Source organism: Taudactylus pleione, unplaced genomic scaffold (assembly GCF_031769625.1).
Source record: "Taudactylus pleione unplaced genomic scaffold, aTauple2 ptg000314l, whole genome shotgun sequence".
Lineage (NCBI taxonomy): Eukaryota > Metazoa > Chordata > Amphibia > Anura > Myobatrachidae > Taudactylus > Taudactylus pleione.
In genome coordinates, this window is record NW_028284715.1 from 7,058,923 (window position 1) to 7,111,192 (window position 52,270).

Sequence of the window (52,270 nt, forward strand, 5' to 3'; positions counted from 1 at the left end):
TTTTATGGCAGGATGATGATTGCGGATTTTAAAGTAATATCAGCATAGCAAATTCAAAACTAAAGCTGCCCGTTTTTCATAATGAATAGAGGGGGTAATTCAGACCCGCTCGCAAGCAAAGGACGCTCGCAAGCGGGTCGATGTTGCCCCACTGCGCATGCGCACGATGGTGGGAGCTCCGTCGAGCACATGCGCGAGACCCGGATAGCGACGGGCTCTCCGTCGCTCCGGGTCTCGCACCAAAGGGGGCGTGCTGTCGATGTTGCTTGACAGCACGCCCCCTTTGGTGGGCGTGCCGGGGGTGTGGCTGCCAGACAGAGGTGTTCCCATGGGAACGCCTACCGTCTGAAGCCGGCCCCACTGACATCAGTAATGATGTCAGTGGGAGTGATTTTGGCTCTGATAGAGCCAAAATCACTCCTGGGCTTGCGGCAGCGAGACCCTACCGCAGGGTCTCGTCCCAAGCCCGATGGTCGCGATGGTCAACGACCATCGTGGCCATCTTTTTGGCCGCACGCATATGCTGTGGGTGGTCACCCACAGCTATGCGAGCGGCCAGGAGGCCGCTCCATTTTCAGGTAGGAGGGCACTGATTCAGAGCGAGCGCTCTGGTCAGAGCGTTCAGCTCTGAATCAGGCCCCGAGCCCGTAGTCTCTTTTAAAATAGATTAATATGCTTTTATATTCTACTCTGCTCTGGTCTGTCTGTGTTTGCAGTTTTCCTAATGCTTATTGTAGTTGTCTCCTCTTTTTTTTTCCCTTCTTTTTAATTCCACTAGTTTTACACTACCTACAGTATCTGCTCTGCTGCTGGCTGTGTATTAGGCTGCACTGACGGACAGTACAGACACAAATGATACTATCAGAAAACCTCTCTCACCACTTTCTAGGGTTACCCAAATACCTATATTTTGTGCCCTGCATTAAGCTGCTTTTATCTCATTCTTCACAGATAAAGTAACTTCTCATCCCTTTTTCCAACTCAGACTTTTGTATGTAGGTTATTCCCAGGAACAGATACAGGACCTGAGCTAGTCCATAGCATGATTGAAATCAGTTGAAAGAGCTTTTTTCCTAAACAATGGGCACCTGTATATATAAAGGCTGAGGTAGAGTTTAACGCAAAATGGACATAAATTCCTAAAAAAACAAAACACATGTCCATGAAAAATTGGGGAATTCCTGCACATACTGTAAGCAGAGTGTTTTATCTCAATATGCGTCTGTCTGCGCCTAGTTTATGACATCATAATTATTTGTACTTGCACAAGCCGAGGACAATAAGTAGGGGTGTTCAAACAGTGCCTCTTCTTGGAGGACAAAGCCAAAGGGGTGGCAACATTTCTGCCCTGGTGGCATCTATCTCTGGTTTTGGGGCTGCCTGGAAGGGCACCCTGCTGCCCAGCGCATCTTTAAAATACAGCCAGCTTCCTGTTTCTGGCCCCCTCTTCCCTAATGTCATAAAACCACATGTGCTGGTGGCGGGGGCCAGACCAGGGCTTAGACGTGCCTATGGCTCTGCTTGTAGCAGGTACTAGATACGCCTCCTAACATGGGCATATGAACATAATCGCTGGACTGCCGGAGCCATCCTTACTGAACTATGGGGTCTATATGCTAAACCTTGGAGACAGAGATAAAGTGCCAACCAATCAGCTCCTAACTCACTTTTCAAACACAGCCTGTAAAGGGACAGGAGCTGATTGGTTAGTACTTTATCTCTATCCACTTTATCTCTCTTCAAGGCTTAGTACATAGGGGTCTATGCGTGAGAGCATCCATTCCCACCCCTATTCCGCCTCTCCAGTCGTAAGGTTTGATACATGCAAAATGCTTGCCGGTCTGCATGAGCGAGCGTTCGCTTTCTGAGCATGTGCAAAGCAAAATCATGCAAGATAGTCTACGCAAAATTATATAGTACTCTGCATCAGCCCCATAGCATTTATAAAATGTATTGACATTCCTTAACCTGTCAGTATTACTGGTGCATTTCATAATTATTGGTGCAATAGAGCTTCCATATCTTCAGTCTCCCATTTACCAGTTTACATACTTACTAATGACATATCTGAACAGCTCACTAAAGCTGGGTATACACCAGAACACTGCATCGCGGACTGCCTGTACACATAGCATGATGTGCGATATATCTGCAGACAGTGCCGGATCCAGGGTTTGGGGGGCAATTGGAGCGATCGCCCCCCCTAGCACAGTCCATTCTTCCTCCTACGCTGGACCAAACCAGCTGAATGCAGCAACCTCTGTGCTGAGGAGCCATGTAAGCGCGTCCTTGCAAGGGGTGTGTGTCAGTGACGAGCTGGGGAGGAATTAAAGCCGGCTTCCCGCATCCTGCTGCTGCTTACCGGACTGATCGTAAGCTGTCATAACTGCACAGTGGCGGAGCAGGGAGATGGCCGCTACTGCCTCCGAACAGAGGGAGGGAGACGGAGCAGGGACATGATCGCTTGCGCCCCCTGATGGAGGGGAGCAGGGAAATGGCAGCTCTGCCTCCAAACAGAGGGAGGGGAGCAGGGAGATGGCCGCTTCTGGCCCTGGACAGAGGGAGTATTGGAGTCAGGGGAAGCAGGGAGATGGCCGCTTCTGCCCCCAGACAGAGGGAGGGGGAGCAGGGAGATGGCCGCTTCTGCCCCCAGACAGAGGGAGGGGGAGCAGGGAGATGGCCGCTGGTACTTCACACAAAGTGAATAGTATACATAAATATATATAAATTATAATAATCAATAATTTAATAGCCTCCCATAAAAGAACAGTCTAGATCCGCCCCTGTCTGCAGATATATTGGGTATGGCTGTTGTAAAAGTATGAGCGCTGGTATGAAAGGGTATGAGAAATGACCCCTAAAAATTAATTAAAATATATATTGGATAAAAACAATAAATAAATAAAAAGAGAATGGAACAAAACTTGGAAAATAAAGATAATAGGAGCAAGGGAAGGAAAGGAGGGGGGGTGGCGAAGAGAAGAGGGATACAATAGGGATAAGTGGAAAAGGTAACAAGAAAGACGGCATAAACAGTTTTAATGTTTATAGTTTTAATAGACTAGTTTGGGGGTGTGCCGGTATGCAGTATTCAGTGTTGATCCTGCAATAGGATCCGATGTAATAGTCACAGTTCCACCTAACTCACCATATCTATCCTGGCCTTAGCATTGACTCCCGTCTGAGCCGTGACCACGTGTTGTGCCGGGTTGGTGCCGCTTGATGACGTAGGACGCCGGGCGGTGTAGACGGACTGGTGGCGGTAATTGCTTCACTGCTCCCTGGATACTTCCTCCAGCTCTCCAACGCGTTTCGGACCTCAGCTGGTCCTTTGTCAAGGTTGGGGAGTGATGTCTTAGTGGCCTATTTATAGGGTAAACTTTATTGAAAAAAAGGGTAAAACCCGGATATCCTGTCCCGGAAGTGTGCTGAACAGCCAACCCGATATGTCTGTTAGCAACTTGTTTATAGACATATTGTCGACTCATACGCTATATATCGGCCGTTCAATAGCATGGCTGATATATCGGCCAGTGTAAGAGCATAAGAGCATTCTCTTTTGAATAAAAAAATCTTAACTTTGTTTATATAACCAATAAATCCAAACCCTTCCTCTTTACAACATTTATTTAACCAAGTGGTACAGTGTCTGATATGGATCGTCCTATCTTTCTACATCCTACAAACAGGCCTAATTTCTGAGTGCACTGAGGACGCTATTGTACTTGCCCAGGATTCTTTCCTAATAGACAGAAAGCTCTCTGCACTCATCCAACATCACATGAACGATTCAACAATATTTATTACTCGCCCCTCATCTCTTTACACAGTAGCTCATGGCGGGCACCTAACCTCCATATTTCCATCATGATCAACTCGCAGTTCAATAGCTTCCAACATCCAATAGACCTCTTGATGGACATTACTTTTTGCATATCCATTATCTTCCTGGCAGCTCATACAATATGCCTTCTCCACCGTAACCAGAACTTGAGCATCACGATCCAACACCATTATGACCCAATCTCATAATGATCCAACACCATTACAATCCAACACCATCATGACCCGACACCATTATGACCCAATCTCGTAATGACCCAACAGCATCATGATCCAACACCATCATGATCCAACATCATCACGATAAAACACCATCACTATCCAACATCATGATCCAACAACATCCCAATCCGAAACCATCATGAGCCGACACCATCATGACCCAACACCTTCATGATCTGACATCATCATGACCCAACAACATCACGATCCATCATGAATGACATCGGAGGCAGTGTCTAACAGTGCAGATATGATTCTCATTGTTGGCCAAAACATGAGATGCATATTAAAATGTCTGCCCACTACATAATCCACTCATTTTTAAATTGTTTCTATTTAGTTTTATTAAAAAAAAAAAAAAAAAAACAGAGCAAAATCATTTGGACATAACATATACAAAAAACAGGAATAAGGAGATTATCTTCTAATGAATAACTTTGGAGCTGTTTATCTAAAACTGTCCTGCAATTTGTTGAAAGTCAGCTCGGAGAACAGGTTATTGGCAGATAGTCAGAAGAACATAAAGTGTCATCAGATTCTAAATGACTAAAAAGCACCTTGTCATTTTATTTATACAGTACGTATAATTCCATGTTTTTCTCAGCCCCTTACTTTACAGAGGTATGATTTGCTGCACCTACGGTATAAAGTAATAATGTGCAATATTAGTCCTCTGATAGAAAGTACAGTTTGAGAATGTTATTTTGGTAGCTCTTCGATGATGATCCTAGACACGGAGTTCCACCCTGTAGAAGCATCACCTCTGGGGTAGTCTTTGCAGGTGCCCACCCACACAGCGACATCCACTAGTCCAGAGCTGATTCCTTCGCACAATCCCTCCACTGCAAGAGACATACAAATTATTTTACACCAAAATGTTCATAGCTTTATATGAATGTTATAATATTTGTCTTTATAATCATAATTCTGCCCATTATGAAGTTGAGAACCCTCTTCAAGTGGACCTGTCATAGAGTTTTGAATAAATAATGCAGGGCGAGTCATTGCATTTATTAACGCCCATACCTTCCTTGGGAAAATCAGTTATAGAGCTGCACCCGCCCTCCTTTGTCTGGAATTTTCTACAAATGTGCCTTTCAGTGCCATAGCAGAGTGCAGAGGCGGGGGGTGGGAACTAATTAGCCGGGCCTTTTGGATGGTTCCAGTAAGGGCACGGGCCGGCTGCTGAGGGGAACAAATGTCCCCATCTACAGCGAGAGGCTCCACGCATAGTATTTTCCATGGTTTCATTTTTGCAGGAGGCTTGGCCATGCCTCTTGGCTTTGGTCCCGCTCCCTTCAGTACTTGGGTCCTGTGGATGTCTCAATGGCCCTTGTGACATCATGATGTTGCAGAATATACAGAGCATGCACTGAGGAAGCAGGATGACGGGACAAGAGCTAGGGGAGCAGGAAGAGAGTTAGCATTTTCAGACCCTTGGGGTATATGTATCACACCTTGGAGAGATATAAAGTGGAGAGAGATAAAGGACCTCATTCAGAGTCGGTCGTTGCGGCCGCACGGACGTACGGGAAAAGGGGCCGGATATGCAAATGATGCACTCGCATGTTGCGTTCCTAAGATCGTAGCTGGCCGACCAAGGGGAGGAAGCGGCCGGAAGACAAAAAAATACGCCCCCTTCTCGTACACATTACACATCATCTCCGGGCATATAAGGATTAATCGAGACCATTGGGAACCATCGGAACTGGTCGTAGAGCTTAAGGTTGACCATACCCTCTCTTAAGCTCTACGATCATGTCAGTGTAAAAACCTCCCATGTCACGTGTGCCATGACACTACTTTGTTAATTATGCACTCCCATAAAACGCCGTTCGCATAATTAGGCACGCCTGCGTTCGGATCTCCACTCCCCCGTTTTCAAGCACCTTCCCGTTGCCACCCACAAACGCCTCATTCTGTCACTCAAACTACCGACCTGGCTGTGTTCAAGGAGAGAGAAATTTCTGATCGTAGCGGCTAGTTTGCGCAGGCGCATTGCGAACTTTACGCATGCGCAGTTTAGCGAACATCGGTGGCATACGACCATGCTACCGCTACGACCGACTCTGAATGAGATCCAAAGTACCAGCCAATCAGCTTCTAACTGCCATTTTACAGACTGCCTGTGAAAAGTAACAGCTAGATGCTGATTGGTTGGTTCTTTATCTCTTTCCTCTTTATCTCTTGTCAAGGTTTGATACATTGATACATCTCTCCAGTATGATGATACAATATTGAAAGTGGTGAAATTTGATAATCTATATAATAAGTGAAAAAGTGTGTGTGTGTTCCCGTCTGTCTGCTTGTCCTTTATGCATGGCCAAAGTTTTGTACCTAGCTCCACCAAATTTGGCATGGTGGTGTAGTTTAACCAGGTTTAGGTTTTTGGCTATGTTTGAAGTTTGTCAGGGCCATGGAGGTCTACATGGTACCCACCAAGTATGCCGTGGAGTCTCTGATTTGAAATTTTGGTTTAAGCAAGTTTGCTCTGGATGTCTTCCAGTGCCTAAAACTTCACTGATCTGAAGGCACAGGCTGATATGTACCAGTGGGGGACAGGCAGAGCTCCAATAGAAGAGCAGTGAGTTGGAGGATCAACTGTCACACTGCACCTGCACTGACAGTTACTCATTTCCTCCAAGCACATATAAATGGATAGATAGGTTCTTTCAGGGCTAAAACCATGTTAGCAAACAGTGGGGTCCATTTCAAGATCAATGGAATGGGAATATAGGCGAGGACAATGTAAAAAATGAAGGCTGCAAATGTACTTCAAGGTCCATTCTTCAACCCGTGCAATGCTGGATAATCCAGCTAGTGTACATAAAGTGTACATATGTGCCACCACTAGTCCTGATTTTTGTAACTTACACTAAAAGGGACATGTTATTGATGGAGTTGCCGTGATTGATGTGGGCGTAGTATATGTTGATTAGGGGCATGGCCTCATTTGTCACCACCTTTCATTTGGGAATGTCACCATTATCAGGAGCTTAGTGAACATGCTCCTGCCAATGAGATGTTCACAATCATTAATACTCAACTTATATGTAGAGAAAGGGACATTGGGCCTGATTCAGAGCCGCTCGTAAGCGGCCGCTTGTTCGCTCCGAGCGAAGCGGCCAGGGGGCGTCTTTACAAAATAGCGAGCGCATGTTTTGTTCACTCGTTCAGACATAGAGGTGTCAACAGACCGCAAAGAGCGAGCGCTTAATTTAAATATCCGGCCCCTTTTTCAGAACGACCGACCGCAAATAGCGTCCGGCTCTGAATTAGGCCCATAACTCCCAACCAATCCCGTCCTAACAAAGCTGTCTCGGCTGGGGCAGATGGACAGAGCACCCAAATCGGGACTGTTCATGTTAATGTGTAATTGTGCCTGACAGGTCCACTTTAATGCATGATAACTTTTTAATTGCTTTCCTGGCACTCTGTTCATTTCATTTCAAATCCAGCCTTAGGCGTAAGTATTATCTTCGTATATATGTTGCTAAATGTATATATAAGCATTGATAGTTTCAATCTCAGATGCACAGGATAAATTGCTTGATGTGTGACCGTTCTCATTGTACCTGTGGACGTGCGATGGATGTTTATTGTAGAGTTGAACTCCGCGCTGCCTTGGTCCAGATAAATAATGGCCTCAATAGGGAGAGGGCCGGCGCACTCAGCTCCGTTGAAGGTGAAGTACCAGCGCTGGCAGCAGGCTTGCTTACACTTCAGACGCAGAGAGCCACTGAACACGACCCTTAAAGCGCTGTGTGAACGCATCTTAGTGAAGGTGCATTCCTTAGGAGGAAAGAACAAAATACATTCTCATAACACTGATTCCCACTGAATGATCTAGAGACAGCCAATATTAATCAGCTATTTTTCTTGAATATTCAACATCCTTTTTCTCAAATTTTAACCTCGGACTGACTGGTATAATAATAATACTGCAACAGTTATTGATAATATCCATCTTCTCTTCTATGTTATTGCTCATTATAATACTGACCTATAGCCGTGTACACACTGGACGATATCCATGAGCGATATGAAGGGTAACGATATCGTTCAACGATATACCATTTATATCGCCCAGTGTGTATGCACTGACCAACGAACAATACGCACTCCCGCGGGATGATAGCGATATACCCAGTCGGCTGTATAAGCAGCTCAATCTGGGGTTATCATTAACTATGCCATGCTGCCAATTGTGTGGCTGCAGTTACCGATGGCGGCAAGCCCGCCGCTGCCGATATTGGCTCATAAACACATCGACTAGTGTGTATGAGCCCTAATACAAGTGATGGACGACATGATATTATTCGGGTACCTCACAAGCAGCCCCCATCACTTTGAGCAATACTTTTGCTGAGCAACATAAGATCACGCTATGAGATAAGAGCAAAAGTATAAAGCGATCTTGATGAGGAAATAGTAGGTTAACGTATGGCTGGCTGGATATAGATTCACCATCCACTCACAGACTAACCTGCTACCTACTGTACACTGTGGGCAGCCTGTCACATGTGGCAGCATGATCTAACTGGATAAAAGATAATTGCAGTTGCTGAAGATAATCCTGGGAGAGCCTCTGTATGGCTCATCCGCTACTTTTTTCGGTACTTGTGTACTTTACGGACTCAATGCAGAGGGAACGAATGTTTTAAATGGTACTTGTGTACTTTACGTACACAAGTACCGAAAGTTGTCCCCACCTAAAGAAGAAAGTTGTCCCCTTGCGGGCTCGCTCGCTTGCCGCGCTTCGGGCTCAGTGGCTCGTTACGCTCGCCACAAGGTTATATTCCCCCTCTATTCCCACTTGGATGGTAGGGAATGACGCTGGACACTGGAAATGACACTGGACACTGGCTGATGACGTCAGGGTCCTCTCTCCGTGAAGGGGATTTAGACATTACCATGATTGATAATAATAATGAGTGTAGGACACTTGGGTTCTCTCTGCATTGAGTCTGTAAAGTACACAAGTATACTTTTTTCCTGTTACTCTGCCTTCAGGCCAACCTACATTTATAATTCTCCAGACCAAACTTAGACAACCTGTCTATCTGTGCTGACCTACTTATTTGCATGCCCTGATATCCAGATGCTAAGTGTGAGCTGGGACGTGTAGTTCCACAACAGCCGGAAAACTATAATTTGCCTATCTCTGTAGCTGCACTGTGGCGCTGGAAAGTAGAGCAGAGGTGACGGTCGGGGGGTGAGAATCCTGCGATGGGTAAACTTTTACTAGTTACATATCTTAAAATTCAAATTTGAATTTAGCTGTAGTTCTTCCTTTAATCTCACAACAAGCTAGAAATAACATTTGTGTAGAAATAAAATAGGTTATAATGCATTGCTAGCTGTCCTCAGAACCTGCAGTGTGAAACTGTGACCTCCCTATAGGTCCGATCCAGGTAAGAAACATATACTAAAATGTAATGAGTTTGGGTCTACTTGGAGGACGCATTACGTGGGACTAAACATTGCATAGCAAAATAGTTACATTTACATATTTTTGCTAATAAGTGGATGTGTTGAGGTTTTAGGTTGTGACATTCATATAAAGCCATCACATTGCAATGACTGTTCCTTTGTAGCCTGTTGCGGATGAGAGTGCCTCCGTTTTCATACTCATCATGTTATGTATGTACTACGTAGAATAGCACATACGTTACCTGACCTATTGAAAGCAATGCAGGCCCAGCACTCATACTACAGGGCATATTTACTAAAGAGAGGATTTTTAGAAGTAAAGTTGCTGCCCGTAGTATCCAATCAGATTCTAGCTATTATCTTCTAGAAGGTGCTAGATAATTGATTCGTTGAATTTGGTTGCTATGGGCAACAGCTCCACTCCTATAAACCTTTATTTAGTAAATATACCCCTAAATCTCTATTACTGAACAACTGTATTATAATTATGGGTGGTATCCAATTAGTTTCGCACCCACTGAAAAGTTTCGCCTGCCAGACTTTTCGTCGACATCGCGTGTTTTGGACGCGGAACTTATCATGCGCGTCCCAGCTATTCGCCGTATTCAATTGCAAAACACGCGAAAACGGCAAGCGGCGAATTCAGAACAGGCGGAAAGTGCTGTCAGAATTGGGGAAATCAGCCTGACACCCCCCAAAAAGATGCACTATAATTGGAGATCGATGTAGATGTGCCCGAATAGCCCTAATAAGACCGTATGGGGTACTTAAGTTGTTTAAATAGCTTCTTACTAGCGTCTTTGCACAAGTGGTGAAGAATGGCATTATGCTGTATTTTTGGGGTACCTTAAAATGGGTGCTAGCATATTTTTATGTCTCTAAATTAAACTTTAAAAAAAACGTGAAAAACTACCCTCATACATGCACCTGTAATCCCAAAAACACCTGACCCATCCTTGCAGACCCCCAAGAAGTCAATTTTTCTAGTTTTTATGCTTGTCCCCCCACTTTGTACTTTTTCGCCCCCAAAATAAAAGTACTTTTTTGGGGTGTTCTTAACTTTTTTCTCTGGATTTTTTGACACAGTTGTCCTTTGGGGGGCTATCCCAAGGGTTCTGAGTGGTTTCCCCACCTTTGCACCCCAAAACAAAAATGTTGCACTTATTTTATCCTGCTATTCTTTTTCACCTATTACATTACATTGACTTTCCACGTAGGCGAAAACCGGATGGAATTGAATTTGGAGATAAGTTCCGACCTTGCGAAAAGCCGCGATCCGCGATACTTTTCAGTGGAAAACGGCTTTTCGCTTCTAATTGAATACGGGTCGGCCCTATATCTGAAACCTAAATATGAGTCGTCTCTTTCCATGTAGACAAGTACGCTCACTGAAAAACATTGGGGGTGAGGAGGGGGTTTTGTCTATATTGCTTGTGTTTTGTTAAATAAACTTGTTATGGATCTTTTAAAGGCACAGATGGATTTTTTCTAATTTGGTCATTGAACCTATATTTGATTAAAATGCATTTTTGCTAAATATGTCTTAACTGAGATCAAATAAATGTGCAGTTTATCAGCAAATTACTGTATTATTGGCAACTAAACTATTTCATGTTGATTACGCACTTTTCAACAGGAAATAATATAGACTAATTATATCTTAACAATCCACTGTACTTAGTAAGTAACAGCTGTTTCTAATTATAGGTAAATGTTTTAGCCATACAGTATGTGTGCTATTTATAGATGAGAGAATACGATGGTGGGTTAGTATCGTTATTGTGTTATATATATTGTTCCACTTTCAAATAATTTTGTTTTTTTCACTGTTAAAAAAATTTAGATTGAGATTTCACTACTTTATTTTTCTTTTAATAATTTAAAGAATTTAATTAGTGATAATTGGGGGAGATTTATCAACCTTCTCAAGAGGACAGCTGCAAATGTTGCCTATGGCAACCAACCAGATCCTAGCTGTCATTTATCTAGCACATTCTATAAAATGATAACTAGAAGCTGATTGGTTGCTTTGAGAAACACCTTTTGTCCTATTTAGAAGGTTTTATACAACTCACCCAAAGTCTTTTATTTCCACTGTAGGGTTCTTAATCATAATCATAATCACTGGACTCTATACCTGTTTTATGTGGCAATGCTGACAGGGGGCAGATAAATTGATTGTGTAATATCCACCAACTCAACACAAGCACAATATAAAATGAAACTATGCCAATCTTTAAGTCCATGGCAGGATTTATACAGCAAGGACAACTGTGTGACTTACACCCACTTTTGGTGTGATTAATACAAAACAGACACGCACACTAATATATCCAAAAGCATTGTTTGTATATTCATTTATCTCATAATTACCTGTATATATATATATATTTAAAAAAATCTAATCAAATAGTAATATTAATACTAATAATAATTTGCACATTTAACTGGTGCAATAAACAATTTTTGTCAGAGTTAATCACAATCGAAGAAGATTCCTAATTCCCATACAGGAAAGGGTTACAATGGCACAGTAAATGCCCAAATAACTGAGGAGTTTGATGGTGATTTGGTTGCTTACTATGGTAATCCTGCATCGTTTTGGTAACAAGTGGTGGGTTGGATGGCATGGGGGAAATACTTACTGCAATCTTCCCCAGGTCTATGCCATAGTTGAGGGCACTCCAGGCACACTGCTTGAAGTTTGGTGTCCAGGACTCTTCCAGACTCTCCCTCATACATTCTCCCTTTTCTCCTTTTGTTCCATCATGTCCGGGAATTCCAGGTGTTCCCGGGATTCCATTCACTCCCGGAGTTCCGTCTCGGCCAGGAAGACCCATACTGCCTTGCATGCATAAGCCATTGTACTGCGGAAATACAGAGAAGTATGACCAGCCGTATATTGTTATAATAAACATGCTCATACTATAACAGCATACCTCCTAATAGTTCCTAATACAGAGAAGTATGACCAGCCGTATATTGTTATAATAAACATGCTCATACTATAACAGCATACCTCCTAATAGTTCCTAATACAGAGAAGTATGACCAGCCGTATATTGTTATAATAAACATGCTCATACTATAACAGCAGACCTCCTAATAGTTCCTAATACAGAGAAGTATGACCAGCCGTATATTGTTATAATAAACTAGGGGTGTGCACCGGCCACTTTTCGTGTTTTGTGTTTTGGTTTTGGATCTGGATCTTTCTTCGTGTTTTGGATCTGGATTGGTTTTGCCAAAACCACCCTTCCGTGTTTTGGGTTCAGGGTTTTGTGTTTTGGATCTGTATTTTTTTGAAAAAAAGCATAAAAACAGCTAAAATCACAGAATTTGTAGGTTTTTCTGCTCCTATGCTATTATTAACCTCAATAACCTTAATTTCCACTAATTTCCAGTCTATTCTGAACACCTCACACCTCACAATAGTGTTTTTATGTCCAAAAGGTTGCACCGAGGTAGCTGGATGACTATGCTAAGCGACACGAGTGGGCGGCACAAACACGTGACCCATCTAGGCGTGATACTGCAGTGGCAGACAGGATGGCAGTTTGAAAAACTAGGCCCCAAACTGTACATAATGCAAAGAAAAAAAAGAGGTGCAAGATGGAATTGTCCTTGGGCCCTCCCACCCACCCTTATGTTGTATAAACAGGACATGCACACTTTAACAAACCAATCATTTCAGCGCCAGGGTCTGCCACACAACTGTGGCTGAAATGATTGGTTCGTTTGGGCACCCACAAAACAAGCTGGCAATTAATCTGTCCCTGCACAAACTGGCTCTACGGAGGCAAGATGTCATCCTCATCCACCGATTCCTCACCCTCTTCAGTGTGTACATCCTCATCCTCACAAAGTATTAACTCGTCCCCACTGGAATCCACCACCACAGGTCCCTCTGTACGTTCTGGAGGCTGGTCTCCCTGGAAGAGCTGATAATTCATTTTGATGAACATCATCTTCTCCACATTCTGTGGAAGCAACCTCCTACGCCTTTCGCTGACAAGGTTCCCGGCTGCACTAAACACTCTTTCGGAGTTCCCACTGGAGGGGGGGCAACTCAGGTAAAATAGAGCCAGTTTGTACAGGGGCCTCCAAATTGCCTCTTTTTCCTGCCAGTACAGGTATGGACTGTCTGACATGCCTACTTGGATGCTGTCACCGATGTAATCCTCCACCATTCTGTCAATGGTGACAGTATCATATGCAGTGACAGTAGACATGTCAGAAATTGTTGCCAGGTCCTTCAGTCCGGACCAGATGTCCAAACTTGGTCCTGCCTGCCCTGCATCACCGCCAGCGGGTTGCTTAGGATACCTAAGTGTTTTCCTGGCAGCCCCAGTTGCGGGAGAAAATGAAGAAGGAGCTGTTGACGTGTCACGTTCCGCTTCAGCTGACAGTGTATTCACCAGCAGGTCTTTGCACCTCTGCAGGCTTGTGTCGGCCGGAAAGAGAGACACCACATAGGCTTTAAACCTAGGATCGAGCACGGTGGCCAAAATGTAGTGGTCTGATTTCAACAGATTGACCACCCTGGAATCCTGGCAAAGCGAATGAAGGGCTTCATCCACAAGTCCCACATGCCGAGCGGAATCGCTCCGTCTTAGCTCCTCCTTCACTTTCTCCAGCTGCTTCTGCAAAAGCCTGATGAGGGGAATGACCTGACTCAAGCTGGCAGTGTCTGAACTGACTTCATGTGTGGCAAGTTCGAAGGGCTGGAGAACATTGCACAACACGGAAATCATTCTCCACTGCGCTTGAGTCAGGTGCATACCCCCTCCTTTGCCTATGTCATAGGTGGATGTATAGGCTTGAATGGCCTTTTGCTGCTCCTCCATCCTCTGAAGCATATAGAGGGTTGAGTTCCACCGCGTCACAACCTCTTGCTTCAGGTGATGGCGGGGCAGGTTCAAGAGTGTTTGCTGGCGCTCCAGTCTTCGGCACGCAGTCGCTGAATGGTGAAAGTGGCCAGAAATTTTTCGGGCCACCCAAAGCGTCTCCTGCACACCCCTGTCGCTTTTCAGAAAATTCTGCACCACCAAGTTTATTGTGTGAGCAAAACATGGGACGTGCTGGAATTTGCCCAGATGTAATGCCCGCACAATATTGGTGGCGTTGTCAGATATCACAAATCCCCAGGAGAGTCTAAGTGGGGTAAGCCACTGGGCGATGATTTCCCTCAGTTTCTCTAAGAGGTTGTCGGCGGTGTGCCTCTTACTGAAACCGGTGATACACAGCGTAGCCTGCCTTGGAACGAGCTGGCGTTTCTGAGATGCATGCGACTGGTGACGCTGCTGCTGCGTAAGGTGATACATCTACCCAGTGGGCTGTCACAGTCATATAGTCCTTAGTCTGCCCTGTTCCACTTGTCCACATGTCCGTGGTTAAGTGGACATTGGGTACAACGGCATTTTTCAGGACACTGAGGACACTTTTTCTGACGTTTCTGTACAGTCTCGGTATCGCCTGCCTAGTGAAGTGGAATCTAGACGGGATTTGGAACCAGGGACACACTACCTCCATCAATTGTCTAAATCCCACTGCACTAATGGCGGATACCGGACGGACGTCTAACACCAACATAGCAGTCAAGGCCTCAGTTATACGTTTTGCTTCAGGATGACTGCTGTCGTACTTCATCCTCCTCGCTAAGGACTGTTGGAGGGTCAATTGTTTAGTAAAAGTAGTGGTGTTCCTACTTCCTCTCTGGGATGATGAACGACTCCCAGCAGCAGCAACAGCAGCAGCGGCAGCAGGAGGCGTAGCAATGCAGGATCCTCCGGAGGAATCCGGGATAGGAGAGTCAGTCATGCCAGTGACATGGCCTGCAGGACTACTTCCGATCCTGACTAAGGAGGAAATTGACGAGGAGGGAGTTGACGGTGTGGTTTGCAGGCGCTTGGATACAACAGGACAACGGGATTTAGGTGTCCCTGGACTGCTTACGGTCTTAGCCAAAGTTTCTGAACTTGACAGTAACTTATTATGAATGCGCTGCAGGTGCCGTATAAGGGAGGATGTTCCTAGGTGGTTAACGTCCCTACCCCTACTTATTCCACCTTTACATAAGGTACATATGGCAAGACAGTTGTTGTCCGGATTTGGATAGAAATATTGCCAGACCAAAGAGGTGGAATGTTTGGTCTTCTGCCCAGGCATGACCGTGATGGGCTTTTTCATCCCACGGGCAACAACTGTCTCCCCCGGAGCCTGATTTAAACAAACCACATCACCATCAGAATCCTCCTCGCCAACTTCCTCCTCAGCGCCAGCTACACCAGTATCCTCATCCTGTTGTACTTCAACAGTGACATCTTCAATTTGCATATCAGCAAGTGGACTGTGGGTGCTCCTTTCAGCACTTGCAGGGGGCGTGCAAATGGTGGAAAGAGCCACCTCTTCCCGTCCAGTGCTGGGAAGGTCAGGCATCGCAACCACCACCACACTTGGACTCTCCTTGGGGATTTGTGATATCTTCTTAGAAAGCACAGTTCTTCGCTGTGCTTTTGCCAGCTTAACTCTTTTGATTTTTTTAGTGGGAGGAGGGCTTCCATCGTCATGTGAAGCTGAACCACTAGTCATGAACATACTAGGGATCGACCTTAGCCGTTCCTTGCCACTCCGTGTCGTAAATGGCATATTGGCAAGTTTACGTTTCTCTTCAGCTGATTTAAATGTTTTTTTCAAGGTCATTTTCCTGAACTTTGTCATTTGGGATTGTATGTGCCCTCTATTATGACATTGGGCATCGGCCTTGGCAGACGACGTTGATGGCATGTTATCGTCTATGTCATGACTAGTGGCAGCAGCTTCAGCACTAGGAGGAAGTGGTTCTTGATCTTTCTCTATTTTATTTTTATCGGAGAAAGTTTGGTCCTCCATTTATGTTATATCGGTTTGATATATACGTGCGGCTAAACACAGAAAATATTTTTTTATTTTTGCTGGAGAGTAGTGCACTTTGTGGGTTACACCAGCCTTTAAGAAATGAGCCAGCCGGCTCTTTACTTATGGGACACAGGCGCACGCTTGGCGCTGCTCCTTTGTTGATGCACGTGCGGCTACTGCGCACACAATTCACAAACAGAAAATATATATTTTTTTGGTTTGGAGTGTACTTTGGGGGTTACAGCACCCTTTAACGGTCAAGCCAGCCGGCCCTTTACTTATGACACAGGCGCACGCTTGGCACTACTTTGTTGATGCACGTGCGGCTACTGCGCACACAATTCACAAACACAGAAAATATATATTTTTTGGGTTTGGAGTGTACTTTGGGGGTTACAGTACCCTTTAATGGTCAAGCCAGCCGGCCCTTTACTTATGACACAGGCGCACGCTTGGCACTACTTTGTTGATGCACGTGCGGCTACTGCGCACACAATTCACAAACACAGAAAATATATATTTTTTTGGTTTGGAGTGTACTTTGGGGGTTACGGCACCCTTTAACGGTCAAGCCAGCCGGCCCTTTACTTATGACACAGGCGCACGCTTGGCACTACTTTGTTGATGCACGTGCGGCTACTGCGCACACAATTCACAAACACAGAAAATAATTTTTTTTTTGGTTTGGACTGGAGTGTACTTTGGGGGTTACGGCACCCTTTAACGGTCAAGCCAGCCGGCCCTTTACTTATGACACAGGCGCACGCTTGGCACTACTTTGTTGATGCACGTGCGGCTACTGCGCACACAATTCACAAACACAGAAAATAATTTTTTTTTTGGTTTGGACTGGAGTGTACTTTGGGGGTTACAGCACCCTTTAACGGTCAAGCCAGCCGGCCCTTTACTTATGACACAGGCGCACGCTTGGCACTACTTTGTTGATGCACGTGCTTCTACTGCGCACACAATTCACAAACACACAAAAAATATAATTTTTTTAGCACTTGGGGGGAGCACCCCTGATGGACAGAGCACCCCCTGGACAACACTACAGCACCCCTTTAGGACTGGGACACTGCACAGGACTTTGGAGTGGACACAGCCCCTATGGAGAACTGACTGCACAACACAGTCCAGCTAGCCCCTATGGACTTTGAAGTAGTGGACACAGCCCCTATTAACAACTGCAGCACAGCACAACACAGCCAGCCCCTATGGACTTTGAAGTAGTGGACAACAGCAGCACAGTGCAGCACAGCACAGCACAACACTACTCTGCACTACACTACACTACACAGCCTAGCCAGCCCTAACTCCCACCCTCCCTCTTCACTGTCCACAGCCGAGTGAGAAAATGGCGCCGACGCGGGTACCCTATATAGGTTCCAAAACCCGCGAGACTCGGAAGGCGGGATGATGACGTTTTGCCTCGATTTCAGATCCGAGTCAGGCGGGAAAAGTCGAGCCTGACTCGGATCTGCCTCGGATCGGGGGGTTCGGGGGGGTTCGGATTTCAGAGATCCGAACCCGCTCACCCCTATAATAAACATGCTCATACTATAACAGCATACCTCCTAATTGTTCCTAATACAGAGAAGTATGACCAGCCGTATATTGTTATAATAAACATGCTCATACTATAACAGCATACCTCCTAATAGTTCCTAATACAGAGAAGTGTGACCAGCCGTATATTGTTATAATAAACATGCTCACACTATAACAGCATACCTCCTAATAGTTCCTAATACAGAGAAGTGTGACCAGCCGTATATTGTTATAATAAACATGCTCATACTATAACAGCATACCTCCTAATAGTTCCTAATACAGAGAAGTGTGACCAGCCGTATATTGTTATAATAAACATGCTCATACTATAACAGCATACCTCCTAATTGTTCCTAATACAGAGAAGTGTGACCAGCCGTATATTGTTATAATAAACATGCTCATACTATAACAGCATACCTCCTAATTGTTCCTAATACAGAGAAGTGTGACCAGCCATATATTGTTATAATAAACATGCTCATACTATAACAGCATACCTCCTAATAGTTCCTAATACAGAGAAGTGTGACCAGCCGTATATTGTTATAATAAACATGCTCATACTATAACAGCGTACCTCCTAATAGTTCCTAATACAGAGAAGTATGACCAGACGTATATTGTTATAATAAACATGCTCATACTATAACAGCAGACCTCCTAATTGTTCCTAAGTTGGTGAGACTCTCCTAATTGGCTGATCCTGGAAGGGACATGGCCTCAATATTATAGGCTTGCTGTTGGCATATCTTGGTGCAGTTTGAAGGGGGGAACATAGAAGGGACTTACTTGTGTTCCAATTTTCTTTTTGAAATGATAGGTGACTGTGGAACTGGTGTGATTCTGTATGCAATAAAGCAATAATGGTGTTTACATCACTAAATGTGGTGCCCTTTTGGGGGTGTCTTCTTTTTGTGTTTCATCTTGGCGACCACCACGTATAATTAATGTCCTTTTAGAATTGCGCTGGCCTGACACATATAAAAGCCACTGGGTGTTAACCATTAACATCGCTGAAAAGGCCAGATCTGTACTAAAAGAACAGAAACTAATCAGACATTGGCTTCTGTCTGTTTAGTGCAAGATAAACAATGAAAGCAAAATCAGTTTGGCTGTTGTGGTTTTAGTGCTTATCTGTAGATTTCAGCATATCTACCAGAATTGGGGGTCTGCTTACTATACTAGCCACCAGAATTGCGGGCCTACTTACTACACTTGGCACCAGATTTGGGAGTCTGCTTACTACACTAGTCACTAGTATTGGGGATCTGCTTTCTACACTTGGCACCAGATTTGGGAGTCTGCTTACCACACTAGTCACCAGAATTGGGGGTCTGCTTACCACACTTGGCACCAGATTTGGGAGTCTGATTACTACACTAGTCCCTAGTATTGGGGGTCTGCTTACTACATTAGTCACTAGTATTGGGGGTCTGCTTACTACAGTAGCCACCAGAATTGCAGGCCTACTTACTACACTTGACACCAGATTTGGGAGTCAGCTTACTACACTAGTCACCAGAACTGGGGGTCTGCTTACTACAGTTGTCACCAGATTGGGGGTCTGCTTACTACACTAGTCACTAGTATTGGGCATTCTGCTTACTACGCTAGTCACCAGAATTGGGGGTCTGCTTATTACACTTGTCACCAGAATTGGGGGTCAGCTTACTACAGTAGTCTCCAGAATTCCGGGTCTACTTACTACACTTGTCTCCAGGATTGGGGATCTGCTTACTACACTAGCCACCAGAATTGCGGGTCTACTTACTACACTTGTCACCAGAATTGGGGGTCTGCTTACTACACTAGTCACTAGTATTGGGGGGTCTGCTTAATACACTAGTCATTAGTATTGGGGGTCTGCTTACTACACTAGTCACTAGTATTGGGGGTCTGCTTACTACACAAGCACCAGAATTGGGGGTCTGCTTACTACACAAGCACCAGAATTGGGTGTCTGCTTACTACACTAGTCACTAGTATTGGGGGGTCTGCTTACTACACTAGTCATTAGTATTGGGGGTCTGCTTACTACACTAGTCACTAGTATTGGGGGTCTGCTTACTACACAAGCACCAGAATTGGGTGTCTGCTTACTACACTAGTCATTAGTATTGGGAGTCTGCTTACTACACTAGTCATTAGTATTGGGGGTCTGCTTACTACACTAGTCACTAGTATTGGGGGTCTGCTTACTACACAAGCACCAGAATTGGGGGTCTGCTTACTACACTTGTCACCAGAATTGAGGGTCTGCTTACTATAGTAGTCACTAGTATGGAGGGTCTGTTTACTGCACTAGCCACCAGAATTAGGGGTCTGTTTACTAAACTTGCCACCAGAATTGGGGGTCTGATTACTACACTAGTCACTAGAATTGGGGGTCTGCTTTCTACACTTGCCACCAAAATTGGGGTCTGCTTACTACACTAGTCACTAGTATTGGTGGTCTGCTTACTACACTTGCCACCAGAATTGGGGGTCTTCTTACTACACTAGTCACCAGAATTGGGGGTCTGCTTACTACGCTAGTCACCAGAATTGGGGGTCTGCTTACTACACTAGTCACTAGTATTGGTGGTCTGCTTACTACACTTGCCACCAGAATTTGGGGTCTGCTTACTACACTAGTCATTAGTATTGGGGGTCTGCTTACTACACTAGTCATTAGTATTGGGGGTCTGCTTACTACACTAGTCACTAGTATTGAGGGTCTGCTTACTACACAAGCACCAGAATTGGGGGTCTGCTTACTACACTTGTCACCAGAATTGAGGGTCTGCTTACTATAGTAGTCACTAGTATGGAGGGTCTGTTTGCTGCACTAGCCACCAGAATTAGGGGTCTGTTTACTAAACTTGCCACCAGAATTGGGGGTCTGATTACTACACTAGTCACTAGAATTGGGGGTCTGCTTTCGACACTTGCCACCAAAATTGGGGTCTGCTTACTACACTAGTCACTAGTATTGGGGGTCTTCTTACTACACTAGTCACCAGAATTGGGGGTCTGCTTACTACACTAGTCACCAGAATTGGGGGTCTGCTTACTACACTAGTCACTAGTATTGGGGGTCTGCTTACTACACTAGCCACCAGAATTGGGGGTCTGCTTACTACACTAGTCACTAGTATTGGGGGTCTGCTTACTACACTTGCCACCAGAATTTGGGGTCTGCTTACTACACTAGTCATTAGTATTGGGGGTCTGCTTACTACACTAGTCACCATAATTATGGGTCTGCTTACTACACTAGTCACCAGAATTATGAGTCTGCTTACTACACTAGTCACTAGAATTATGAGTCTGGTTACTACACTAGTCACAAGAATTGGGGCATTTTGATTTCTATATTAATCACCAGTATTTGGCATCTGTTTTCTACATTTGAGTTCTGCTTGATTCTATGGATTCCTCTGTGATTGGAGGTCTGCTTACTACATTAGCCATCGGAGCTGGGGGTATTCTGTTAACACTGTTTACCCTAGCCTCCAGGATTGAGAGACTGCTACTTTCAACACTATTTGCCACGCCTGGACTTGGTGCCTGATTCAGACCCGTTCGCTAAGGCGCGATTGCTCGCTCTAAGCGATTTTTGCCCATCTGCGCATGCGTATAATTCACAGTGCGTGCGCGCAAGCCAGTCATTCTGATTGGATATCGTGCACTCATTGAACTCAGACTGAGCGCTACTTAGAGTGGCAGATAGCGCCGTTTGTGAGTGGTAACTGGGGAAGGTGCTTGTAAACGGGGGAGTGATGCTCTGAACGCAGGGGTGTCTGACCGACAAAATGCAGTTTAAAGGGCGTGCATAATTAGCAAAGTAGCGTCATTGTACACGTCACCCGCTTGTATTTCAGCCAGCACTGATCGCAGTGCTTGCGGCGGGGTAGGGTCTACCTCAAGGTCTGCGAGCAGCTCCAATGGCTCTCGATGTTACCGATTAATCCTACACTTCCTGGAGATGACGAGTGTTGCGAGAGGAAAGTGGGCATCTTTATACACCAGCGAGCACTCACTGCCGTAGCTCGCTAAGACATAGAGGGCGTCCTTACACCACGCAGTGCAAGCGTGGAATTTGCATACCCGGCCCTTTTTGTCAGTGAGCGGCCGCATCTTGCGAGCAGGTCTGAATCAGGGTCTGTTCTCTACACTAGTCTCTAGGATTTGTAATATGCTTTGTAGATTAGTTACTAAGTATTGGGGATACATATAGACATTTTGAAGAAACAATTTTAATTGTACTCCTGAGGCTGCGAGAAAAAAAATCTGTGTTAAGCGCACCCTCTGGGCTTACCACGCGGGGTAGCGGCAGTAATTGAATAGTTAAGGTCAGAGCTGCAGCTGCGCAGTAACCTCCGTAGCTAATTCTTCTCCTTCCTGTTTATTTAAATTCAATATATAAATGAATAAAATAAACAGTTTTCAATGCTGGCGGGATGCTTTCACTGTGCAGTGTGTGATATTCAGCCAGTCTGTCCTCACAGTGCTTTGGTCCTAATCCTTCCAGATCTATACAAACGGTTCCAACCAAAACACAAACCCTGAACACTGAGGTCATTGTGACCCCGTTTCCCTTACAAGTCATGCTTTCTAGAGATGGATGGAAACTGTTGATTTTACCCTGACAGCGGGAGGTAGAAGGAAATACCTGGGGTTGTGGCTCTCAGCCTGGGCTGGAAAGTGTGAGTCAGTTTAGTTGTGTAATGATGAAGTGAGCACAGTATGTCTGATAGAGGAGAGAGAGGGACCCAGAGCCGCTCTCTAAGCCAAGATGTGTAAGTGTAATTCTATACACTGCTGCCTGGTGCCAGAAAGACATTTCATTTACTGTGTGCAGCATTGTGCAGCCGGATAAATATGTCTGCTGTGATCGCCTGCAGGCATGGTTCCCACTTTGCCAAGTCCTTTCCCTATGTATAATCAGTCAGACTCTGCAATAATGCAAGGTAAACCATGAAAGGAGTAACTAGCTAAAAAAGATAAAGGGAAAATATTATTTTACCTAATTTATGAATATATAAGGCCTGATACTGAGTCAAAAAGTCCAAGGGGTCTATGTACTAAGCAGCAGGGGCGTATCTACCCATTGGCCAGGATGGCTCTCGCCAGGGGCGCCGACCAAAGGGGGGGCGCCGCCCGGCAGTGCCACCAGTAGCCAAGGGGTGGACAAGTCCCCCGGGCCCCACAAGTGTAGGGCAGTCCGCAGTGAGAGCGGTCTGCCCGCCAGCGGCGGCTTTGTTTGTAATAGCAGCCAGCTAATGAGAGTCTGCCTGACTCTCATTAGCTGCTGCGTCGTCCACGGAGGGAGCCGGCTGGAGCTCACTCATGAGCTCCGTGTCCCGGCTCCCCCCGCAGCATGTGATGGGAGAGACGTCGTGACGTCTCTCCCATGCAGGAGAAGAGCGGGCCGGGACTAGGACAGCGGCGGTCGCATCAGGAGCGGGGACCAGGTAAGTTGAATTTTTTTTTTGTTCTTTGTGTGTGTGTAAGCCTGACACGGGGGTGGGGGGCACTTACACTGAAATAGGGGGTGTCCGCTACTGGGGGCACTTTACGGGGGGGTGCCGTCTACTGTATTGGGGTGGCCACTACTGGGGGCAATTTATGGGGCTGGCCACTACTGGGAGCACTGTATATACGGGTGGCCACTACTGGGGGCAATTTAGGGGGCGGGTGGCCACTACTGGGGGCACTGTATAGGGGGGTCTACAACTAGGGGCACTGTATAGGGGACTACTACTGGGGGCACTGTATAGGGGGGCTACTACTGTGGGCAATGTATAGAGGGGGACTACTACTGGGGGCACTGTATAGGGGGGACTACTACTGGGTACTATTACTGGGGGCACTGTATAGGGGGGACTACTACTGGGGGCAATGCAGCATAGGGGGGATTACTACTGGAGGCACTATATAGGGGGGACTACTACTGGGGGCACTGTATAGGGGGGACTACTACTGGATACTATTACTGGGGGCACTGTATAGGTGGGACTACTACTGGGTACTATTACTGGGTGCACTGTATAGGGGGGACTACTACTGGGGGCAATGCAGCATAGGGGGGATTACTACTGGGGGCACTATATAGGGGGGCCACTACTGGGGGCAATGCAGCATAGGGGGGATTACTACTGGGGGCACTGCATAAGGGGGTAGAGGGGCGCCAGTACATTACATTGCCAGGGGCGCTTGGATCCCTAGATACACTCCTGCTAAGCAGTGATAAGTGACAGAGTGAAAAGTGATAAGTCTGTAATAAGGCCAGCCAGTCAGCTCCCAACTGCCATCTCACAGGCTGTGTTTGAAAAATGACAATTGGGAGCTGATTGGCTGGCACCTTATCACAGACTTATCACTTTCCACTCTGTCACTTATCACTGCTTAGTACATAGATCCCTAAATGCGGATGGACCCCGTGGATATCTGCAAATCGGGCAAGCGCCGCACCATGTGCATACAGATGTGTCCTGCTACATCTTTGCTGTCGATGCCGCGCACGCCTGCGATACAGTACGCCAGGCTGCGGCAGCATTCATACCATGCAATCTTATGGAACGAGGGAGCGAACAAGACGCGAACGCCCAATCATGGGCACGCAGCAAGTCGCAGCGGCAAAAAAGATGTAGCAGGACATCTCTAGGACAGCTGTCCTCTGAGCTTTTTCAATAAAGGGACAGCGTGTGCCGTAGGTACAAAAAAAGGGCGTGATCTCAAAAGAAAGGGGTGTGGTCACACAATAGTATTCCCAATTCAAATTACGCCACACAGTAGCACATTCTTATTCACATTACACCACACATAGTGCCCGTGATTCACATTACACTGCATAGTAGTGTCCCTTATTCATGTTATGACACACAGTAGTGCCCCTTTTACACAATGCCCACATTAGTGTCCCTTATACACAATGCCCACTACAGTAGTGCCTCTTATGCAATGCCGCCTGTAGTGGTGCCCCTTATGCAGTGCCCACAGTAGTGGTGCCCCTTATGCAGTGCCCCCTGTAGTAGTGCCCCCATTAGTAGTGCCCCCAGTGGATATTCCCCCATTAGTAGTACCAGCAGTGGTAGTGCCATCAGTAGTAGTGCCCTTTGCAAAAAAAATACAATTAAAAATAAAAAACACAATACTTACCTTAAGCCCTGCTCCTGCATCCACTGCCGTCTGGTCCAACCGCTCCTCAGAACTATGGGAGAGACGTCATGATGTCTCTCCCATAGTGCCTGTGGGGGGAGCCGGAAGCCGGGGCTCAGGAGTGAGCTCCAGCCTACGGCTGCCGCTGTGGGGAAGGAGCCCGGCGCCCGCTGGTAACAGAATCTCAGCGGGCGCCCGGCAAATGGAGCCTCTCTGCGGCTCCAGGCTTAGTGCTGACTGGTCGGGTAAGGTGGGCCGCCTCCAAATGGAACAGATGGAACGCTGTTCCGCCCCGTTCTGGACCACTTTAACCCCTGGTCCCACATGATTAGTGACTGTTAGAGGTGTCTCTTATATTCATTGGTTCGTAATATTCAGTTAGTAATAGGTTCTTTTAGGATTTGTTATGTTATTGTCAGTATAAACAGTCTCACATACCATATGTAATAGTGACTGATTTGTAAATATCTCCTACAGAAGGGAGATACAGCTCGAGTCTGCAGGCACACTTTCAGGTTTGCGTACAAATCCGAATCTGGCCCATAATGTTCAGCAGCCCCCGAATTATTGGCAATCCAGGTAACTGCCTAACTTTAAACAATGGTAGCGCCGATCCTGCATCAGATTCATCTAGAGCAGGCCTTGCCAACCTGTGGCTCTCCAGCTGTTGTGAAACTACACGTCCCAGCATGCCCTGCCACAGTTTTGCTATTAGCGAATCTTAAAACTTTGGTAGGGCATGCTGGGATGTGGATTTTAACAACAGCTGGAGAGCCACGGGATGGCCAGGCCTGCTCTGGAGCATCCGATTGTCTGATTTTCCAGGACGGGTAATATTTTTCCACCCAAAGGGCCTGATTCAGAAGTCCTCCCAGTAGAGATGTCAGGCGCAAGTGGCTGATGTTTTCAGTCTACGCATGCCTCCCACTAGTTACCACACAAAGACGCAGGTCGAAATTGCGCGCAGTAGGATGCAATTTCCGTGTGTGTTTTCTGGGTGGCAACGGGTGGCTAGCCAGACGCAGCGGCACTGACACATGCACCCGAGGTCAGACGGAGAAATTGCAACTCCATATGACTGGTGCAATCTTCCATGGTGCGACTGATAGGGCTTCTTAATATGCACAGCGATGGATTAGTGCTGCAGGCGATGGGCGTGTCAGTAGAAAGACCCAAAAACAACTTAAAGCAATGGTCTCATACTAGTTTATAAAAGTGTTTTGTGGTCCTAGATCACTTCCTGAGTGACGTCTTCATATTCTGTTTTAAATTCAACGATGACCTGTTCCTCTCTCTTTATGTTAAGTACATTTTGTCTCCCAATGAAATGTAAATATATGTGTATTATCTTTTCTTTCATCTGTGTTGTAATTAGAAGTAGAGCCACAAGGGGGCACTGTGATCACTGAAAAGAAAACAGAAAGAGTGACAGCAAACAAGTAGAGCTGACTCTGTATCTGGAACTGAAAATTATAATAGGATTATTAGAACGATTGGATTTGTTTGATTGGTCTCTGTCACTACCAATTACACAGTATTATTACAGTTTGATTAAAGAAACTCTCAATCATCAGTGTGTTTTTTCCCCCCAGAATTTGAAGGGCTTATTCTGAGAGGGTGGCGTGGCCTTATCACCATCAGTCGTGAGTCCTCATAATAATTACCTCTATGAGAAATGGTATTCAGAAGGAAAGGAGACAGAACTCACATGATGTTACAAGCTGATACAGGAGTTATAGTAACTTCAACATTCTGTCCAAGTCTTCAGACACTTATTATATTCATTTCTGAAATGATTTCACTGATTGCTCACTGTTTGTGGAACCTGTTCTAAAGGATAAAGGGGGAGAGAAACCAAACATTCTAAAGAGTGAAGAAGTGCCCATAGCAACCAACCATCTTATGCCTATCATTTTATAGAATGTACTTGATACATACCTGCTGACTTTCAGCTCCCCCCTTCCCGTTGGGGAGCTGTCAGGCTTCCACGGTAGGGGGGGTGTCGCTGCAGAAAGGGGATGTGACGCGGCCATGCTGCAGCATTGGGGTGGAGCACGGGGAGTGACCGCAAGATTGAGTCATCGTGGTCCCGCCCCCCTTCACAATGTCGAGGTTAACGGCATTGTGAAGCAGGGAGCGGGGCCACGATGACACGATTCAGTTGCGGGGAGTTTCCATTGTAACCCCGGGGTGGCGGGGGCATCGGAGGCCGCCGGGAGGCTTGCCTGCCTTTTTGGGGGGCCGTGAGCGGCAACCGATTTTTGGTAGGCTCCCGGACGATTCGGGAGGGTAGGCAAGTATGACTTGATAAGGGGTTGAGTATGAGATGCCGGTGCTTGGGATCCCGGCAGCAGGGGCGTAGATATAATTTTTTAATCATTTTGCAGGCGAGTGGGGCGCTGTGAGCCCCTCAACCCGGTGCAAAGCCAGGGGGACGTGATCAGTGTGATCGCTCCCCCCACAGGCATAGGAGACTGCTGCGGCTGCCGCTCAGCAGCCACGAGCAGTCTCCCACTGCAGTCTAGCACACATCAGCGTGTGATGGGATGCTGTGAGGGAAGAGGGTTGGCGCCAGACTCAGGCCCCCGTCCCGCTACTCCAGCAAGCCTGGACCCGGGTAATTAGTACCCACTCCCCACCCTCTCGGCACCCCTGCCCGGTGGGCATCCCGACGGTTAGGATACTGACACCTGTCGGTCAGTATCCTAACCCCACCTTTAACCCTCCCACCCCGCTGGCTAAAGCTAACCTCCTTGCCTAGTACCTAACCCATACTTGCCAACTCTCCCTTATTGTCAGATAGACTCCCTGAAATAGTAGCAATCTCCTTGTCTCCCTGAAGAGTCTAGCAATTTCCCTGATTGCACCTTACCCCCATTATGACACTGTTATGTATATAAAAAACAGAGATATATACATTCAAATAGGATCTTTGGGCCGTAACTAAGGTGGTGCGACATGTGCCATGGCACCGCAGGGTAGGGGGCGCTGTTTGAGCCTGTCAATTTGTCCCTATCTCCTCCCTGGCTGACTCCCACTCCATCTGGCCACCTCCCTAAGCACCTTTAGTCACATCCTCTTTTATTTACACACACATTTCAAACTACTTTCATACCTGGGACTCAAACTCATCAACTCTCACATAGCAGTCAGACTCCTTACACATGGAGCTATCTGCCCCACAATTACTGATAACAGCCCATGAGGCTGCCATCATAAATTGTGAAAATGCTGGGTTCGCGTGTTATGTCCCTATTTGAAAAACAGGAGGTAGGGGTTGGATGCCAATGCTCTTTCTGGCCCAGGGCACCAAAAAGTCTAGTTATGGCTTTGATAATTTCCTTGCATTGGTTATAAGGCACAATGATCCCTATGGCTATATGTGTTTTCTGAAAAGTATCAGTGTGTTTTCATCAACAAATAGATCTTATTAACTGCTTTGGTGCACTCCTCTCAGATGTAGCAGGACACGTCCACTTTACCGCCGCGCTCATAGGTGCTGCTTTCACAATCTCCCTGAAATGCTTTTTCAAAAGTAGGCAAGTATGGGCTAACCGTAACCTCCCCACCCGCAGCCTAACCCTCCCCCCCCAGTGCCTAACTCCCCCTAGTGCCTAGTCCTAACCCTCCTCCTAACCCCACTACGTACTGGATGCCGGATGTTGGGATTCTGGCATTGGCATTATAAGCTCCGGCATCCCAACTGTCGGTATTATGACCGCATCCCCTTGATAAATTTTAGCTACAAGCTGATTGGTTGCTTTGGGTAACTTCTCCAATAGTCCACTTCTCCACTCTTTACAGTGGTGGATCCAGGGGTGGTGGTGGGGGGTTATTAATATTAGTGTCAGATGGCTGTCAGCCATCTCAGCCGTGCAGACCCATGGTGCAGCACCAGCGTGACCGCAATGTGAATGACAGACTGTCTGTAACACACACAGACAGACTCTCCGGGGCTCTTCTGCGGCTGGCTGGCCCCCCTGTCCTACTTCGCGCATGGAAATTTCTGACTTGCGCATTGAGGATGCTGGAATCCGTCGAGGTGGGCGCCATCTTGAGCAGCGGAGCAGGTTGGGCTGTGTTTGCTGGCTGACGGTATGGTCAGAGTTGCAGACTCGTCTTCTCCTGCCTGTCACTTTTTTTTTGCAGATTGCTGAGTCATTGTGGAGCATATCATTAGGGATCAGGGGGGTCTGATGCACTTGTGGGGCTGGAGGGAGCCTGCTTCATGCGGAAAATTATTATTGGGGGTTTGGTGCACATGTGGTGCTGGGGGGAGGCTCTGTGGAGTATATTATTATTGGAGAGTCTGGTGCACATGTGGGCAGGGCTGCCATCAGGAATTGTGGGGCCCGAGACTAACAAAAATAGGCAGGGCCCCCCCAGCCCCCACTCAAGCCCCCCTTCCCCCACTGGCTGGGAGAAAGTAATCAAAGAGCAAAGCAGACCCCTAGCCAGTTCCGCTCCCCACATCTGCAACAACTGACATGCTGCAATAATAAAAGATTAATTAGACACTTACCTGTTTTGGCTGCAGTCTCCGGCTCCTCAGTCCTCACCCCGCGGCTCCATTCTCATTTGGCGGCGCAGCGCTGGTGACGTCATGACGTCACGCTGCACCGACTCACAAGTAAAACTTTATTGCGGCAGGTAGGTGTCTCGGAGCGAGGCGAAGAGGGAGTGCGGCAGCAAAGTGAGAAGTGACTCATTATGGGTCACTTCTAATGTGTGGCGTTGGGCGGTAGTAGTGGGCGACTCGCTCTTAGGAGCGGGCCCCTGGCCAGGCCTGTCACTCACTATAGAGGTAGGGGGTGCCGGCAGTAATAGGAGCGAGCAGGCAGTCACACTTCTATTGTGTGGCAGCAGAGGGTAGTAGCGGGCGGGCCCCCCTAGTGTCTGGGCCCGGAACTCCAGACCCGGCAGTCCCCGCCTGATGGCGGCCCTGCATGTGGGGCTGGGGGAGCCTCTGTGGAGCATATTATTATTGGGTCTGGTGCACATGTGAGGCTGGGGGAAGCCTCTTTGGAGCATTTTATTATTGGGGTCTGGTGCACATTGTATGTGGGGATGCCTGACTTTTCAACTCTGGAACATATTTCCAGGTTCCTTTAGGTGTAAGGTGCCATCTTCAGCAGCGGAGCAGTGCTGGATGCGGTGGCTGGATTGCAGTGCAGAGAGTTGTGGGTTCTGCCTGTTCCTTTTGCAGACTGTGGGGCTGATTCAGCAGGGCGTAGTCACACGCAGCCCCTTCTGTGCCTCTGCCTGACTGACAGGCAGAGGCATTTAAAGGGCAGTGCGGGGGTGGAGGCGGGCGGCGTTCCCGGAAACTGGGGCGTGTCTGCTCCGTTTTCCGGGAGTGGCAAGGCCAGGGACTGCATCGACCTAAGGCTTACTCAGCTGGCTGGTGGCCCGTCGCCATCCACCATTGCTACCATGGACCACCGATGGTCCTGATGGTGATTTCACCCTGCGACCCCCGTTGCAGTGCTGGGATCGCAAATACAGCAAGGGGTGTCGTGGGTCCTGCCTGTCCCTAATGCAGACTGTGAGTGGAGAATATTATTATGGGGGGGGGGGTGTCGGGTGCACATTGTATGCGGGGATGTCAATTCTGTCTCTGGAACATACTACCAGGTCCATCTAGGCAGAAATAGAGGTTGAGGAAGGCCTATTTGCTGAAACACGTTGTTCAACATGCGACATGTGACCCGACACCAGCTGCAGCAATCTGAGCATCAGGAAGCAGCTTCACGCTACACGCCGATACCCATTCCGTGGACAACGATTAGAATCCCGGCGTGTAGCGTGAAGCTGCTTCCTGCTTCTCAGATTGCTGCAGCTGGTATCAGGTCACGTGTCGTGTGTTGAGCAATGCGTTTCAGCCAATAGGCCTTGCTCAAGGTTGAGAAAGGCCTATTGGCTGAAACGTGTTGTTCAACACAACCCCTGGACATAACCCCTCTTTTTCTGACTATAAGATTTAATTTACGAGTCCGGAGAACTTGTGTGCCCAGCAGCTCCGACACCTAAGTGGGAAACACTGTAGCACTAGTGCTCTGATACCCTAGAGATTTTGAGGTCCGTCAAGGCGTAAGGCACCATCTTCAGCAGCAGCGGAGCAGTGCTGGGTGCGGTGGCTGGATTGCGGTGCAGAGTGTTGTGGGTCCTGCCTATCCATTTGCAGACTGTGAGTGGAGCATATTATTATGTATGTGGGGAGGTCTTACTCTCTGGAACGTATTTCCAGGGGTGGGGATTTGTCTGAGGGAGGTGGGGGTCTGGAAACATTATTACTGGGGGTAACTTGTGTGTTTGGAGCATATTATTCAGAGGGGGGTCTGGAGCATATTATTCAGATGACCACTTTGCGAGCAATGTAAAACGAAGACTGGATTTGTGTTGTAAACGGTAGGCTAATTTTTATTCATTATGATCCACTTCCTGTTAATGAATATTCAGTTTGTTTTATTTTTTTAGTATTTGTTGAAAATAGGAGGGGCATAACTGTAAGTGGGAGGAGTAATGAATAGAGAGGGGAGGGGGTCAGTATTAATTCTTACACCACCTCCCTTAAAAGTAAAGGCTAGATCCGCCACCGATAATTAACACACTGACTCACCACGGACGCCGGAGACAGCTGATTCACTGCTCTTTACACCAGATACACCCGCAATCGCTCACAGAACATAGGCATGCTGCATATAATTTTAATCAGCAGAAGCTGCTTGTGCTAACTCTTCGCATCAATGTGCGAATAAGACGCATTTGGAGGTAAAAAGTTGCACAAAAAGACGCTCGGTGCTACCGAGTTACGCCACGTCATGGAGCGACTAGAAGGGCTGTTTAGCGCACAAGGAGGCTAGATGTATTATTATTATTATTATTATCCTTTATTTATATGGCGAAACAAGGGTTCCGCAGCACCTTACAATGTACATAAACAAATGAGCACACAAGAAAACAGTTATTAACAGTACAAACAATGCAGGACAGATACATGATTAATACATTGCTGCATAACACTTAGATAAGCAGCATGGTGTCGGCAGCCAAGGGTGGGGTACTGTTGTATATAAAAGTATAATCAAGTGAAGGAGAAGCACATGAGGGAAGAGGGCCCTGCTCGTGAGAGCTTACATTCTAAGGGGAGGGGGCAGACAGACAGGGGTGACACAGATGGGCTGGATACAAGGGTGACAGTAATATAACATTTATGGAAAGGTTAGTTTAAACTTAAGAGGAAAGGACAATGAGTTGATGTATGAGGACATGTCTGTATTATGCACTTCAGTAACTTCACTGAAGGATCTACTTAGTTCCTCATACAGAAGAACTGACGTTACCAAGGTTGAAGATATCTTGACACGGGTGTAGTGGCCGGCGGTTCAAATCCCGACAGCGGCAGCCCGGCAAGGGTGAAGATCCCAATCGTCCTAAGGTAAGTATCGCTAACCTAATTCTGCCCCCTAACCCTCCCTTAGGGGTGCCTAACCCTAACCTACCCACAAGTGTCTAACCCTAATCCCCCCTCTAAGTGCCTAAACCTAACCCCCCCCTTCCCCGCTGCCTAAACCTAAGTCTCCCGGGGGGGGTGCCTTCCCCTAACCTCCCCCCGAGGGTGCCTAACACTAACCCACCCTTCCCCTAGCCTAACCCTAAGTTTCCCCGGGAGTCCTAAACCTAACACTCCCCCCCCCCCCCGCTGCTGTCTGCGCCTGGCTTACCTTCGTTCGGTATGCCGGGCGTCGGTCTTCCGGCGTATGGTTAATGGCAGGCGTCGAGTTTTCGACGCCTGCCATTAGTACCATGCCGGGATTAGAGAGTCTGTAAGCCGGCGGTCGGGATTTAGACCGTCGGCTTCCAGACTACATCCCCTTGACACCAGCTGTTAATATAATTGTTAGACTATAACTAGACTATAATCCTGAGAGTGTTGCTGGGTTATCAAAATCTTCAGATAGAATTAACTGCAGGGACCAAACTCCGGAATGCTTGGTAAATCCGACAGCATCACATCCCCCATAAAAAACCTATCGGGGTTGCGGCTGCTGGCGGAAATTGGGGGACCATAGCAGATATCGGAGATATGTTCCGCGATCCCTCCATAATACATCCGGGGGATATTTAATATATGCAGATATGCCCTGAAAACGCCAGCTTTTGGGGAATATGCTGCAAATATTTAATGAAAAATAGGCCCTAAAGGAGGTTAGAGTAGATAATTGCAGGACATGTTGTCAGGATGAAATATTAATCCCATATTGCATTAAATATTTAGAGGGTGTAACCACTTATCATGTCTTCGAGCACTTGTTGTGCAGTGTACCATCCAATTAGATGAGGAGCTCAGTTAAATGACACAGCATTTTACAGTCAAAATATCCTTTGTTAGATAGGTTATACTATGTCTTTAAGGATTAGCTTCACTTTCCCAGTGTCAGTCACAGTGAGCGATGGGAGCTGATCACGAAACACAATTTAATTCTGTTGTGCAGTTCAATTAGCAGGATTGGCTTGTATGTCATCACTGGCTGAATCACCGGCCCGGAATGTGATGACTGGCAAGGGGAGAAGGAACAGGCATAATCTCCAACTTTGTTTTCCCAACAAAGAAAGTGAACATTTTGTGTTGAGAGAGACCCTTATATTCGTCTTATTGAGCCACGTCACATAACTTCTCCAGCACAGGACGCTTGTGTCAAAGACGAATTGACAGCTGCCTACGGTTCTAAGACTTCTTGCGCTTTCTCCAGAATGTTGATGAAGCTAATACAAATGTTATTTTTGTATTCTGGTGATTTCTATCAAAATAAATAAAAATTAAATGTACAGTTTGTACAAGATTGGTACAGCCTTTGTCAGTGTTTCAGTGCTCACTTCTGATACATCCTTTTTTGTTTGTTCTGTTAATTAAAATTAGAGATGTGCGGGTTTTGATCCTGAGATATGAACACACCCGAAGTTAGGGGATGTGAGCCGAACCGAGCCCCGGATTGGGTCTTCCAGGCAACTTTGAATCCCAGCACATGGCAAAACATCTTTTCGGCGCAGGATCTTGCATGTTTTTGATTGTGTCATCTTCCCAGTGTTGGATCTCGCGTTTTTGGGATTCCATATAAAAGTCCCTCCATTGTGATCGCGCGCCATTTCACACAGGAGATCTTAGGAGGAGGGTGTGGACTGTAGGCTGCAGCACTATGAGGTACTGTGTTGTGTGTTCAGGACCAGGCAGAGTGCTCTAAAAACCGCCATTAGGAGCTCTGTGTTAAAGGGGTTCCGTGTTATTAAAAAAAATATTTAAAAAACCCATAAGAGCACTGTGAGGCACTACTGTATGTTAAATAGAAAAATCCCATTAGGACCACACTGTGTTCGTCAGGCACTGTGTTTTAAAAAAATTCCATTAGGATGCCATAACTAGGAGCGCTGTGAGGCACTGTGTTGTGTGTTCAGACACTGTGTTAAAAAACAGCATCATTAGTGTGTAATTTTTTGGAGCGCTATGTGGCACTGTGTTGTAAAATATTAAAATAAAATTGTTGTGTGTTCAGGCATTTTACTAAAAAATAACATAAGGGTGGTCATTATGTGCTGTGTTTTTTGGGGAGCATTGATGATGGTCTACTGTCTCTCGCAAGGCCATTTGAATCTCTTGTATTGTCCTAACTTCTGATGCCTGTAATTTGCTGCATGGATCAGTTTACAACTGCAGAATGAAAACTCACATTTGGATGCTTTTGGTTTAATAATTTGCTCCACATGTCAAATTTAATTAATTTTATTTAGAATCAATCAATCAATCAATCAATCATTTGCCTGCCTTCCACTACATACTCCACCTCCACTTCCCCACTTCTTGATTAATAAAAACTTTCTATCTATGGGCTCGTATAGTTTATTAAACTGTCATCCTGTCTGCCACTGCTGTGCTGCATTGTATTCTTTTAAACTGATGTATGTTTGTGCCTCTACTCTGACACTTAGTTCAGCCAGCGAGATCGCAGCAGCCTTTGCTCAATATTGATGAACAATATTGTAAGCTGTGAGGTGGTCAAAATTGACTGGACATGACTGGAAATTAATGTTATTGATGTAACTAAAACTGTAAGAACAAAAACAGTCCCAAATTATATGATTTTAGCTGTTTTTATAAATAAAAAAAAAAATATCCAGATCGAAAAACCAAAACACTTTAGGGTGGTTTTGGCAAAACCAAAACACGATGATGAGTTAGAACCAAAAAACGAGGGTCAGCGCACATCTCTAATTAAGATCAGCTAGATCAGAATACAGTGCACCGGCAGCCAGCTTATAAAAATATCACAAATTTACCAACTGGGTGCAGAGGGGTGAGTTGGCGGGCCCCTACAAGCTTCAGGCCCTTGGGCAACTGCCCAACAAGCCCAATGGAAGAGATGGCCCTGCTTGCAGCTATTATCGGTCTATCTGATGGTGTGATAGGTTCCTTGTGAATCTGTGGAAGGTAATAAAATACTGGAATTATGGGGTGTTTGGGAAATTATATTCCTGATTGTTTAATATCCCTAGACTGACTCCTATCTGTAGATGCTTCTCTAAACTCTTTTGGAAGATGCTAGTTGGGTCATGGTTTAATTTCTTATATGTTGTTTTATCGTCTAACAGTGTACAGCCATGGCCAAAAGTTTTGAGAATGACACAAGTATTGGTTTCCACAAAGTTTGCTGCTTCAGTGTTTTTAGACCTTTTTGTCAGATGTTACTATGGTATACTGAGGTAAAATTACAAGCATTTCATAAGTGTCACTAAAATAACGTTTTTAAGGACATTTTCCTTAATTAGTATTCGTGAAGACACTTAAAACAGGAGATATCACTGATATCTCCTGGTTAAGTCCGTCTGCGTTAATTTCCACACTCCCCATACATTAGTATGGGGATGTAGAAATTAGGCTATTCATAAAATTCTGAAAATTATGTATTTTCGGAATTTGCTGTTGTTACTATACGTCACTCTTAGGTGGCGTATAGCGGATTACACTTACCTGCTGTCAGCTGGGCAGGTTCTTCTCCGGCTCCCTCTGTCGCTCCCTGGTCCCTCCTCCGGCTCTGTCTGCTGTTCTGACTGTGTTCTCCCGACAGAACACAGTAAAGTTTAAAAAAACAACAAATAAAGTTTAGTTACCGCAGCTGTAGGCAGTGCTGCGCATGCGCTGGTTTTATGAATGTAACGGCACGTGCGCAGCACTGATTACAGCTGCTGTAAGTTAGAGTATAGAGAAAAGTATCTATTTCCTGAAAAACTGTCATTGCAAAAATGACAGCTTTTCGGAATAGATACTTATGGGGAGGAGGAATGATGAATTCCTCCGGTAATTAGGTAGAACTCCATGCGAGTTCTAAACCTAATTACCTCCATCAAATTTTTAGTAATGATGAATAGGCCCCAAAGGCTTTTATTGACAATTACATTAAGTTTATGCAAAGAGTCACACGCTCGCTCCCCAGCCACACACTGAGCTGTCCCTGGCAATGCTAGCACCATTTTCTCTTCAGCCACCTGCACTGGGAGCACAGGCAATGTCTGCAGCCTGGGTACCTGCTCCTGCCAGCACGACATGAAATAGCGGTGCAGCGCCAGAGCCATTTCAAACATGGTGCCGGCCGCGAGCCAATCACAGCTCACAAAACGGCAGCCAATTAGGAGCGGCACAGCTGTATGTGCCTCTTTCAGGTAATCTGTCTTATTGAGTAGGACTGTTCCTCCCCCTTTATCAGCAGGTTTCACAATGATCTGATGGTTTTCTTGTCATTCCTGTGGTGCTTCTACTTCTCTCTTTGTCAAATTGTTCTTGTTTGTTGTAGGATTTTGTATCTTGTCAATATCTTTCTCTACCATCTTGACAAATGCATCAATTTGTGGGCCTCTCATATCAGGGCCGTAGCTAGGGTAGTGCGGCCGGTGCCATTTCACAGGGCACCACAGGTCAGGGGGCGCTGTTTGGGCCTGTCACATTTCTATTTATTATCATTCTCACTTGTAGCTTCCTCTTATTTCATCCCCAGCATCTCCTGGCCTCTCCTATCTCTTCCCTGGTCCTTTCCCATCCATTCCCCTTTTTTGGGTGCATTATGTCCCTTTGAAAAATGAGGGGGGCGCCAATACTCTTTCTGGCACAGGGCACCAAAAAGTCTAGTTACGGCTCTGTCTCATATGGTTGGGGTAGAAATGAGATGGGGGTTTGAAGAATGACAGTTAGGAGCTGATTGGTTGGTACAGTACTTTATCTCTGTCCCCTTGATCTCTCTCCAAAGCTTAGTACATTTCCCGCTTAGCTTTGTGCACACAGCCAGGTGTAATTGTGGCTGACTTGCATGCAAGTCTGTATTGGCCCAGAAGGGGGTCTTCCTTATGACTCATCACATGTTTGTGTGCAGTCGAGGATAAGGACTGAGTGGGCAGAGCGGGTGGAAGAACCTACTGTACTTATTACTAATACTTTTTATAAAGAAATAAATAAAATAAATTATATAATTGTAAATGTTGCTGTTGTTACTGATATTTATTTACTACTGTGTGTGATCTTAAAGGTCATTATATCAACAGGACAAGCATGTACTAATGACATGTGCCTCTACCTATTAACCAGTAAAACATTTGGGTAGCACTTAGCTTAGTTACCGGTTGGGGCATTGTGCATCTGCGTCTCAGGGGCAGATTCAATCAAGTGTAAGGTTTCAGAGCTCAGAACTGCGCATTGTGTGTTGCACATGTTATGGGTTACTGCATACAGTAGTTACCTTCCGGGAGCAGCCTCGAGAGCTGCCGCTAGAGGCAGGTTCGGGGGTGGGGCCAAACTGATGATGCAGTTAGGCCCTGCCCCTTTCCCAGAAAAGTCAGCGATACATGGAGTGGGCGGAGCTAAATGACACAAATCACACTGTTTAGCCCTGCCCCCTCCTTGCAGACCCGCGACTTTCCCATTAAATCTCCCCATCCTGCCCGCTTCACTAGGAAATGGGCAGGATACGGGAGATCTGCCTACACGTGCGGGTAGATACCCGAAAAGTCGGGAGCATCCCGCGACTTCCGGGAGTGTAGGCAAGTATGGGTTGCTGTGGTTGGAAGATGACGCTTGGTTTTTGCTCACACCTCTATGGGACACGAACAAGGGCAGGGCTAGACACTGTGCAGCACTCCAGCTGCTGTGGAACTACACATCCCAGCATGACCTGGCAGAGTTTTAGCATGCCTCTAGCAACTAGAGAGGCGGTCTAGGGTGTCAGGATGGCAGGTTCAGCCTGTTGCACTTGCCGCATCCTATTTCCTCATTGTTTTTCATATGCCCACCTGCTGGAGTAAGAACACCCATGTTCATGTGTAATAATTGGTGGAAGATAATTTTCCGTATGGAGGGTGAAGTGGAGGGAGGAAGCCAGTCTTCTTCGGCAGGGGGCGTGGCTCGGCATAAAGGGGGCGTGTTGAGGGAAGATGATGTGGCAGTGGGGCCGGAGCTAGGGCGTGACCGCATGATTGCATCATTGTAGCCCCTCCCCCTCTTCACAATGCTGAAATTAAGGGCATTGTGAAGCAGGGAGAAGAACCATGATGACGCGATTCAACGCGAACGGGTCGGCGGCTGCCGGGAAGCTTGCCTGCCTTTCTGGGGGGGGGGGGGCACCCGATTTTCGGGAGGCTCCCGGCCGAATTGGAAGGGTAGGCAAGTATGCTAAAGCATAACAATTATGATGTTCAGAGACATAGGGCCTGATACTGAGATGAAAGTTGCAATGCGCACGGCTCTTGGGGATTTCATGGTACTGCACATGCACAAAAGAAAGAAATCGGTGTTCGTGCATGCGCTGGATCAGGTATCCGGGCACGAACGGAGTTCACTAGTGCTTACAGATTGATCTGTCCTTCGACGGAGCGACCATGTGAAAGCGCTGAACTGTTCCGTCTCAGGGGAGTGTCATGAGAGTGGTGTTGGTACGTATGCCGGCTTCTGTGCTCGATCGTTGCGTGCGGACGGAAATTGGATGGGTGACTTGCACCCAGCGTGGGGTAGACGTAAGTCCAGATGCTAATTAATGACAGATGCGCCTGTGGATGTAAGAACACCGGACTGGATGGGCTTCCACATGAGAACGCACTGACTTTAACTATACAAAGATGGATTCTCTCATTAGCATAAGGAAGTGAGTAGGCTTTCTGTTAGGCCACGGATGCATGCGTCTCAGCGTCAGGCCCATAATTAACAAATTATTTATTAATCACATATATACATCAGTGTGTTTCATTTACAGTATGTATAGAGATGAAGATGAACATAATATCAGGGCCCCAATTAGGGGGGCAGCCTAGGGGGGCACGTGCCCTAGGTGTCGGACTTGAGGGAGACGCCGAGGAGATGGGGCCCGGGTAGTTGCAAGTGTTGATTTGAAGCCACACGGGAACCGCAGCCAGCTGCCCATAGCACCCCGTGAGACACAGCGCCACTATGATTCTAACTTGGCCCTGGTTGCGAGGCAATCAGAGCTTGCGGATCGGCAGCCAGCCAGCAGCGGCTGCTGGTCCGCAAACTCTGATTGGCTCACGACCAGCACCACATTAGAATGACAGCGGTGTTGTGTCTTTAGTTTCAAGGGCTGGTGTAGGTGGGTTGCTGGCTGCCAGTGCTGCTCCAAATCAACACCTGCTGATGCAGGTAGACGGGGGGCAAGGTAAGAGGCTGCTGGAGGGATTGGGGCATAATGTATAAGGGGCATTACTGTGTGGTATAATGTGTTATAAGGGACATTACTGTGTGGCAGAGGCCTCTAATCATCATGTTAATTATCGGGGTTTGAACGGACCCCGATAACTAACATTCCTACTTGCCGCGAGCGCCAGAGCAGTGCATCGTTGCTCTGGCACGGTGACAGCTGATCCGAAAATCAGCCGTCTCCACGAGTCTTTTCACTGCTCCTTTCGGAGCAGTGTAACTAATGCACATGCATGACCTACAGGTAACACATGCGCACAAGAGCCCTGGCATCTGGCGGAAGGAGACGGACAGGAACAGAGGAATCTGAAAGGATCCCTTTTCACGACCCGGGACTCCTTCCCATAGGAGTTCTTCTGAAGATGGCAAATGCTCCCACAGTCAAGCTCCGAAAATATTGTATTTTCGGAGCTTGATGAATTCCTGTCCCCATACTATTGTATGCAGGCCATTCTGGGAGAGAAAGGTAAGCAGGAGATATCTGTGATGTGTAAGATGGCATAATGTGTAAGGGGTATTACTGTGTGGCATAATATGTTATGAGGCATTACTGTGTGGCACAATGCGTTATAAGGGGTATTACTTAGTGTGGCATAATGTGTAAGGGGCATTATTGTGTCACGAAACCACACATCCTTGCCGGATGTGCGGACAAAAGAACGTCTTCTTTGTTTTTTTTTGGTGGGGGGTGCCAAATTACTGTCTTGCCCCTGGTGACAAAAATCCTATTTCAGCCCTTATAATATATACATATTTCTGTTTTTACCATTTCTAAAATAGACTGTGGAACAAACCACTAATTCAGGGTTTAGGACAATGATACTGAACAGTAAGATAATACACAGTAATCATAAACAGCAGGAGAGCAGGAATAAGACCCGGATCCGCCAGCAGCTGGATGTATCTTGTTTTACAAACGTCTCTATACTGACATTGTGAACGGGACTTCTGGGTGTTAAAGGACAGCTCTTATCGGGAGAGCTGTCCTTTGCGATATTCTAGGTACATACTGCGGTAATCAACCACGGTATGTACCCGAAGACAGAAGGGATGTATTGCATCACGGATACGATGCTTAGTACATCCTGTCCACAACCTGTATAGTGACAGGAGCTGATTGGTTGGTACTTTATCTCTCTCCAAGGCTTAGTACATCTCCCCCTGTATCTGTACACTTTTACAATGTATTCATGTTTACAGTATCTGTTTTATCCCTAACCCATAATGACCAAGGAGACTTTTATATAACGTCACTAGGTATATATATATAAAACATTACTGATATCCTCATCTTGCTCCTGGATAGCATTGTGACTGGTTCAGACGTGGTTGCATAATGGGTGCACACATGTAGCATATTTCTGTCCATATACAGAACGAGATGCGTTCTGGTTGGCAGCAATAACATATGTGTATGATTTACACTAGACACACGTCACAGTCACTTATGTCTCACTGAGGCCCATGCTGTAAATAATTTGCTTTATACGCAATAATTGCAGTCGCTATTAGGCATTGAGTATGCAAAAAAAAAAAAGAACAAAATTGGCTTAAACACGTTCACAAAAACAAAATCTATGGAGGAGCGACAAAGAAAGTACCAATCAGCTTCAGTGCAGCATTCGTAAGCAGCCAATGACGGGCACTTTGCTAGTACTGGCAAGCGTCATCATTATCATCTGCTATTTTTACCTGTCCTGACCAGACCCAGTACAAATTCACTCAATATATGCTACACCAAATGGCAGCGTACTCACTCTACGTCAGTTCAATAGTGCCTAAGATAATTATCCTAATAAATATTAATGTTGTAGCTTTGTTAAGGTGTGTGGAAAGCATTCTGTGACAGCTCCAGACACCCTGTAGAGTACAATGATTGTAATTGCTTTTAACTCTGCATGACTGCTGTAACTCTACATTAACTAACCTTCCCTTCCACAGACTGTCACCACTTCAGTCTTTTGTGAATGCTGCTGCCAGTCTCATTCCCCCCAACTAACCTCATTCAAACTGCTACACTACTAATTCTAGCACTGGTTCCGTCTACCAACAAGGTTAGAATTCAAAGTATAAAGGGGGGTATCCATTACGCAACCTGAAAGTCTGAATGGCAAGCGTTCAGACCTTCAGGTCGCCGAAGTGCGGTGCCCCCACTGAACGGCGTTCACTGAACGTCATTCAGTGCAGAGCCCGACCTCCCTATCCCTGAACATGCCGAACCTGACGTCCGTCGTCAGGTTGACGGGCATGTTCAGTAGACAGTCGGGGACGGCAAGGAACCAGCGTGCACGCGCAACGCTGGTCCTTGCCGGCTATCCATTACCCGACTCTGTGAACAATTCTCCATTGAAGTCTATGCTGGGAACCGTGACATTGTATCTACTGCTGTAACCACAAGGTTAATTGAGGTCACCCTTGTGGTTACAGCAGTAGATACAATGTTGCGGTTCCCAGCATAGACTTTAATGGAGAATTCTCCCCATAGAAGTCTATGGGGAGACACGCTGACCGCACACAGCCAATTAGCGAGCTGCTCCGAGATGCCCGCTGATTGGCTGGTGGCTCCTTCAGTGATGGGGCCCGTGTGCCCCAGGTTATTCGCACATAGTAAAGCTATGTGGAAACACATAGCTTTACTCAGCCCGGCTTGGATTATTTTTATTTTATTTTAACCTTTTGGATGCCTACTTGGAGAAGAGGACGTGACCTACGCATAGGAGAGGTGAGTATGGATTTTTTTTTTATAGGTACCCCTATGGATTACTTCAGATACTAGGTGAGTATGTGTGATAGGGTGTGTGACAGTGAGTGTGAGTGTGCATGTATGTTATAATAAAATGTTACTGTCATGTGTATGTTGTGTTTATTACGTATTGTTTGGTTGTGGAACTACAAGTGCCAGCGGGCCCATAATGTCCCGCATGCTGGTATTTGTGGTTCTCCAAATACCAGCACGCGGGGGGAGGCTTGCTGGTATGTGTTGTTCCACAACTAAAGACAATATTCAACCCTTTCTTTTACACTACACATACACTATCAATCCGGCACCCACCGCCCTAGGGTGGCGGGTATAGCCCCGGGCTAACAGGGGTGCCCTGGAGAGGGTGACCCCTTTATTGGGGGGTACCCAACTCCCCAGGGATCCCTGGCCTGGGCTGACTAACGTTCAGGGCTGATGCTGTGACTGGGGGGCTCGGTGAAAGGGCACCCCTGGCTGTGGCATCAGTCCCCCGTTAGAAAGAGTCCAGGGCTGGTTTTAAATATACGGGGAACCTCACGCCATTTTTTTTCTCCGTATATTTAAAACCAGCTCTGTCCATGCTGCCTGTTGCTGGTTCGTAATTTACAGTGGAACTCTACACATTGTTTTCCCTGTAAATAAAGAACCAGGACAGGCTGGCAAGCCTGGGGCTGGTTAGTCTTTTGGGAGGGGACCTGACATAATTTTTTTAAGTAAATGAACCCGATTTTAACCATTTACAGAAATAAACATACACAAAACACAATGATTTGTGTATGTTTCTGACCATCTCGCAGCTCAGGGGGTTGAGAGTTTGAAAAGTGATTTTGACAGAGAGTTTGCTCCTATCTCACCCGAGCTTGTCATCCCGATTCTTGGTAAATTTGAGAGATGTATGTTTTAGGTGAAAAGTACTTCCGATTTGGTCCGATGGTGATTTGATTTGAGATTGCTATCTCACCCGAGTTTTACGAGTGAGATGAGAGAAATCTCTCTGTAACTCACCCGACTTTGCCTTTAGTACATTTGCAACCAGGAAAAAAATAAAAAAATCACCCGAGATGGTCATCTCAACCTATCTCGAATCTTAGTAAATTTACCCCTAGCAATCTCCCTGAGGCCAGGATGGGTACATGCAGCACAATGATGACATCATCACTTTTACACCCACCATGGAGGAAACCTTGTAGAGGAGAATAAGGCGATGTGTGCTACACGAAAATGGCCACTGGCACACACCAGAATACTGATGGCTACATGATATACTTGTCGACATTTTAATTCGCTTCTCCGGGAGAAGCCCGGAGAAAAGACACAGCTGGCCACTTCGGGGGCAGAGCTAGGCTCCTATGTCACTAGGCCCCGCCCCCATCACGGCAAACTGTGCTTCATTACAGGGTGGGTGTTGCTTCAGTACAGGGTGTGTGTTGCTTCATTACAGGGTGTGTGTTGCTTCATTACAGGGTGTGTGTGCCAAGGAAGTGTGCTGCATTACAGGGGATGTGTGCTGCATTATAGGGTGTGTGTGCTTCATTACAGGGTGTGTGTGCCAAGGAAGTGTGCTGCATTATAGGGGATGTGTGCTGCATTATAGGGGATGTGTGCAAAGGAAGTGTGCTGCATTATAGGGGAAGTGTGCTGCATTACAGGGGATGTGTGCAAAGGAAGTGTGCTGCATTACAGGGGATGTGTGCTGCATTATAGGGGATGTGTGCCAAGGAAGTGTGCTGCATTACAGGGGATGTGTGCTGCATTATAGGGTGTGTGTGCTACATTACAGGGGATGTGTACTGCATTACACGGGATGTGTGCCAAGGAAGTGTGCTGCATTACAGGGGATGTGTGCCAAGGAAGTGTGCTGCATTACAGGGGATGTGTGCTGCATTATAGGGTGTGTGTGCTTCATTACAGGGGATGTGTGCCAAGGAAGTGTACTGCATTATAGGGGATGTGTGCTGCATTATAGGGGATGTGTGCTGCATTATAGGGGATGTGTGCCAAGGAAGTGTGCTGCATTACAGGGGATGTGTGCTGCATTACAGGGTGTGTGTGCTTCATTACAGGGGATGTGTGCCAAGGAAGTGTACTGCATTACAGGGGATGTTTGCTGCATTATAGGGGATGTGTGCTGCATTATAGGGGAAGTGTGCTGCATTTATAGGGGATGTGTGCCAAGGAAGTGTGCTGCATTACAGGGGATGTGTGCTGCATTACAGGGGATGTGTGCTGCATTATAGGGTGTGTGTGCTTCATTACAGGGGATGTGTGCCAAGGAAGTGTACTGCATTATAGGGGATGTGTGCTGCATTATAGGGGATGTGTGCCAAGGAAGTGTGCTGCATTACAGGGGATGTGTGCTGCATTACAGGGTGTGTGTGCTTCATTACAGGGGATGTGTGCCAAGGAAGTGTACTGCATTACAGGGGATGTGTGCTGCATTATAGGGGATGTGTGCTGCATTATAGGGGAAGTGTGCTGCATTATAGGGGATGTGTGCCAAGGAAGTGTGCTGCATTACAGGGGATGTGTGCTGCATTACAGGGGATGTGTGCTGCATTACAGGGGATGTGTGCCAAGGAAGTGTGCTGCATTACAGGGGATGTGTGCTGCATTATAGGGGATGTGTGCCAAGGAAGTGTGCTGCATTACAGGGGATGTGTGCTGCATTATAGGGTGTGTGTGCTTCATTACAGGAGATGTGTGCTGCATTACAGGGGATGTGTGCCAAGGAAGTGTGCTTCATTACAGGGGATGTGTGCCAAGGAAGTGTGCTGCATTACAGGGGATGTGTGCTGCATTATAGGGTGTGTGTGCTTCATTACAGGGGATGTGTGCCAAGGAAGTGTACTGCATTACAGGGGATGTGTGCTGCATTATAGGGGATGTGTGCTGCATTATAGGGGAAGTGTGCTGCATTATAGGGGATGTGTGCCAAGGAAGTGTGCTGCATTACAGGGGATGTGTGCTGCATTATAGGGGATGTGTGCTGCATTATAGGGTGTGTGTGCTTCATTACAGGGGATGTGTGCCAAGGAAGTGTACTGCATTACAGGGGATGTGTGCTGCATTATAGGGGTGTGTGCTGCATTATAGGGGAAGTGTGCTGCATTATAGGGGATGTGTGCCAAGGAAGTGTACTGCATTACAGGGGATGTGTGCTGCATTATAGGGGATGTGTGCTGCATTATAGGGGAAGTGTGCTGCATTATAGGGGATGTGTGCCAAGGAAGTGTGCTGCATTACAGGGGATGTGTGCTGCATTACAGGGGATGTGTGCTTCATTACAGGGTGTGTGTGCTTCATTACAGGGGATGTGTGCCAAGGAAGTGTGCTGCATTATAGGGGATGTGTGCTGCATTATAGGGGATGTGTGCTGCATTATAGGGGATGTGTGCTGCATTATAGGGGAAGTGTGCTGCATTATAGGGGAAGTGTGCTGCATTATAGGGGATGTGTGCCAAGGAAGTGGTCTGCATTACAGGGGATGTGTGCTGCATTACAGGGGATGTGTGCTTCATTACAGGGTGTGTGTGCTTCATTACAGGGGATGTGTGCCAAGGAAGTGTGCTGCATTATAGGGGATGTGTGCTGCATTATAGGGGATGTGTGCTGCATTATAGGGGAAGTGTGCTGCATTATAGGGGATGAGTGCCAAGGAAGTGTTCTGCATTACAGGGGATGTGTGCTGCATTACAGGGGATGTGACAAACAGATGGAAGGGAGAGAGATTAGAAACATACTTTCCTAGTTTTGAAAAAGCATTTCAGGGAGATAGTGAAAGCAACACCTATGAAAGCGCGGCGGTAAAGTGGGCGTGTACTGATACATCTGAGAGGCGTGTCATAAAGTTGATTTACATCCAAATGTAAATGAGCCCCAAATCAGTTAGTAAGATCTTCTTGTAGATGAAAACACACTGATACTTTACAGAAAATGCATGTAGCAATAGGGATCATTGTGCCTTATAACTATACTTGCCGACTATCTGGCTGCGCTTTCCGGAAGGGAGCAGCCAGATCGGCATGGCTGGGGGGATCGTGTGCTGGGCGGGGCCGGCCTGACGATGAGTGTTTGCGGGCAGGGTGGGGCGGAGCCACACGATCGCATAATTTTGGCCCGCCCCCGCTACACACAGCCAATATTACAGGCATTGTGAAGCAGGGGGCGGAGCCAAAATTACGCGATTCTGCATGAATCGCATCACTGCCCCCCCCGCTGCGGGACATTTACATGTAATTGCGGGGGGGAGGGGGGGATAGGAGGGTTCGGCGGCAGCCGGGTGGCTTGCCTGCCTTCCTGGGAGGTCGGGAGCGGCACCTGATTTTCGGGAGGCTCCCGACCAAATTGGGAGGGTAAGCAAGTATGCTTATAACTAATGCAGGGTAGTGATACTATTGATCCCATTTGAATGTATATATCTCTGCTTTCTTTTTTTTTTTAATATAACAGCTTCATAATGGGAGTAAGGTGCAATCAGGGAGATTACTAGACTGTTCAGGGAGTCAGGGAGATTATTAGACTGTTCAGGGAGTCAGGGAGATTACTAGACTGTTCAGGGAGTCAGGGAGATTACTAGACTCTTCAGGGAGTCAGGGAGATTACTAGACTCTTCAGGGAGTCAGGGAGATTATTAGACTGTTCAGGGAGTCAGGGAGATTACTAGACTGTTCAGGGAGTCAGGGAGATTACTAGACTCTTCAGGGAGTCAGGGAGATTACTAGACTGTTCAGGGAGTCAGGGAGATTACTAGACTCTTCAGGGAGTCAGGGAGATTACTAGACTCTTCAGGGAGTCAGGGAGATTACTAGACTCTTCAGGGAGTCAGGGAGATTACTAGACTCTTCAGGGAGTCAGGGAGATTACTAGACTGTTCAGGGAGTCAGGGAGATTACTAGACTGTTCAGGGAGTCAGGGAGATTACTAGACTGTTCAGGGAGTCAGGGAGATTACTAGACTGTTCAGGGAGATTACTAGACTGTTCAGGGAGTCAGGGAGATTACTAGACTGTTCAGGGAGTCAGGGAGATTACAAGACTGTTCAGGGAGTCAGGGAGATTACTAGACTGTTCAGGGAGTCAGGGAGATTACTAGACTGTTCAGGGAGTCAGGGAGATTACTAGACTGTTCAGGGAGTCAGGGAGATTACTAGACTGTTCAGGGAGTCAGGGAGATTACTAGACTGTTCAGGGAGTCAGGGAGATTACTAGACTGTTCAGGGAGTCAGGGAGAATACTAGACTGTTCAGGGAGTCAGGGAGATTACTAGACTGTTCAGGGAGTCAGGGAGATTACTAGACTGTTCAGGGAGTCAGGGAGATTACTAGACTGTTCAGGGAGTCAGGGAGATTACTAGACTGTTCAGGGAGTCAGGGAGATTACTAGACTGTTCAGGGAGTCAGGGAGATTACTAGACTGTTCAGGGAGTCAGGGAGATTACAAGACTCTTCAGGGAGTCAGGGAGATTACTAAACTGTTCAGGGAGTCAGGGAGATTACTAGACTGTTCAGGGAGTCAGGGAGATTACTAGACTGTTCAGGGAGTCAGGGAGATTACTAGACTGTTCAGGGAGTCAGGGAGATTACTAGACTCTTCAGGGAGTCAGGGAGATTACTAGACTCTTCAGGGAGTCAGGGAGATTACTAGACTCTTCAGGGAGTCAGGGAGATTACTAGACTCTTCAGGGAGTCAGGGAGATTACTAGACTCTTCAGGGAGTCAGGGAGATTACTAGACTCTTCAGGGAGTCAGGGAGATTACTAGACTCTTCAGGGAGTCAGGGAGATTACTAGACTGTTCAGGGAGTCAGGGAGATTACTAGACTCTTCAGGGAGTCAGGGAGATTACTAGACTGTTCAGGGAGTCAGGGAGATTACTAGACTGTTCAGGGAGTCAGGGAGATTACGAGACTGTTCAGGGAGTCAGGGAGATTACGAGACTGTTCAGGGAGTCAGGGAGATTACTAGACTGTTCAGGGAGTCAGGGAGATTACTAGACTGTTCAGGGAGTCAGGGAGATTACTAGACTGTTCAGGGAGTCAGGGAGATTACTAGACTGTTCAGGGAGTCATGGAGATTACTAGACTCTTCAGGGAGTCAGGGAGATTACTAGACTCTTCAGGGAGTCAGGGAGATTACTAGACTCTTCAGGGAGTCAGGGAGATTACTAGACTCTTCAGGGAGTCAGGGAGATTACTAGACTCTTCAGGGAGTCAGGGAGATTACTAGACTCTTCAGGGAGTCAGGGAGATTACTAGACTCTTCAGGGAGTCAGGGAGATTACTAGACTCTTCAGGGAGTCAGGGAGATTACTAGACTCTTCAGGGAGTCAGGGAGATTACTAGACTGTTCAGGGAGTCAGGGAGATTACTAGACTGTTCAGGGAGTCAGGGAGATTACTAGACTGTTCAGGGAGTCAGGGAGATTACTAGACTCTTCAGGGAGTCAGGGAGATTACTAGACTCTTCAGGGAGTCAGGGAGATTACTAGACTCTTCAGGGAGTCAGGGAGATTACTAGACTCTTCAGGGAGTCAGGGAGATTACTAGACTCTTCAGGGAGTCAGGGAGATTACTAGACTCTTCAGGGAGTCAGGGAGATTACTAGACTCTTCAGGGAGTCAGGGAGATTACTAGACTGTTCAGGGAGTCAGGGAGATTACTAGACTGTTCAGGGAGTCAGGGAGATTACTAGACTGTTCAGGGAGTCAGGGAGATTACTAGACTGTTCAGGGAATCAGGGAGATTACTAGACTGTTCAGGGAGTCAGGGAGATTACTAGACTGTTCAGGGAGTCAGGGAGATTACTAGACTGTTCAGGGAGTCAGGGAGATTACTAGACTGTTCAGGGAGTCAGGGAGATTACTAGACTGTTCAGGGAGTCAGGGAGATTACTAGACTGTTCAGGGAGTCAGGGAGATTACTAGACTGTTCAGGGAGTCAGGGAGATTACTAGACTGTTCAGGGAGTCAGGGAGATTACTAGACTGTTCAGGGAGTCAGGGAGATTACTAGACTCTTCAGGGAGTCAGGGAGATTACTAGACTCTTCAGGGAGTCAGGGAGATTACTAGACTCTTCAGGGAGTCAGGGAGATTACTAGACTGTTCAGGGAGAGATTGTTTAAGATGCTAGTAAATAGTAGAGTGCAGGACATAATGCACAGTTACACATATGGTAAAATCTCTGCTTTGTGGATTCATGGGCTAAAGAGCCGACGTATTGGTGATAAGTTCTATGCGTCTGTGTAGCTGCTTTGAGGCTCATTTGATGTTGGATGTCAGTACAGGCCCTTCTCAGCCCTGTACACATACAGTAGCTGTTGCTTTTACAGTCTTCCTGGAATGGTTTTACAGAAGTAGGCAAGTATGGCTTATCTCATAGTACACCTCTTCATCACTAGTTCTTCACTCATTACATCCTCACATGTGAGTTTACAGGACTACTCCAGAGGGGCTTCTATAGTCTAGAACTCTGGGCCTGATTCAGAGCTGGACGCTCTTTAAGAGCGCTCGCTCTGAATCAGGGCGTCCCTGTTTTTTTTTTTTTAAAGACGGCCTCCTGGCCGCTTGCATAGCTGTGGGTGAGCATCCACAGCTTTAGTGAGCGGCTAGGTGACGGTCACGATGGTCACGACCATCGGGGCTTGCAACGAGACCTTTGTGGTAGGGTCTCGTTCCCGCAAGCCCCAGTGAGCTTTCGACTCTAATAGAGCCGAGAGCTCACCACTGACATCACTCGTGATGTCAGTGGGGCCGCCCCCAAACGGCAGGCATTCCTTCGGGAACACCTCCGTTTGGCCAGCCACCCCCCCCTGCCCACCTCCAAAACGGGGCAAGCTGTCAATCACAATCGACAGCTGCCCCACTTTGGTGCCAGACCCGTAGCGATGGAGCGCCCGTCGCTGGCCGGGTCTCGTGCATGCGCACGCTCGCGAGCAGGTCTGAATCAGGCCCTCTATCCCTCACCCCATTAGACTGTACCCCAAGTCTCTGAGATCTCACTTTCAGATGACATTACTGCAGCTCCTCTTAATCATACATCCTCCCCTACACTTTCCACTAACCACAATATTAACCCCCACAGTTCTAACTAGCTTACCCCTTACTCATCCCACACCTAGGGCGGGATGCATGACACATCGCAATTTGAATACGATGCATCCTGCCACTCATCGCAAGCATAACAGAATTTAGTAACGCCATATGCTTGAAAAAAATCATAAAGGCCAGTTTTCCCGGTAAGAGCTGTCGTTTGCGATACAAGAACTTTCGGTTTATGACCCAGAAGTACTTCTGCGCATGTGTGGAGTGACTCATGTGCCATGGGGGAGTGCTGGAAGGGATCCCTCTCAGGGGGAATTGTGAATAGAAACCCACAGGCTTCTATTTGGTGATGCCATCTAAAGATGGCGTTGCCCACTACAACATGATCCAAGACCTGGAATATGACGCATTCCAGAGCTCGGTGCATAAGCGGTAAGCGGCCAAACCTCTGAAAACTTCATTTTTCAGAAGGTAGACCCCACTACCTGCATTGATTCATCCCGCCCTTAGTACCTCACTGTTTCCCTTTTCCATCTACATTGTAAGCTGCTCTCCCTTTGGTTTTGATTTATATTGCTATGTAATGTCTGGGTACCTCTTACAAATGATATGATGCCATGAAGACTGTAATAATAATATTAATGCATAAAGACGCTTTGTATGACTGGCCAGAAGTTGCTGGGAGCTGTGCCAGAACTCCTGATAGAGAACCCTGCATAGACACCGGTAGCATTTATTCATACTAGCAGATCACATCTGTATGTGTTTAGGGCACTTCCACTATCCACGTATCACACACAAGAAACTGCTTCTTTATGTATGAATCATGCAATATGTCTGTACCAGGCTACGCAGTGAGTCAGTGACATATATCAGTGTGAAATATACTTTTGTCTCTTCCCATTAGCACAGCGTAGAGCTTATTGGTGCCTAATGAATGTCCCTGTCCAGTTCTCTATGGTAACTTACTCTTTGGAGAACTGTGGATACAATTTATTAACATTACTTTATTAACTATTTATCTATTTATATAATGCCAGTATATTCTGTTGCGCTTTACAATACTTATTGAAAATGTAATAGTACAAGACTGGGGGATAACAGACAGACAAAGAGGTAAGAGGGCCCTGCTTTCAATGGATGAATGAAATAGATTTAACTCACTCTGTCTATGATGTCCAGGTCTTTCTGCCGAAGTAATCTCTGCTTCACCTTCTGGTTGTCAGGCTCAGACTCTGAACAATGGAGAAGACACGATGCGGCCAGCAGGAGAGGGATCCAGAGTGACAACATCTCAGGTGAGAGCTGGGAGAAGTTTGCAGGCTCAGCTCACAGTATAACTGTACGGCAGTGAGTGAGGCGCTGCCTCTGAATCCTGCAGTGTCTGCTACTACTGAGGGCCTGTGTTATTATTACATCTATGGCTGGGCAGCCTCAGGGGGGTTAGAGGAATTTTCAATTCCTGAATCTTAACTCCTCACCACAGCAGCACACGTGCAGGAGCCGAGGGGCTACAGACCTTGCATTGTCGTTAGAGCACTGGGGGATGTACAGGGGTTGACTTTAAATTCCCTGGGTCTTTGTTCATGGGCCACATTGTAGACTTGTGGCATTAAGTGACGAACAGGATCGTCATACGCATACCTACTTTCTTAAAA

General features: G+C 46.7%; 1 protein-coding gene across 1 annotated transcript; it reads right to left on the bottom strand.

The window, feature by feature from the left end:
• Nucleotides 1-4,452: 4,452 nt before the first annotated feature.
• On the bottom strand, nucleotides 4,453-51,966 carry CTHRC1 (collagen triple helix repeat containing 1). Its single transcript, XM_088442592.1, has 4 exons — nucleotides 51,777-51,966; nucleotides 12,144-12,365; nucleotides 7,641-7,857; nucleotides 4,453-4,907 (listed from the first exon to the last, which is right to left on the bottom strand). Exons 1-4 carry the CDS (start codon nucleotides 51,903-51,905, stop codon nucleotides 4,765-4,767), a joined length of 711 nt encoding a protein of 236 aa, XP_088298718.1. The 5' UTR covers nucleotides 51,906-51,966; the 3' UTR covers nucleotides 4,453-4,764.
• Between the last annotated feature and the right edge of the window lie 304 nt (nucleotides 51,967-52,270).

Bases quoted from the DNA above. Each gene is read 5' to 3' on its own strand.
- CTHRC1 (XM_088442592.1), bottom strand. From the start codon at position 51,905: ATGTTGTCACTCTGGATCCCTCTCCTGCTGGCCGCATCGTGTCTTCTC. The intron at 12,366-51,776 runs GTGAGTTAAATC...GTATTTCCGCAG, and splicing joins ACCTGGACATCATAGACAGA to TACAATGGCTTATGCATGCA. The intron at 7,858-12,143 runs GTAAGTATTTCC...TTTCCTCCTAAG, and splicing joins TAGACCTGGGGAAGATTGCA to GAATGCACCTTCACTAAGAT.